Source organism: Amblyraja radiata, chromosome 1 (genome assembly GCF_010909765.2).
Source record: "Amblyraja radiata isolate CabotCenter1 chromosome 1, sAmbRad1.1.pri, whole genome shotgun sequence".
In the NCBI taxonomy this organism is placed as follows: Eukaryota; Metazoa; Chordata; class Chondrichthyes; order Rajiformes; family Rajidae; genus Amblyraja; species Amblyraja radiata.
In genome coordinates, this window is record NC_045956.1 from 33,451,568 (window position 1) to 33,523,656 (window position 72,089).

The window sequence follows — 72,089 nt, forward strand, 5'->3', positions numbered from 1 at the left end:
CAGGTGTGGACTACTATATATCTGCGAGACCAAGCACAGACTCGCCGATCGTTTTGCTGAACACCTTCCCTCAGTCCCCCAAGGCCTAAGCGATCTCCAGGCTGCGAAACACTTTAACTCCCCTTCCCATTCCCACATGGACCTTTCTGTCCTGGGTCTCCTCCACTGTCAGAGTTAGGGCAGCTTACAATTCAGCGGTATGAACATTGACTTCTCTATCTTCAAGTAACCCTTGCTTTCTCTCTCTCCATCCCTCTGCCACCCTAGTTCTCCGACTAGTTTCACTGTCCTGATTATTTTTACTGTTTGTATGCCTCATTGTCAACTTCCCCTCAGCCAACGGTGAACCATTCTACATTTCCTTGATCAGCATCTGCTTTCATCTGTCCTTTTCACACCTTACATGTTCTTTGTACCCTTCCATATCTCTAGTTTCCCTATCCCGACTCTCAATCTGAAGAAGGGTCTCGATCCAAAAGGTTATCCATCCCTTTTCCCAAGAGATGCTGCCTGTCAATAGACACTAGACAATAGGTGCAGGAGTAGGCCATTCGGCCCTTCAAGCCAGCACTGCCATTCAATGTGATCATGGCTGCTGAGTTAGTACAGCGTTTTGTGTATCTTAAGAGAGCCACAGGAGATGGCCATGATCCTTAATGCATATTTTTCCCCTGTTCATACCATGGTCGAAAGCATGAAAGCTTGGAAATTTTGGATAGTTAACGAAGATTTCTTGCAGACAGCTTGTATTACAGGTGAGGAGGTGGTGGATGCCCTAAGGCATATGAAGATAGATAAATCTCCTAGGCTTGATCAGATATATTCAAGGACACAGTGGGAAGCTAGAGAATAAATTGCCAGAGTCCTCTTGGAGATATATGAATCACCATTAGACACTTGTGAAGTGCCAGATGATTGGAGGGTAACGAATGATATGCCTCAGTTTAGCATCGATCAACCATTCACGCTAGTTCTATTATAACCAACTTTCTCATCCACTCCTTACACACTGAGGTAATGTTCAGAGGCCAATTAACCTACAAACCTATATGTCTTAGGGATGTGGGAGAAAACTAGGGTTCCTGGAGCAAATCCACGCGGTTACGGGGAGAGTGTGCAAACTCTATACTGGCAGCACTTGAGGTCAGGATAAAACCCAGGTCTCTGGCACTGTGATGGGGCTGTCCCACTTAGGCGACTTTTTAGGTGACTGCAGGAGACTATGCAGTCGCCACATGTTGCTGGGGAGTCGCCTTCATGGTCGTGTGGAGTTCCCGCATTCTGGGAACTAGTCGCGGCCTCATTTTGGTCAACGCAAATTTTTCAACATGTTGAAAAGTTAGCGGGGACCAGAATGAAGCCGCCATGGCTCATGCCGTAGATGGGTTGCCAGGAGGTCGAAAGTTCTCGTAGGTTGTAGCCGGTGCTGACAGGTGAATTTCATTGGCTCATTGGGGAAAAAAAACGTAAGCTGTAGTTTTCAGAACCAAGGATAACCGACCGGTAATGTTAATGTCCGCCGAGCTTCACAGCCGTGTGTCTCTGGCTTCTTAAAAGTTGTCTCCACTCCTTCTCCCCTCTCTCCCCCCCCCCTCTTTTAAAGGACCGTACACTGAGCTTTAGCCGTCTTAATTACAGCGTCAACCTTCCTGTTCATCACAGTGTGTGTCTGTATCACCTTGGCTTTGCACCGTGTGAATTTCACTCAGACAGCGCTCCCCCCGCTTGCCCTGTCCTCCGCCTGCATAACGGGCTGGTGAAGGAAGCAATGTGTGTGTGTGTGTGTGTGTGTGTGTTCCACTCTGACAGTCGCCGGCAGTCGTCTGAAAAATTGCCTAAGTGGGACAGGCTCATTAGGCAACAGATCGAGAGCAGTGCCACTGTACCACTCTTATGAGTCAGAGCCGTACAGCACAGGAACAAGTAATTCAGCTCAACTTATCCAGGCCAAACGTGATGCCCATCTAAGCTAATCCCATGCGTGCATCGGGAGCGAATCCCTTTAGTCCTTTCCTGTCAAACTGTCTTTTAAAATTTGTAATTGTTTCTGCTTTTACCACCTCTTCTGGTAGCGTGTTTTATATACAGAAGGTCTATATAATCTGACCCTCATATTTCCTTTGAATTCTCCCCTTCTAACTAAAACCTATACCCTCTAGTTTTAGACTTCTATACCATGGGGAAAAAAACTAGCACAAAATTGGGGTCCCTTGCTCGTGAGTGGAGCCACAGTGAATGAGCTTGGTTTTAAATTAATATTTCCCCTCATTCAACATGAAGAAAGACATTGAATCTCCAGGAAGATAATAATGATGCTCTGAAAGGAATCCACATGACAGAAGAGGAATTGACTGAAGTCTTAAAACACAGAAGGGACCGATCAATATCCTTGGGCATTGTAGGAAGCTGGGGAAGAAATTCTTCCCGTTCTCCCATGATCATGTGCGTTTTCTCCGAGACCATAATTTTTTCTCCCACACTACAAAGACATATAGGTTTATAGGTTTAAGAAGTAATTGCAGATGCTGGAAAATCGAAGGTAGACAAAAATGCTGGAGAAACTCAGCGGGTGAGGCAGCATCTATGGAACGAAGGAAATAGGCGACGTTTCGGGTCGAGACCCTTCTTCAGACCCGAAACATCGCCTATTTTCTTCGCTACATAGATGCTGCCTCACCCGCTGAGTTCCTCCAGCATTTTTGTTTACCTCAGGTTTCTAGGTTAATTGGCTTGGTATAAATATAAAATTGTTCCTTGTGTGTGTTAATGTGCGGATAAGATTAACAAGAATGTTAGCAGATCTGAAATGTTTAAGTTATAAGCAAAGGCTGGATAGGCTAGGACTTTACTTCTTGGAGTGGTGGAGGCTGAGGGGTGACCTAATAGAGGTGTTTAAAATCAAGAGGGACATAGATAAGGTGATATTCTTCCTTGGCGTGTCCAAACCCTTAATAATCTTATATGTTTCTATAAGATATCCTCTCATCCTTCTAAATTCCAGAGTATACAAGCCCAGCCGTTCCATTCTATCAACATATGACAGTCCCGACATCCCGGGATCGAAACCAATCCACATTGGACTTATTCAGTACTGTAAACAGCCCAACAATACTTCCCTGTATTTTTATTCTGTGCCATCATTTTTTATGATGTGGGTTCTATTTCCAAGGCTTCATAAATAAAAGCATTTTATGTATTTAAAATTAGAAAAACGTGGATTTTTGGCTTCTGACAAATTAATCACGTGGAAGAAAAAAATTGCAGATTTTCATCTTAATATTTACACTTTTTATGGCTCAAATTATTCCTGTACATTAACTTCATATTTCTACAGCTGGTTGCTCAAATCCTTATGTCGCTTCATGTCTTTTCATTTGAAAAAATAATCAAAACAAGAAAGATTTTGTTAATGTTTAATTGAACACATGATTGCAACAATTTAACTGATACAATATAAATAATATTTGAACTAGAACATGCAGGCATGGCAAAAACAAGAAAAGTTGACAATCTAACATTGAAACAGTGGGAGTAATTTCACCTAACTCTCTGGGTTGCCAAACCACAACACTTGTGGCAGAACACTGGTTTCATATGTCATCCAATATTAATTTGAACTAATACAATAATGAGTTACATCTGGAATGTTACTGCAGAGTGTGCCCAACCTTGTTATGTTCCTTGCGGACGAGTTAGGTGTAAAGTAACCTTAGTGAGGTATGAAACACTAGAACATGAAAGGAAAATACAGCATTGATGCAGCTATAAATCATAGCAGTATTAATGTTGCTGCATTAATCGCTCTCTGGAGTAAGGTAACTAAAAGACATCATACTTGGATCCCAAATGTGATGAAAATCTTGCCAAATTCACCAACTGTGTTCAAAAGTCTCTAACAAGAACATAAACAATTTCACAAAGTTTTTATACACAAAAAATTACATATTTGTGCCTCAATAAATTTCATAGCATAACAAATAAACACAAATATTTCAGAAAGCTAACTTGCATTTCCCCAAAATTCCTTTAGAATTTCTAGATATTCGACTTACAATGCGTTAGAAGAAAGACCCGTGACTGGAAACATACAGGCGTTGTCCAATGTGATTATTGCTACCAAGTGGTAGTGTTGTTGACAGTGGATAGCTAGGATAAGAGTAAGGTCTAGATGTATACTGTAGCAAACTAGATGCAGAGGTTGGGAGAGATGCACCGACTTGAGATAGACTATTGACCGAGTTAGTCCGACGCAAACTGTACTCTGTAAATACACAAATATGCATGTTATTTTACTAAGTGTATAATTATAGAATTTTCTTTTAATTGTTAAACTGTAAAGTATATTCAACTCTGAGAGGTAAGAGACAATCTGACAGTCCAGAGACTGGAGAGTAGGCAATATTGTTAATGGAAAAGCACAGCACAGGACCAGCCCCTTCAGCTCTTTTGATGCCAAGATAATTAATCTCATCTGCCTGTACATGAACCATATCATTCAATTCCCTACATATTCTATGTACCTATCTAAAAGCATTTTTAATGGAATTATCATACTTGTCTTTACCATATGCCCTTTAACATTTCCACCCTTGGGAAAAGATTCTGACCGTCTACCATTCTTTGCCTCTCATAATATTAATATACCTCTATCAGGTCTCCCCTTAACCTCAGGTGTTTCAGGAAAAAGAATCCAAGTCTGTCCAATCTCTCTTTAGAGTTAATGCCACCAAATCCAGGCAGCACTGGTAAATCTCTGCAGAGCCTCCACATCCTTCCTGCAATGTGGTGACCAGAACAAAAGCAGCCTATCTATTCTTGTCGAGCTGCATCATGACGTCCTGACTCTTATAATCAATGCTCCGAGCAATGAAGGCAAGCCTTCTTTACCACTCTGTATACTTGCTTTGCCACTTTCAGGGAGCGATGGACCTGGACCCCAAGATCCCTCTGCACATTAATACTATTAATGGGCCTGTCACACACAGGAAGGTTGATGAACAGGAAGGTTGGCGCTGTAATTAAGACGGTGAAAGCACAGTGTACTAGAAGGATCACGTAAGTCCTTTAAAAGAGGGGGGGGAAGAGAGGGGAGAAGGAGTGGAGACAATTTCTAAGAAGCCAGAGATACACGACTGTGAAGCTCGGCGGACATTAACATTACTGGTCGGTTATCCTTGGTTCTGAAAACTACTGCTTACGTTTTTTTCCCCAATGAGCCAATGAAATTCACCGGTCAGCACCGGCTACAACCTACGAGAACCTTCGACCTCCTGGCAACCCACTACCACTGCACCTACGGCACGAGAATTCTCGCTACTCTCCATGGCGGCTTCAATTTGGTCACTGCTAATTTTTCATGTTGAAAACATGTTGAAAAATTAATATTTTTCGACTAGTTCCCAGAATGCGGGTACTCCTCACGACCATGAAGGCGACTACCCGGCAACCACCCGCTAACATGTAGCTACCATGTGGCGACCGCAGAGTCTCCTGCAGTCGCCTAAGTGCGACATGCCTCACTAAAATCCATGAAGATAACATCCCTGGTCTTACCCTCATCGATCACCTTCATCACCTCCTCAAAAAAACAATCACATTGGCAATACATAACCTGCCACATTCAAAGCCATGCTGACAGCCACTAATTAGCCCTTGCCCTTCCAAATTGAGTAAATCCTATCCTGAATTGTCTCTAATAGCCTCCCTACCACTAACATGACGTTCATTGGCCTATAGTTTCCTGGCTTATTTCTATTTCTCTTCCTAAGCAAAGGAACAGCACTGGCTATTCTACAGTCCTCCAGGATGTCGCCTGGGGCTATAGACATTGCAAAGAACTTCGCCATTAGTCCCTGCAATCTCCCCTCTTGCTTCTCTTAATAACTTGGGAGAAATCCCATAAGGTCCTGGCATTTATCCTCCCTCACGCACTTCAAGAGCTATGACAACACCTCCTTCTTGATCTCAAACTGCCCTTGGATATATTCTTCATAGTGATCTTGCTGTCCTCCATGTCATTCTCCTTGTGAATATACATGCAAAGTACTCATTTAGACCTAGCCTACATCCTCTAACTCTAAGCATAAATACCCTCCTTTAACCATCTGTGGTCCCAGTCTCTCACAGACTACCCTCTTGTTTTTAATATGACAAAATGCATTGAGATTTTCTTTAATCCGACTCGCTAAAAACATTTCCTGGCCCTTCTAATTGCCCGCTTGAGTTCTCTCCGACTTGCTTTATATTTCTCAAGGCCTTATCTGATTTTATCATCTTAAACTTTACTCTCCTCTTTACTGGAATCAGAATCAGAATCACACTTTATTCGCCAAGTATGTTTTGCAACATACGAGGAATTTCATTGACCAGGTCAGTCATACAATAAAAAGCAACAGATCACTCAAAAACACATTTTAACATGAACATCCACCACAGTGACTCCTACACATTCCTCACTGTGATGGAGGGCGAAATAAAGTTGAAGTCTCTTCCTTCTGTTCTTCCTCGGTCATGGGCCTCAAGCCCCCGTTGACTGAATGATCTTGACTCACGTACCCGGTGGCATTCGGGCCCTGCGCGTCGAGGCGATCCGCTCCCGCATCTGACGTTTCGCAATGCGTGTAGCGATATGACACGCATGCGTCCTGGCGGGCTTCTTCACGTAGTCACTCACGTGACTCCGAAGTAAAATTGGGAGCTGTTGGCATTGTATATGTCCAATTCAGACATGTGAGAATTGTTTAAAGACCATAATCAAAGTTCAGGAGAAGCACATTACATACCACCAGGGGCGCCGGGGCGATGGCTGCCCTGCCGGCAGTCTGTTCGTATTTTCATTATTTTTTTTATTTTTTAGTGTGTTAAAAGTTTGTTTTAATGTTCTTCGGTTTGTTTTATATGGGGGAAGGGGATCGGGGGAAACTTTCTTTCAAGCTCTTACCTTCCCGGAGATGTGATTAATTTTCGGATCACATTCCACGGGCGCTCTGCGGCCTTCCATCGATGGTGCTGGAAGCCTCCTCGGACTGTTGTGAGCCCAACCGTGGGGCGTGGACTTAACATGGGAGCTGATCCCTTGCCTGGGATCGCTCCCACCGCGGAATTAACATCAGGGGCTCACAGTCTCAGGAGAGGCTAGTCGGGAAGCTCCAACATCGCGGAAGGTTCGACCAGCCCCGACGCGAGGTTCGATCGCCCGGCGTGGGGGAGCTGACATCCCCCCGATGCGGGAGCGGATCGCCTCGACGCGCAGGGCCCGAATGCCGCCGGGTACGTGAGTCAAGATCATTCCGTCAACGGGGGCTCGAGGCCCATGACCGAGGAAGAACAGAAGGAAGAGACTTGAACTTTATTTCGCCCTCCATCACAGTGAGGAATGTGTAGGAGTCACTGTGGTGGATGTTCATGTTAAAATGTGTTTTTGAGTGATCTGTTGCTTTTTATTGTATGACTGACCTGGTCAATGAAATTCCTCGTATGTTGCAAAACATACTTGGCGAATAAAGTGTGATTCTGATTCTGATTCTGATTCCAGTAAAGGTCTGCGACAAAGCTGGTGAGGGAGGACCGCGGAGCAGCGGGCAGCCAGCAGCACTTGGATCACCGATAGTGGGATCAGCTGTGCCCGATGTCGCCTCCGCACCGGCCAGATCCACGCGGCCGGGCGGTAAGGCTAGACAAAAAACAAACAAGGTCGTGGACTCAGAGGAGTCCGACTTTTAACAACCGCGGGCGGCCAGCGACCGTGAGCGCTGGAGCCGGATGGAGCGGTGTGTGGAGCATTTGCTCCAACGTGACAGACTCCGGGAGATGGAGTCGAGTCACAGTGGGCCCTATGATAAACCCACAGCAGTACCTCTTGAAGGGCTGCACAGTGCTTCTACCTCATCAGAGGGGAGCACTGCGGGTCAGTTCTGGGCTGACCTGGAAGAGGGGTCCGCAGAAGGAAAAACAAGTGTGCAAGGGGTGCAGGAACGAAAGAACGTACTGGACATGGTGTCCAATTTCATACAGCCAGACCAGACTGGTCAAAATCTGGAGCCAAAGCTAGCTGCCAGTATAGACTATATGTCTCTAAACCAGTTACAAGAACAGGCTGTACTGGACACCACATCAAGACACCTGGCACCGGGCAACTGCATATCCCTGAATGTTCTAATAGTAAACACCTGTATATGGAAACACATTGGAATAGGAGTTAGAAGTATGGACGTCAAATTACAAAAAGTATTGAAACTCCTAACAGCAGGGATAACAGCATTTGCACGCAGTGGATGAAGGGACTCTGTCAAAAACCCACTACAGCCAAAGACAGCACCCCTACGCACCCACCAGCAGAACAAGAATGACTGGTGAAAGCTCGAAGGCCCGGTACTCAAAACATGAGTCTTTTTTAGGCCATGGCCCAGGCCGGCCTTCTTGGAAGATGCGCGGACCTCCAACGCCAACCAAACCACAAATCCAGACACCAGCGCAACAACGGCAGCGAAGAACTAACAAAAAGAAGTAAACCTGCCACTGGTAACTATGGAGGTAGGTGGGTCTAGTTCCCTACAAAATACAGGGAGCATGGAGGTTGGTGGGAGATTACACTCTTTTCTGAATGCATGGAGCATGTTAACAACCGATACTTACATCTTAAGCAGTATCCAGGGATATACAATAGAGTTTATACACAAGTACAGCCCTCCAGTTCAACATATACCGAACCGAATGTTCGTGCTTTCTGATAAAGAAAAATCAGAAGCGCAAGCTGAACTGGAGCGGCTTTACGTAAAAGGTGTAATTGAGCAAACTCAACACGAACCATTAGAATTCGTGTCCAATATATTTACCAAAAACAAAAAAGATGGTGGTTGTCGCATCATCATAGACCTGACAAAATTGAATATATTTGTACAATATATTCACTTCAAAATGGAAACCTTTGTTACTGCTAAACAATTAATTTCCAAAGGTTACTTCATGGCCAGCATCGATTTAAAAGATGCTTACTATTAAATACAGTGCCTATACGAGGTGACCACAGATGTTACTTAAAATTCAACTGGATGGGACAACATGGCAGTATAAAGCACTGCCAAATGGTTTATCATCAGCCCCCAGGCTGTTCACAAAAATTTTGAAACCAGCCCTAGCGTTTCTACGGAAACGAAAACACATGGTCATGCATATTTAGATGACATACTCATTGTGGGCAAAACTTTGGAATTGGCCAAACAAACCGTAACAGCCACAAAACAGTTATTTGAAAAACTGGGATTTATTATCCATCCAGTTAAATCTAAACTAGCGCCTTCCACTACTATGGACTATTTGGGGTTCACCATTGACTCAGTTCACATGTCGGTGACTCTGCCTAAGGGAAAGGCTAGAGATTTAATAGAGGCTTGCAATAACCTCATTGACATCAGCAAACCATCCATCAGATTGGTAGCAAAAGTAATTGGCAAAATGGTGGCTGCCTTTCCAGCCACACAATTTGGACCCCTACACTACCAAAACTTACAGAGAGCAAAAATACAAGCACTCAAAATCAATGCAGGTCACTTTGACAGACCTATGAAACTACCAATCAAAGCTAAAATGGAACTAAAATGGTGGATAGATAACATCTGGCTTTGTTCCAATCCAATCATTGTCAGTAACCCTTCCATGGTACTACAAACTGATGCCTGTGCACTTGGGTGGGGAGCCACCAATACCATCACCAGCTGTGGAGGTAGATGGACTGCTCAGGAGGCATCATTATTACTCACACTGGGCATAAACTACCTGGAAATGTTGGGTGCATTCCATGGCCTAAAGTCATATTGAACTGGGTCGTATCACCAGCATGTTAGACTACAGATAGACAATACCACCGTGGTAGCATACATTAACCACATGGGTGGAAACAAATCGACATCATGTGACAATCTGGCTAATACAATTTGGCAATGGTGTATCCAGAGAGATATTTGGATATCAGCCACTTACCTACCAGGAAGACTAAATTTAGTGGCAGACACCAGGTCATGCAAATTTAATTAAAACACCGAATGGATGTTGAATAAAAAAGTATTTGCTGATATTACAGCAAGATATGGAACACCAGATATCGATCTATTCGCATCCAGACTTAACCACCAGTTAGCCAATTATGTTTCATGGGAACCAGACCCCGGGGCAGCGGCGACAGATGGATTTTCGCTGCATTGGGGGGAAATTGTTTATTTACGCATTCCCTCCTTTCTGCCTCATCAGTCGGGTATTAAGGAAAATACAACAAGACTCTGCGTCTGGTATTTTGGTAGTACCCGATTGGCCTACTAGTGGTACTAGTACCCAGTGGTACTAAACATGGTATTAGAACCATGTATCACCATCCCACATAGACCAGATTTATTGCTACATCCCATAACAAGGGATAGCCACCCATGCCATAACCATTTGAACTTATTAATTGTAGAGTTTAAAAACACCTCTACTACAACTGGGACTGACGGACCGAACAGTGAACATGATCTCGGCGGCCCAAAGACAGTAAACCAAAAAAACAAAAAAAAAACAGTATCTGGTCTATATCAGGAAGTGGGAGATGCATTGTCACAAAAACAACATCACTCACAGAGACATGAACATCCCGTCTGTTCTGGAATATCTGGCAGGCCTCCACTATGATGAAGGGCTCAGTTACAGTGCCATCAACTGCGCCAGAAGTGCCCTATCGACTTACCTATGGCGGGGACAGAGCGTTACTCTGTTGGGACTCACCCACTGGTAACAAAACTTATGAGGGGAATTTTTAATACTAATCCCCCAAGAACCAGGTACTCCCAAATATGGGATGTAAGTATTGTCCTGAAGATGTTCAGGAATTGGTCTCCAGCAACAGCTCTGTCCCTACACAGACTGACATTAAAAACAGTCATGCTAATGGCATTGGTCACGGCACAGAGGGTACAGTCACTGCATAAACTAAGACTGGACAACATGACTTCCTCAACTGAAAATATTACGTTTCATATCTATGAATTAGTAAAACAGAACAGACAGGGATCAGCAGGCCTCAATATACAATTTAGGTCATACCCAACAGATGACCGTCTCTGTATAGTAAGACATTTGTCGTTATACATGGAGAAAACGAAAATCATAAGAGGCAATGAGAAGGCACTTCTGGTCAGCCACAAGCAACCACACAAAAGAGTGACGGTCCAGACCATCTCAAGATGGCTGAAACAGGTGCTAACACAGGCTGGGGTGGATACTAATATTTTAAATCTTCATTCCACCAGGGCTTCAGCTACATCGGCAGCGATACAGTTGGATGTACCAATGGACCAAATCCTCAAGGCAGCAGGATGGTCAGGGGAAAAAACATTCCAACTATTTTACAACAAACCAGTAATGAACCCTGGAACGTTTGCAGAAACAATTTTAAGTTCTGTAAATTAATTTAAACCCATAAAAAGGGGTTATAATTTTGTGTTCATAAATTTTATGATTTCAATGTCAAATTCATGTCCAAATTATGTTAACACAATTCCTCCTACAGTCATCAAGGCAGACGTGATGCATGGACTCGTTTCCACGGCATGAAATCACAGAGCTTTAAAATCTTAACGTAGTCACTCACGTGACTCCAAAGTAAAATAGTAAGATTAAACGAGAACTTACCAGTTTGAAGTTTGATCTGTATTTTATGAGGAGTTACGATGAGGGATTACGTGCCCTCCGCTCCCACCCTTGATCATATACTCAACTGGTATCTCTTCTCTAATCTTACTATGTTTAGTCATTACAGTTATCTGTGATTTCACACCGCTGCTTTGAAGAATGACACGCATGCGTCCTGGCGGGCTTCTTCACGTAATCCCTCATCGTAACGCCTCATAAAATACAGATCAAACTTCAAACTGGTAAGTTCTCGTTTAATCTTACTATTTACTCTCCCTACTCCTGCCTAATAATTTGCTTTACGCCAATTGTTTCGAATGGGGATAACTCTGGATTTTGAGGGAAGTACTAAACAACTTTAAAATGTTTGCAGACACAAGGAACTACAAATGCTGGTTATGGAGACACTATGAACTACAGATGCTGGTTATGGAGATACTATGAACTACAGATGCTGGTTTACAAATGTATGGAGTTGCGATCACTATCCCCAAAATGCACTTCCACTGAAACACCAGCCACCTGGCAAAGCCCGTTTCCCAATACCAGGTCCAGTATGATCCCTCCACAAGGACTGTGCACACATTGTTTTAAGAAATCCTCTTAAATGATTTTCTTACCACAAATTCTATACCTATTTCAATCAATACCTATATATCTCCCAAAAAAGTTTTTCAAAAAATTGGACTCAGACATTACAAATTTCATATGGGATTATAAATCCCATAGAATACAAAGAACACACCTTAATAAACGAAAAGAGTGGGGGGGTCTAGCGCTCCCTAACTTTATGTGTTATAATACAGTAATTGTTATATGGTTATAATTGGGCAGTAAATATTAAAAATATGATTCACCTGCTGGACAATTCTGCCCAGCAGGCGGACTGGATTGTAATGGAAAAAGGGGACTGCTCCCCGAGTAATATAGGAGCGATTATCCTCTCACCAATAAATTTGAATAATAAAAATTATAATAAAAACCCAATTATACATAGCACAATTAGAACATGGAAACAAATAAAACAGAATCTAAAATTAAGAAACCTATCTCTCTCAATACCAATAGTCAATAACCCATCGTTTAAACCATCAATCATAGACAAATCATTTATACAATGGGAAAGAATGGGAATCAAAACGCTCGAAGATCTGTATGAAGTGGGAAAATTACTATCATTTCAACAACTACAACTGAAATATAATTTGAAAAATAACCAATATTTTAAATATCTTCAAATTCGTGATTATTTGAAAAAATACACAAAAGACTATCATAATATGCCTTCCGACTTACTGGATGAAACAATGAAGACAAAGGCGGAATCAGCTAATCTAATATCGTACTTATATAATATCATTTTAAACATAGAAATACCCACAACAGATGGAATTAGAAGAGACTGGGAACAAGAATTAGCTATAAAAAATTCAAAAGAGAGCTGGGATAATCATTTACTACAGGTGCATAAATGCTCGATCAATGTACGACATACGCTTATCCAATTCAAAACATTACATAGACTATATTATTCAAAAACTAAATAAAATAAAATCTTTCCTAATGTTTCACCAATCTGTGATAAATGTCTGTGTCAAGAAGCTACCATAGCGCATTCTTTTGTTTTTTGTACAAAAATCCAAAAATTCTGGCATGGAATATTTGATATTTTTTCAAAATTAATTAAAATAAAACTGGTACCAAAACCAGAATGGATCATTTTTGGGATATAGGAAGGTATCCTTGAATTAAACGTGTATCAGAAGAATTTACTCAATTACGGGCTAATAATGGGAAAAAAGCTCATACTTAAATTCTGGAAAAATGCGCCCACACCAACAATAAAAATGTGGACATCAAATATGCTTGAAACATTACATCTGGAAGAGATGAGATTACTCTTAGCAGGTAAAGCAAACCAATTCCAAAAGACGTGGTCTACGTTTATGGACCTATTACAAGCATGAGGTGCAACAGGAAATTTTAAAATAAATAAATAAATAAAGGGTATCAGGACCTGGCAATGGGAGGTAAAACAACAAAAACAGACTTGGTTGGTAGTCTTTCTGCGGAGTTTAATGTTATAATAGAGTGATTGTCCTTACTTTCTTTTTCTTTCTTTTCTAGGGTCTACTTTCTTACTTCACTTCCTTCTCTAACTTCTTTTCTAAGGGGCTTTCTTTTCCCAACACTCTCTTGCACTTCACGACTCTTGCGCACTTTCTTTACTTTCCTTACTTCTATCTTTTTCTTAAAGCTCAAAAAAAAATGAAGCGGTACAAAAAATGTATTAAGATATATGTGTTGTGTATTATTGTAATTTACCGTACTTCTAATAAAAATAATTTTAAAAAAAAGAAAAAGAAATCCTCTTGGATACACCTAACAAACTCTGCGCCATCTAAGCCTCTCGCATTAAGTACTCCCCAGTCACCTAGTACGACAAATCAGTTGCTTTTGTGTCTATTTGTAATCGGTCTACATGTCTGTTCCTCTATATCCCTCTGGCTACTGAGGTGGGGGGGGGGGGGGCAATAGTACAGTCCCATTAGACTGATCACACCTTGCTTATTTATGAGCTCTACCGAGATTGCATCAGTGGACTAACCCTGCTGAGGGATTGGATTTACCTGCATTTGGAAGAGAATGGGACAGTCAGCATGGCTTTGACCATGGCAGATCATGGCTCACAAACTTGATAGTTGTTTGAGGAGGTGAAGAAGGTGATTGATGAGGGATGGGCAGCAGATGTTGTCTGCAGGATCTTTTAGTAATGCTTTTGAAAAAGTACCAGATGATTAAAATGTATGGTATCTACGGTGACTTGTAGTGCCGGTTCAGAACTAGTTACCCACATAAAACAGAAGGTGATGGTGGAACTGTATTATTCTGGCCTGAGGCCAGTGATGGGTGGTGTTCCACAGTCAATACTGCTGGAACATCTTTGTTTATTATATATCAACGACTTGAAAGAAAATGTAAATGGGTTGGTTAGTAAGATTGCATGCGACACAAACATTGGTGGAGTTGCAGATAGTGAAGACTGTTGTCAAGGGATACAACAGGATACGAGGTTAGGGACTCTCCTAGTGGCAGCGTGCTGTAAAGGTTCCAAATTTGTATGCTCCCATAACTTTTAACCTTCACTTACCACTCTTTCAATGTTACTTGTGATTACTTGACTTCAAGGTACGGTCTAACTTTTCATAAAGTGTTGATAACACTTTTACACGCCTTAATCGTGAAAAGTATGGAGACAAGAAGGAAAGGAGGCTCCCCAAGGAAGGAACAGGGGAAAGCCACCACAGCCACAGCTTCTGACTCTAGTATCATAGAAGCAATATCGAAAATGAACAATGAATTGAAAGATGAACTGAAAAATGAACTGAAAACAAGATTTTGCAATTTGGGAGCAATGGTGAAAGGAGTTTCGAGCAAATTGAAGGAATTTCAAGAAAAGCTGACTATGTTACAATATCGATGAATGGAGAATGAATGAAAATACTCGAGCACTTCAGCAATATAAGACTAAAAATATGGACCTGGAAAACAGAAGCCGTCGTTTGAAGAATAGAGTTGAACAATGATTTGGTATTAGTTTGTGAATATGAAGGATGCAAGTTTCGGTTTGTTCCTGATTATAGTTACGAGCTTTTGGAAATAAGAAAGTCTTTTCATAATGTAATGTCTGATCTGTTTAAGAAAAAGTTACGCCCAGCCTTACTTTAATCCAGCTAGACTGCGTATATGACTTTTCAATGGTAGCATTCGATTTTTTAACAATCCTCAAGACGCTTCCAGCTTTTTGGAGAGTTACGAGGGTGAAGGGGAGTAATGGATAGCTGATATAATTGGAGATTTACTGTTCCTATTTTGACAATATATCGTTTGGTAATGATTAAGAATTTAACTGGACGAGTTGTTTTTCTTGTAAATATATTAATTTTTAAGAATTTCTTTGTTAATTTGTGTTCCCCTATCTTTAGACAAATTAAGTGAACGCAGTTCTTGTTTTTCATATTTTGACCTTGGATAATAATATGCAGCTCTTGCTCTTCAGTTTCATTGCCAACATGTTTTTTTTTTCTCTCTCTCAAAAGACCGTGTTATGACTATTGAGTGGCAAATATGCTCTTTTCTACGTCGGGTGCTGTTGTTATTAGTATCACAGATTGAGAACCATTACTTAAAACCAAAAGTCAATTTTATATACATGGCGAAAAATCTGGTAAATTACTCACTAATCAGTTGAAAACGGTGTCGGCCAAGCGTCAGATTACTAAAGTGAGTAAACGGGATGGTACACTAACTGTAGACCATGACGAAATTAATAAATCCTTTCAGGAATTTTAAACCTCCCTATACCAATCAACATTTCCTACTGATTCCAATATAATGCATGAATTTTTAAAGAAACTGAACGTACCAAATTTACCACATAATGAGTCTCTGTTGTTAGATGAACCCATCACAGAAGAAGAAATACAGAAAGCAATTATTTCAATTAATTTTGGTAAAGCTCCCGGTTTAGATTGGTTTACAGTAGAATTTTAAAAGTATTTTTCAAATTTATTGTCTCCCTGGCTATGCAAATGTATCTATGCAACTGGTTTTTAAAGAAGCCTTGTTAAGGAATAGATTACCACAATCTTTTTATGAAGCATCTATTTCTTTAATTCTTTAAAAAAGATAAAGACCCTACTGAAGTGACATCATATAGACCTATATCACTGTTAAATGTAGATTCCAAAATTCTTTCAAAAATATTAGCCATGAGATTGGAAAATATTTTACCGCAAATTATCTCTGAAGATCAGGCAGGTTTTATTAAAAATCGTTACTCATACTTTAACGTTAGATGAATGAATGAATATTGTATATACAGCGTCAAATAAAACCCCAGAATGTGTTATTTCACTTGACGCCGAGAAGGCATTTGATAGTGTAGTATGGGAATACTTATTCAATACACTTGAAAAATTTAAGATTGGTCCAAAATGTATTTCTTGGATCAAGCTGATATCATATACCTCAGGCTTCTGTACTTACTAATAATCAGAGGTACTAGACAGGGCTGTTCTTTAAGTCCTTTACTATTTGATATTGCTTTGGAACCTTTGGCCACCGCTATTTGGGAATCCCCTAATATTTTTGGTATTGTCCGCAGGAATAAGACACATAAGCTATCTCTTTATGCAGATGATCTGTTATTATTCATTTCTAACCCTGAGAAATCTATCCCGGCAATAGTAGCCATACTTAATCAATTTTGTAGTTTGTCTGGTTATAAACTAAATCTTATTAAGAGTGAGCTTTTCCATTAAATAATTTAGTTTCAAGTTATGGACAGTTTCCACTTAGATTGACTACCGAAAGTTTTACTTATTTAGGTATTAAGATCACCAAGAAACACAAGGATTTATTTAAAGCTAATTTTATGCCATATTAAACAACAGTTTACTAAATGGTCACCAATGTCCTTATCTTTAATCGGCCGAATCAATGCTATTAAAATGTTCATTTTACCTAAATTTCTGTATTTATTTCAGATACCAATTTTTATCGCCAAATCTTTCTTTGATATTATTGATTCCAAAATTCTTTCATATAAATGGCAGAATAAAAATTCCAGATTAAGTAAAAAATACTTACAGGAATCAAAAAAAGATGATGGTTTGGCATTGCCGAACCTTAGATTCTACTATTGGGCAGTCAATGTTCATTATCTAACATTTTGGACAAAGAATTTAGAAGATACCCAATGCCCAGGATGGATAAATCTTGATCGTGATTCCTTACAAGGGCTATCATTGGCTTCTATTCTAGGGGCCTCGTTACCTTTAACAATTACGAGATTGAATAAATATACGACTAACCCAATAATAAGACATACGTTTCGAATATGGTTTCAATTTCGTAAGTTTTTTGGACTAAATTATTTTATCTTATCGAGTCCTATCTTATCTAATTTTCTCTTCCAACCTTCTAGTACTGATCAAGCCTTTTTGTTATGGAAGAGGAAGGGATTAGTAGCTTTTCGTGATTTGTTTTTGGATGGTTGTTTTATGTCTTTCGAACAACTTTCCAATAAATATAATTTACCTAATTCACACTTTTTTTAGATATTTATAAATTAGACATTTTTTGAAGGCTACTCTATCCTTTTTTCCGCTACCACATCAAACCGTAATTTTGGAAAAAATGTTACATTTGAACCCTTATCAGAAAGGATTAATAACGACTATTTATGAGTTGATTTTGAAATTACAAATAGATACATTTGATAAAATTAAGAATGACTGGGAAAGAAAACTCCAAATTTCTCTATCTATAGAGAAATGGGAGAGGATTCTTCAATTAGTCAATACCTCTTCAATGTGTACAAGACACGCTCTGATACAATTCAAGGTGGTTCACAGAGTTCATATGTCAAAAGATAAGTTAGCTCGTTTTTATGGTCATATAAATCCTACCTGTGACAGATGTAACTCTGAAGTGCCCTCACTGACCCATATGTTTTGGTCCTGCCCACTTTTGGAAAAATATTGGAAATAAATTTTTGATACTATTTCTGTAGTCTTAGGTATTGAGTTACAACCTCATCCTACTACCCTGTACTGCAATTTTTGGGCTACCAACGTTAGATTCTATTCATTTGTCCCGCTCCGCCCATCGGTTGATTGCTTTTACCACATTAATTGCCAGAAGATCTATTTTATTTAAATGGAAAGACTCCAACCCTCTGACCACACTCCATTGGTACTCTGAAACGATATCATGTTTAAATTTAGAAAAAAATCAGGAGTGACATTGTTGAACCCTTGGTTCAATTTGATAAGACTTGATGAAAATTTAGTCAACACTTTCACACAACATAAATTGCTCCCTCTCTAACCGTTATAAAAACTATTTTACCTTTATATGGTGGAACGGACTTGATGACAAACAGACTTGTTGAAACAGAATTGTTGAAATTCTCAGCTCAGATTCTATTTTTCTTTTTTTTTCTTTTTTCTTCTTCTTTAGTTTAGGGGGGGTTTTGTTTCTTCCTTTTTCACTTTTTCTTTTTTCTTTCTTTTTATCTTTGTGGGGTTTTGATTTCTACATATACAAGTTTTCTTTTAAACATTTAACTATATTTACATAGAGACCGGGAGGTCTATATTCAATGTGTATTTTGACACTGGACTCATATTTAGGTTATACCTGTTATTAATGTAATCCTGATCCATATGTATCAATATCATTATAACTGGTATAATATCATTGTAGCTGGTATTGCCCCCCCCCATATCAGACGATCCATCGTCGCCCAAGAAGAGCGGAGAGCACAGGAGATCGATACCAGGCACCCCCTGCACAGACACACAGCACCTCCACCCCGACTGAAATCCAGAGCCAGTTTCTTGCAGACAGTCCCACCTCTCCAGACAACCAAAGAAACAGCAAGGACCAACATCTGGAAAGATGAATGGAACCAGCTCAACACACGAGCCCACGACTGGATGGAGAGAGGAATCACTCCGACTGAATGCCTCGCCGTCGGGCACGACCTCCCATGGCCAACCTGGAAGACCCTCAACAGATTACGAGTGGAGCAGGGGAGGTGCAAAGCACTTATGAAAGCATGGAACTACCAGGCAGAAGACACATGCAGCTGTGGAGCAGTACAGACAATGTCCCACCTACTGGAGTGTGACGACGCCCCCCAGTGCAGCCCCCAGGACCTGGCTGAACCGACCCGACCAGCTGTGACCTGCGCCAGATACTGGCAGAACGACATCTGAGATTGCAACGGACTCGAAGAAAAAAAAATTATGTTTATCATTATTCTTTTTGCTTTGTTTTTTTTTTGTTTTTTGAAAAAAAAAAGTAATAAAAAGATTTTAAAAGAAAGGATACGAGGTTAGTTACTGATATGGACGGAGAAGTAGAGGATGAAGTACAATCCGGGCAGATGAGGTGTTGCATTTTGGGAGGTCAAATGTAAGGAGAAAGCATGCAGTTCAGACTCTTCACAGCAGAGGGGTCTTGGGGGTCAAAGTCAGCTCACTGAAAATAGCAACACAAGCAGATAAAGTGGTAAAGAAGGCATATGGTATGTTTGCCTTCATTGGTCAGGGCATTGGGTATAAGTCAGCAGCTTCATAAAACTTTGAGTGGTTTCGACCCGAAACGTCACCCATTCCTTCTCGCCAGAGATGGTGCCTGTCCCACTGAGTTACTGCAGCTTTCTGTGTCTATTTCATAAAACTTTAATTAGGCTACATTTGAAGTATCATGTACAGTTTTGGGCACCCCATTTGAGGAAATATGTGGTGGGCTTTGGAGAAAGTGAAGAAGAGATTTACCAGGATGCTGCCTGGATTATACATGTGAGGAGAGGTTGGTAAAGTTGGATTGTTTTCTCTGAAGCTTGAGAAGCTGAGGAGAGACCTAATAGAAGCTCATAAAGTTAGCATCGATAATAGGGGCATCGATAAGTTAGACCTTTTTCCCCAGGGTGGAAATGTCTAAGGATTAGAATGCTGTGAGGTCAGAGGGGGAAGGTTTAAAGGAATTGTGACGGGTAAGTTGTTTTATACAGAGAGTGATACGTGACTGGGATAGTGATGGAAGCAGATACAATAGTAGTATTTAAGAAGCTTTTAGATGGGCACACACACACAGAAGGAATTAGTTTAAATAGGCATCATGTTTGGCAGACATTGTCAGCCTATGCTGTACAGTTTTATGTTCTGTGCTTTTCAACTACAAGCAATTAATTTTAATGCATTATCATTTTATTCACAGTTATGTGTTACTTCATAACTTTTTCATAAAATTATAATGGTAATTAAGTCAAACGAAATTTGAATTTGTTTACAGGGAAAAGGTGAGGGATGGGAATTCTATCCTGATCCATGGGTGGCATAGTGGCACAGCTGGTAGAGCTGCTGCCTCATTGCGCCAAAGAATGAGGTTTGATCCTGACTATGGGGGCCGTCTATGTGGAGTTTGCCAATTCTCCCTGTGACCGTGTAGTTTTCCTCCGGGCGCTCCGGTTTCCTCCCACATCCGAAAGACATGGATGGCTCATAGCTTAATTGGCCTCTGCAAAATTGCCCCTAGTGTGTAGGGAGTGGATGAGAAAGTGGGAACAATGAGAACAAGTGTGAACGGGTGATTGGTCAGCATGGAGTCAGTGGGCCGAAGGGGTCGTTTCTACGCTCTATCCCTATAATTTGGCGAGGTGACTGGTGTTTCAGTGAAAGAACATTTTATTTCCAACTCCGTAAGTTTTCAACGTCTTAAATAAGGATTACGCTAGACCTTGAGGGAAGTTACTAAATTGGAGTAAGGCACATCACGACGCTATTAGGCAGGAATTAGGGAAAGTAAATTGGGAGCAGATGTTGGGTAAGTCCGCATCTGATACGTGGGAGTTGTTTACAGGCCAGTTGATCAAGGTTCAGGACATGTTGCAGTAAAGGCAACAGATATGGATGGCAAAGTAAGTTATCCAAAGATGACCAAAGAGGTAGTAAATGTGGTCAAGAAGAAAAAGGAAGCATTTGCAAGATTTGAGAAAATGAAATTGGATGGGGCTTTTGAAAAATATAAAGCAAGCAGGAAAGAACTCCAGCGGGCGATTAAAAGGGTCAGAGGGTGTCTAGAAATGTCTTTGGCAAGTCAGATTAAAGAAAATTCCAAAGCTTTTTATACATAGAAACATAGAAAATAGGTGCAGGAGGAGGCCATTCGGCCCTTCGAGCCAGCACTGCCATTCATTGTGATCATGGCTGATCGTCCCCTATCATTAACCCGTGCCTGCATTCTCCCCATATCCCTTGACTCCACTAGTCCCTAGAGCTCTATCTAACTCTCTCTTAAACCCATCCAGTGATTTGGCCTCCACTGCTCTCTGTGGCAGGGAATTCCATAAATTCACAACTCTCTAGGTGAAAAAGTTTTTTCTCACCTCAGTCTTAAATGACCTCCGCTTTATTCTAAGACTGCGGCCCCTGGTTCTGGACTCGCCCAACATTGGGAACATATTTCCTGCATCTAGCTTGTCCAGTCCTTTTATAATTTTAGATGTTTCTATAAGAGCCCCCTCATCCTTCTAAACTCCAGTGAATACAAGCCTAGTCTTTTCAATCTTTCCTCATATGACAGTCCCGCCATCCCAGGGATCAATCTCGTGAACCTACGCTGCACGTCCTCAATCACAAGGATGTCCATTAGGAGACCAAAACTGTACACAATACTCCAGATGTGGTCTCACCAGAGCCCTATACAACTGCAGAAGAACCTCTTTACTCCTATACTGAAATCCTCTTGTTTTTAAGGCCAACATTCCATTAGCTTTCTTCACTGCCTGCTGTACCTGCACGCCAACTTTCAGTGACCGGTGTACAAGGACACCCAGGTCTCGCTGTACCTCCCCCTTACCTAACCTAACCCCATTGAGATAATAATCTGCCTCCTTGTTTTTGCCGCCAAAGCGGATAACCTCACATTTATCTATATTATACTGCATCTGCCACGCATCTGCCCACTCACTCAACCTGTCCAGGTCACCCTGCAACCTCCTAACATCCTCTTCACAGTTCACACTGCCACCCAGCTTTGTGTCATTCGCAAACTTGCTAGTGTTGCTCCTAATTCCCTCGTCCAAATCATTAATATATATGGTAAACAGTTGCGGCCCCAACACCGAAGAGTATACAAACCAAAGAGAAGATTGGACCGCACAAGGATAAAGGAGGGAATTTGTGCTTGGAGTGTGAGGGTGTAAGAAGGTGCAAAATAAGTATTTTGCTTCTATATTTGCTGGAGATGGAAATGGAGGACAGTGCAATCAGTGTGATTACTAATATGCAATGGCAATTTGAGATCAAGAAAGTAGTTGTGTTGAGGCTCTTGAAGAGCAGATAAAAGATTGCAGGGACATTGATAAAGATCTTTGCACATTCTCTAGCCACAGGTGCAGCCCCAGAAAAGTGGAGAATATCCAGTGAAGTTTCTTTGTTTGAAGAGATATCGAGATCATCCAGGAAATTAAAGAAAGGCGAGTCTCACGTCAGTGGCAGGGAAGCTATTGAGGAGGCTTCTTCAGGATACAATGTATTCACTTTGGAAGGAAAGGGCTAAGTATGAACAGTCAGCGTGGCTTTGTACGTGGCAAAGGTGATAAAGATGTTCGATCGATGAGGATGGAGTGATGGATGTAGTCTACATGGATTTTGGTAAGGTATTAGATAGAGTTGCCCATGGTAGGCAAACCAGCATGCGGGTCATGGTGACTGGTTCAGTTTAGTGTAGAGATACAGCATGGAAACAGGCCCTTCAGCTCACTGTGTCATCTAGTCGACCATCGATCACCCTTCGCTCTAGTTTTATGTCATCCGACTTTCTCATCCTTACCCTACACACTAGAGGCAATTTACAGAGGCCAGTTAGCCTACAAACCCGCACTTCTTTGGAATGAGTGAGGGAACCAGGTGAAACCCACGCAGTCACAGAGGATGTGCAAATACTGCAGACAGCACGCAAGTTCAGGATCAAACCTGGGTCTGTGGCGCTATAAGGCAGCTGCTCTGTGCCACCCTCTTGCACCACTGTGCTGCCCTCTTGGTCGTATAGATTCACAACTGGCTTACTCATAGCAGACAAAGGCGTCATTCTGGTTAGTGGTCTGTGACCAGTGGAGTTGTGTGGAACTCAGCTGTTTGTGATGTACCGACTTGGATGGAAATGTGGTTAATAAGTTTATAGATTACACCCGAGTTCACTAGAGTTGCAAGCTGTCCAGGTATACAGTGTGATATAGATCAACTACAGAAATGGCCGGAGAAATGGCAGATGGAGTTTAATCAATGCACGTGTGATTGTTGCATTTTGGGATGTTGAATATAAATGTATATTGTGCTATAGTTGATGGCAAGACATTTAACAGCATTGATGTACAAAGGGGTCTTTGGGTCCAGATTCATAGGACCGTGAAAGTGGAACACAAGATAGCGATAAAGAAAGCGTCAATGTTCGGGGCATTAAGTTTAAGAGTCAGAAAGTCATACTGCAGCTCTATGAGACTTTTATTAGGCCACATTAGGAGTATTGTGTGCAGTTCTGGTTGCATCATTAAAGGAAGGATGTGTGCGGTTTAGAGAGAGAGTGCAGAAGAGATTTACCAGATGCTGCCTGGATTAAGGAGTATTAGGTTTGAAGGGAGGTTAGAGAAACTTGGATTGTTTTTTCTAGAATGCCGGAAGTTAAGGTGAGAACCAACAGATATATAACATTGAGAGGCATAGACAGTCAGAACCTTTTTCACGGAGTGGAAATGTCAAAGACTGGAGGGCATAGCTTTAAGATAAGAGGAGCCGTTTCAAAGAGATGTGTGGGGCAAGTTTTTTTTACAGAGGTACAAGGGGTGGTGGAGCCACATATGATAGTGCCATTTAAGAGGAATTTGGAAGGGCATATGGATATGCAGGGAATGGATAAGTTTGCCTCTTGTGTAGGCAGATGACATTAGTTTACCTTGACATTATGTTTGCCACATTGTGGGCTGAAGAGTCTGTTCCTGTGCTATATTTTTCTGTTTTAAGAAGTGATCAGCGTGGTTTCTTATTCTGAAATTCTGATTTCATTGAAATGTGAAATATATGTGCAACCACTAATATGTGGGCATCTAATAAAGCAACCAAAAATTTTATATCCTTGCCAAAACTTTAATTCATAATCTCACCAGCAAGAAAGTCGCCTTTAAAATGCTCTCCCAGCTGACAATTGCACTTTCAGAAATTGTATATTGTTCAGCATAGCATTCTATACCCCCCTCATTCTTGATAAGATATGTTAACTTCCTCCATCTCAGACCAACTTATTTAAACAATATTTAGGCCTGTCTATGTGCACATTAATTACATGCACATGACCTCTGACCTCCTCTTCTTGGGCAGCCAATGCAGCCTCTATTTTGCCTCAACCTCATCAAAAAGTTCCAAAAAGCATGCACCACAGAAATTTGTCATGGCTTTGGTAGTTTTTCCTTTTACCATTTGGAAGGACAAGCTGCACAATGCATGTGGCAACAATATCACATCCATTTTATGCTTCCAGTCTCATTGTAGAGGTTCGCGTGTAAACTGTGGTCTGCCCAGATCACGCAGGTTCACGCGAGTGCTCGAGCTCAAGCTTGACGCACGGCCATTCGTCCATCCAGTCTGGGCCCATGAATCATGCCTTGAGGGTTGCCTTCATGTGCCAGTGAAAACGTTCCACTAGGTCAAGGGTTCCCAACCTTGGGTAAATTTACCCCCAGGGGGTAAATTTCACGTCCCCATCACGTCAACATTTGTTGATTCTGGATTTGTTAAAAACAGTATTTTAAAATGTCCCCTTTGTCGGTTGCTTTATTATGGTAGATGTGTAAACTCAAATTACTGAACAAAACAGGGTGGGGGTAAATTTACTTTTGAAAAGTTGCCAGGGGTAAACGGGACGAAAAAGGTTGGGAACCCCTGCACTAGGCCATTTGCTTGCGGGTGGTAGGCCGTGGTGAGGTGAAGCCTAGTGCCAAGCAGCCGGGCCATTGCTGACCCCACAGCTTGGAGGTAAACAGCGCACCTCTGTCGGAGATGTCCACCGGCACGCCAAAGCGGGCGATCCAGTGAGCGGTGAATGCACGTGCACAGGTCGCAGTGGAGGTATCCGAGAGCTGGACAGCTTCCGGCCATCTCGTGAATCTGTCCACGAAGGTGAAGAGGTGGGTGACACCTCTGGATAGGAGTAGTGGTCCAACGATGTCATAGAAACATAGAAAACAGGTGCAGGAGGAGGCCATTCGGCCCTTCGAGCCAGCACCGCCATTCATTGTGATCATGGCTGATCGTCCCCAATCAATAACCCGTGCCTGCCTTCTCCCCGATGTCGATGTGGTCAAAACGCCAGTGTGTCAGGGCAAAGTTCTGCAGCGGTGCCTTGATGTATCGCTGTATCCTGGAGGTTTGACAGGGGATGCACGCTCTGGCCCAGTTGCCGACCTGTTTGCACAACCCGTGCCACATGAACTTGGCTGCCATCAGTGCCTTTGTTGGAGTGAGCTAGGCTGTGAACCATGTTGAAAACCCGGCGGCGCAAGGTAGCGGGGATGATGGGTCTTGGCTGTCCCGTAGACACGACGCAGAGGAGTATCAGCGGGCCTAAATTGCACATCCTCCAACAGCGGGCCGGAGATGGAGGTGCAGTAGGCGAGCGTCTCTTCATCCTCTCACTGGGCTGCCGCCACAGCCGTGTAGTTGACACCTGGGGCCAGAGCATGGATGGCATTGATGGCGGTGCAGGACAACGCATCCATGACCTGGTTGCTCTTGCCTCCGATGTGCTGGACGCAAGTCGTGTATTCTGAGATGTAGGTCAGGTGGCGCTGCTGTCGGGCTGACCAAGGATCAGACACCTTGGCAAAGGCAAACGTGAGTAGCTTGCGGTGAAAGCTGTGAAATCCCTGATCATCATTAAATAGCATTGTTCCTCGCAGAGCATCAGTGCCTAGCAGAGCATCAAGCCCAGTCCCTGGCTCTCTCCCCACAGTCATGAAAATAATGTTTCCTCGAGTGCCTATCCTATGAATTCTATTTCCAACATCCCTATATAAGAATGCAAAACTAAAAACTTTTCTCATGTTTCCTTTGCATCTTCAGGACACTTTTAAAATCATTTTTCAGTGGGAACGAACCACTGAATCACAGAAAAATGTACAACCCAGTAGGCCGTGGTGGAGTCGATCAACTTAATCCCATTTTCCAACCTTTAATCCATAAACAAGTCATCTTTCAAGTAAATGTCAAGGGACTTTATAAATGTGATGAAGGATTCCACCTTTACCAATGTTACCAAGGCAACAAGTTTCAGACATCTACTGCCCCATCGTTAAATTTTTTTATCTTTTGCCCAATTCTTCTATAAATGACTAAAATCTATGGCCGTGTTTATTATCCCCTCATCCCAGAGAATAGGTTCCTCCTATTTACCTCATGTACAGTTCTTACAATTGTATACATCTTGTTTAAATGTTCTCTTACTTCCAAAACAATTCCAGTCTATTCAAACTCTCCCCATAGTTAAAATGTTCTAATTCTGGTGTCTTTTGCACAAATTTCCATTGTACCATTCACTGAGCAACCACGTCTTTTCCATCTGAACAGAACTTTATACAATACTAGACTAAGTGGGACCCATTGGGTCCCAGCATCACATGGGAGGGCTGGTCTCCCAATTCAATATTCCACCTCTCCACCAATTCCAATATTAGTGGCCAGTAAGGGGGGGGGGGAGGGGCTTTCTGGAGCGCTAGTATGGGTGTTGTGGGCTGAAGGGACTGGTTTCCAGAGGGCTAGTATGGACATTGTGGGCCGAATGGATTCTTGGGCTGGCGGCTTAGTCACTCAAGCCTGATGGGCTGGCAGCTCTCACTCACTCACGGCTGATGGGCTGGCAGTTGACTCACGGCTATTCCTTGAAATTCCATTTCAAGCAGGGTGCAAGGCCACCAAATTTAATGTGCAGTTTCTTACCACTTCAAGCAGGGTGCAAGACAGCGAGTCGTGACCTCTCCCTCCTCCACCTTGCAGAGACTGAGCCACACCCACACTTCTGGGTTTTATAGTCCCCCCCCAACACCAGAAGGGGCGTGGCCTTCATGGCCTGATTGACAGGAGAGAGAATCTCAACATTTTTTAAACACTAATAACTCTTTAATTTTTCATCGATGGGAAAAATCCTCTTGTCCTGCACAGCGGAGCGGGACTCCGAGTAAGATGGCCAAAAATCACAGCCATAAGTGGCAGCGTTTTTTCTAAAATCAGTCAAAGATCAGACTTTTAGTAATATAGATAGATAAGTATGAATACGTCATTCTTCTTCTTTTCGTGTCTTTGAAGCTGGTTGGTTATATGACAGTTTCCCATTCCTTTACACAGTCCTTTGCGTTTTTATTGAACACTGCAAGATCCTTTGGGCTGCACTGGTTGGGTAGTAGGGGGCAGACAAGGCAGTGCTGCATTGTATGGTCCTCTTCTCCACATTCACAGGTGGTTTGGCCAGTTTCATAGCCCCATCTGGCCATGGCAGCTTTTGATCGCCCTGTTCCTGTTCTCAGGCGGTTGAGCGTCTTCCACTGGACCCATGGTGCTTCTGAGCCCGGAGGGAGGGCTTCAGAAGGAGGGATACCCATGTCAGTAGGAGGGGGGTCGTCCTCAAGCCTTTTTGTCATTGAAAGTGGCAGACCAAATATTTAAAATGCTTACAGGACTCTGAGCTTTATAAGTAGAGACAAAAAACAACAGTTCCTCTAAAGGCTTAATAGAAGGCTGACAGATATCAGAAAATGAGCCCCACAATGAGGGACTTCAATTTTGTATATAGATTGCAGAAGCTGGGTCTTCCCCAGAACAGATAAGACCATAAAAGGATCTGATAAAGGTAGTGAAAATGATCTCTAAAACCATTCTAGCATATTTTTAGGACTCTCTCTAGCACCTGCATATCCTTCCTAACATTAGGTGACCAGATTCAGAGTTAGTGCTCCAGTTGAAATCAAATTAGTATTTTGTGTTGGAGCAAGATAACAACCTTGCTCTGTATGCTATGCTATGGATCTCAAGATCCCATGTGTTTTACCAAGCACTCATTCGGCACACTGTCACTTTCAGGGGTGATACACACACCATTCAGAATTGTGCTATACTGTATTGTCTTTTGATACACGTCCATGAATTGGAAAAATATTGCTTTCACTTCATTTTAACTGGGGTCAAAATCTTGGAACCTCCTCATAATTCTGGAACAGATCTACATAGGGACAGTAGAAACTGCAGATGCTGGAATATTGAGCAAAACAGTGTACCAGAGGAACTTGGCAGGTTTGGCAGCATCATTGGAAGGGATGGACAGTCCACGTTATCCATGTTCGATTATCACTTATTGCTTGCGAGGTTTTGTCCTGTCCTCAGCTCACTTTTCCACTTTGCCCACCCCCCCCCAAATCCAACAAGTCTGAAGAAGGGGCCTGATCCAAGACATTGCCATTCCCTCTGCAGATGCTGTCTGACCTGCTGGGTTCCACCAGCACTTTGTGTTTTGCTGAAGATTCCATCATGTGCAGTTCCATGTGTCTCCTGAAGTCAAGATCTAACTGGGTGACAGGAGCTATGAGGCAGCTGCACTAGCTACATTATTGTACAAACTTGAATACATGAAAGGAAGACATTATGGGACTAAAGGGATAGGACAGGGAAGAGGACAGGTTAGTTGGATTGGTTTTATATAAAGCCAACACAGACTTGACAGATTGAATGGACTTGATCCATTGTCTGTGAATTCCAAATGTTCTCTAATTCTGTGCTAAACAAACTCTAGCATAATTTTCCTGGTCTTATATTCTATGCCTTGTTATTAAAAAATTGCAGTAAGTATTTAGGCTTTGAGGATGATTTGGCATCATGTCACAAATTTGAGTCCACTTCTAACAAATAACAAATGGCCTTAATCTGATTTATCTTTTTAGCTTATTAATTTACTTTTTTAATCTTAATATCCTATCAAAACCCGAGGTGATGCTTCTCATTATCGTATCTGCCCGTAACCCCTCTTTTACAAAAAAAGCTAAGCATCTACAATCTAATCAACTAATTAAATTAAAGTAGAAAATGTTGGAAATACTCAGGATGTCAGGCTGAAATCATCTCTGAAACCATACAGTCATAGATCACAGAAATAGCCTCTTCGGTCCATCTTGCCCATGCCGACCCTGGTGTATGCATTTGGCCTATATTCCTCTAAAGCTTTTCAATTCATGTACCTGTCCAAATGTTTTTTAAATTTTGTAATAGTTTCTGCCTCAACTACCTCTTCCAGCAGCTCATGCAATATATCCACCACCAAACTACAAATGTTTTGGTGAAAAAATTACCCCTCAGATTCCTATTAAACCTTTCCCTTCTCGCCTTAAACCTATGCCCCCTGGTTCTTGATTCCCCAACTCTGGATAAAAGACTCTGTGCATCTATCTACCTTATCTATTCCCCTCGTGGTCTTGTACACCTCTATAAAATCACCTAATCCTCCTACTCCAAGGAATACAGTTCTAGACTGTCTAACCTCGCCCTTTATATAGCACATGCCCTCAAATCCTAGTATCTTCTTCGTAAATCCTCATGCACTCTTTCCAGCTTAACAACATCTTTCCTATAGCAGGGTGATCAATACTTAACGCAATTCTCCAACTGTGGCCTCACCAGCGTCCTGTGCAGCTTTAACATAACATCCCAACGTCTATACACAAGATAGACACAAAGTGCTGGAGTAACTCAGTGGGTCAGACAGCATCTCTGGACAAAATGGATGGGTGACGTTTCAGGTGGAGACACTTCTTCAGACTGAAAGTAGGGGGAGGGAACTAGAGATAAGAAAAGGCCAGAACAAAGCAGGGCCAGCAACATGATGGCTGTGGAAGGGTGGATCCCATAATGGGCTATTGTTAGCTGGGGAAGAGGTAATAACGAATGGATACAAACAGTGGAACTAGTAGGGTGACTATGGTGGGTGAGGGGGGAAGGGAGAGGGACTGCAAAGGTTAATTGAAATTAGAGAAATCAACATTCAAACGCTGGGTTTAAGCAGCCCAAGCTAAATATGAGGTGCTGTTCCTCACATTGGCCCAGGACAGAAAGGTCAGTAGGGCAATGGGAAGGAGTTTAAATGTTTGGAAACTGGGATATTACGTAGGCTATGAGCGTAAATGTTCAGCAAAACGACTGCCCAGTCTGCACTTGGTCTCACAATATATAGGAGCCCACACTGCGAACAACGGATGCACTAGATATGGTTGGAGGAGGTGCAAGTGAACTTCTACCTCATCTGAAAAGATTGTCTAGGACCGTGGATGGAGTCAATGGAGGAGGCGCAGGGACAGGTGTTGTATCTTCTGCGGTTGCAACGGAAGGTTCCTGGGAAGTGGGTGGTTTGGGCGGGAAGGGATGAGTTTCGAAAAGATTTTAACACTTAAGGCACAAGTCTTTAGACATACTTTGATAATTGTAAAGATGATGGATTTCAGATGCAAGATTAAACTGAAGAACTGATGTCCTTCGGTTGATAGTCCTGATAGGTTTAAACAGGGTACCGGTAATTAGGAAGCTGCACTGAGCATTAGTGATTGAGTGATAAAGATTTAAAGTCATCTGCATAATACACAGAGGGAGAAAAACATGCAGAGCAGCGATGATCAATTTGAGGGTGGTGCAAATGGTGAGAAGAGGAGGAATTTTTAAAAGGGAACTGGATAAGTGCAGGAAGGAAATTAATTTGCATTCCATAGGGAGAAAGCAGAGGGAAAGTAATCGCTCATTAGGGAGCCAATATACAGTAGGTTCAGTGGGCCAAATGCGATTTAATGATTCCATGATCCATTCCAAAGGAAGCTGCAATCTGCAGAAATATTCATTCCTGCTGTCTTCTATAAGTTAAGGCAAATCAGGCATAGGACCTGTACTTCTGTGAAAATGTGCCTTATTATAAAATACAAATATAAATGATCATAAAATACAAGTTTTCTTTTCGTCATTAAATTAGAGCCAGAAATAACAAATATACTTACCTAAATGTGTTAATGCATACTGTGCAGCTAGCTCCTTGGCATCTTCCAGCATAGTGCAGAGTTTATCAGGCATGAAATGGCTCAGTGTGCCTTGTGAACTGTTTGCAAGGGATGGAATAACTACCTTATAAACGAGCAGCTGTTTGCCATCCTGACTTGTCGTAGAGTATAGGTAGTATTCTGGTGGTGCCCAGTTATTTTTGTTACAGTAGTATTCCAAGTGTGTAATCGAGGATTGAAAATGACTGGGCTTTAAAGAATAAATGCTCAAAGGTGTAAGCTTTATCCCTGGAAAAAGAGGATATGTGCACCTTTCCAGTTCAGGTGAGCATGGACTGTGATGACCATTCAAGCGTGCTGGTAAGCTTGGAGATCTTCCTGGCGTTTTAGGCCCTCCATCTTCTTTGTTAGTAAACGTCAGGCGCTGACTTTCACAATTCAGACTGACTTGACTGCCTTGAGTGTATTTCCAAGACCCATCTTTATTAACTGGCTTTGCAAGGGTGACTTCAATACTAGCACCATCTATACACTTCCCATTCATAATATTCATAGCAGTAACTGCATCATCTCTATCAAAAAAATGCACAAATGCATAGTCTCTGAGTTTTTTCACACGTTCAACAGCTCCAGGTTTGATTTTGTTAAACTCCATCTTGATAGTTTCCTCTGTTGTAGATATCATTAGGTTTCGCACATAAAGAACCTTAACTTTTTGCATAGTTTCCTCATCAACTTCTTTTTCAGGGTCTGCCCAATCCACCTGTATAGTATGTCCCCACAACTGAAAAGTGCCTGGAAAAAAAATCAAAAGCAACATGGACATAATTATACGTTGTTAAATACTAAAATACTCATTGTTTTACACTGTGCAACTGTATGGTGCATTATTCATGTCTAACATTTGTGCAAATCAAAAAGAAATCGGGCAAATTATAGCAATGATACCATGTTACCAATTTACTCTAAGCAAGAGACAAAAACAATCAAGATTAAATTGAATTAACTTGTATCATGCATAGTTTAGTTTACAGCATGGAAACTGGCTCTTCGGCCCACTTAATCCATGCCGACCTTCAATCACCTGTTCATACTAGTTCTATGTTATCCCACTTTCTCAACCACTCCCTATAGACTAGGGGTGATTTGCAGTGGCTATTTAACCTACAAATCCGCATGTCTTTGGAATGTGGAGGGAACTGGAGCACCTGGAAGAAACTCACACAGTCAGAGGAAGAACATGCAAACTCCACACCGACAGCACCAGAGGTCACTAAATAAGTAGGTTTGAGAAAACATAAATCAGTGCAGTTTGTAGATAGTGAAGAAAGGTTGTTGAGGAATACAGTGGAAAGTTGAGCAGAGTGGTCACGGATGGAAATTAAATTTGGACAAATGTGTGGTAATGCTCTTTTGGAAGTCAAATTCTGGCAGGAGTGAAAAGCATTGATGTGCAGAGGGACCTTCAGGTACAAGTCCATGATGAGTTGAAAATGGTGACACAGGTGAATAAAGTAATGAAGAAGGTATTTGGTATGTTTGCCTTCATTGACTGAGGCATTGAGATGGGACATCATGTTGTAGCATTACAAACATTGGTTAGACTGTATTTGGAGTACAGTTCTGGTCCCCATAATACAGGAAGAATGTATAGCAATGGAGAGAACACAGAACAGATTCACCGTTTACCTGCAATGAAGGGCTGAAGCTATAAGGACAGATGGATTGTCTGTGTTTATGTTCAACTGGCACATAGGTGGCTGAGGGAAGACTATGCAGAGATTTGTAAAATTATGACTGGCATGGATAGGAATATAGTTTTTTTTTAAATCCTAGGACAGGATAGTCCAAAATTAGAGAGTACAGGCTTAAAGTAGGTGAAGAGAACTTTAAAGGAGATCCGAGGAATATGTTTTTCACAGATGGCAGTGGTTATCTGGAATATGCTGAGAGAAGAGGTCGAACAGAAGGATCAGCATAGGGACAGAAGGATCAGCCCACGATGTCTGTGCTGACCATGATGTCAATTTAATCGCGAGCACCATTTAATCCCAAAGTCCATATTCCTCTATTCCCTGCCTGATCATGTGTCTGTTTAAATGCTTATTAAACATTACTATTGTGTTTGCTTCTAGCAGCACACTCTAGGCACCTACCAGCCTTTAAACTTCCCACCTCGCATCTGAAGCCTATGCTCTCTTGGTTGTAACATTTCCATCCTGTTGGCGAAACATCACTCCCTGACGAGCTCAAGTCAAGTCAAGTCAAGTTAAGTCAAGTTTATTTGTCACATACGCATACGAGATGTGCAGTGAAATGAAAGTGGCAATGCTCGCGGACTTTTGTGCAAAAAGACAAACAACCAAACAAACTATAAACACAATCATAACACACATATACCTTTACATAATAAATAATGGAAGGAAAAACGTTCAGTAGAGTTAGTCCCTGGTGAGATAGGCGTTTACAGTCCGAATGGCCTCTGGGAAGAAACTCCTTCTCAACCTCTCTGTTCTCACCGCATGGCAACGGAGGCGTTTGCCTGACCGTAGCAGCTGGAACAGTCCGTTGCAGGGGTGGAAGGGGTCTCTCATGATATTGTTGGCTCTGGAGTTGCACCTCCTGATGTATAGTTCCTGCAGGGGGGCGAGTGAAGTTCCCATAGTGCGTTCGGCCGAACGCACTACTCTCTGCAGAGCCTTCTTGTCCTTGGCAGAGCAATTCCCAAACCAGATGGTAATGTTCCCGGACAAGATGCTTTCCACCGCCGCTGCGTAGAAGCACTGGAGGATCCTCGGAGACACTCTGAATTTCCTCAATTGCCTGAGGTGGTAAAGGCGCTGCCTTGCCTTACTCACGAGTGCTGAGGCGTGTGATGCCCATGTCATATCCTCGGAGATGTGGACTCCCAGATATTTAAAACAGTTCACCCTATCCACAGGATCCCCATTTATCCTCAATGGAGTGTACGTCCTCGGATGATGTGCCCTCCTAAAGTCCATGATCAGCTCCTCAGTTTTTTTGATGTTCAAGAGGAGGCTGTTATCCTGGCACCAGAGTGCTAGATCAGCCACTTCCTCCCGGTAGGCCTTCTCATCGTTGTCTGAGATCAGGCCCACCACCACAGTGTCATCAGCAAACTTAATTATTGAGTTGGAGCTGAACCTTGCCACACAGTCATGTGTGTACAGGGAGTACAATAGGGGGCTGAGGACGCAACCCTGGGGCGATCCTGTGCTCAGGGTGAGGGACTTCGATGTATTCCCTCCCATCTTGACTACCTGGGGCCTGGCAGTGAGAAAGTCCAGGACCCAGGCACACAGGGAGGTGTTGAGCCCCAATTCCATTAGCTTCCCGGCCAGTCTGGTGAGGACTATCGTGTTGAAGGTTGAACTGTAGTCTATGAACAGCATCCTCACGTAGCCCCCCTTCTGGCTGTCCAGATGGGAGAGAGCGGTGTGCAAGACCTGGGAGACCGCATCGTCCGTGGATCTGTTCGGACGGTATGCGAACTGCAACGGGTCCATATTCCGAGGGAGGAAGGCGCAGATGTGTTTCTTCACCAGCCTCTCAAAGCATTTCATGACTACCGAGGTAAGGGCCTCGGTAGTCATTCAGACAGGCTGGGGAGGCATTTTTAGGTACCGGTACAATGATAGATTTTTTGAAGCAGGCAGGGACCACGGACTTGTCCAGGGAGAGGTTGAATAATGCAGTGAGCACTGGAGCTAGCTGCGTAGCACAGGACTTGAGTACTCGCCCCGAGATGCCATCAGGGCCTGCAGCTTTTCTCGTGTTCACCCGTGTCAGAGCCCTCCTCACGCCGTGCTCGGACAGCGAGAATGTGTGCACATTCCTCCCTTCAGCTTCGGTAGCCAGCCCGCTGGCGGTATTGTCGATAGTCGGCAGACCTGGGGTGGTGTTGCCCCTCTCGAAACGAGCGTAAAAGGAGTTCAGGTGATCAGCTAGGGAGGTGCCGGCACTTGCGGATGAGGGAGGGGTGCTCCGGTAGTTGGTTACAATCCGTAGCCCCTGCCACAGGCTTCTGGTGTCCTGCTGCTCCATCTGTAACTCCATCTTGTCTCTGTACCTCCTCTTTGCGTCCTTCACCGCCCTTCGCAGTCGGTAGGACTCTGCCTTGTAGACGTCCATGTTTCCTGATGTCAGGCCCGAGTTGTAGGCAGTGGTGCGAGCATTCAGGGCCACACGAACAGACCTGTCTACCCAGGGTTTTTGGTTCGGAAAGGTGCTTACCCTTACCGTGGGGACGATGTTGTCGGTTACTGTTGCGATGAAGTCCGTGACTGCTTCCGCGAACTCACTGACGTCACTGGAACTTGCTTCGAACATATTCCAGTCGACATCACTCAGTGCATCTTGCAGCATGGCCTCTGACTGGTCGGACCACCGCTTTACGTCCCTCGTCTCAACCGCTTCCCGAACTATCCTGTTTATATTCCGGCAACAGGAAAATGGCAGCGTGGTCAGATTTTCCTAGGGGAGGGAGTGAAACGGCCTTGTAGCCTTTCCTGAACGGTGTGTAGCAGTGGTCCAAAGTTCTCTCCCCCCTGGTGGCACACGTGATGTGTTGGTAGAAGTTCGGCATGACCTTCTTGAGATTTGATTTATTAAAATCTCCAGCCACCACCATAGCCGCATCCGGGTACTTGTTTTGATGTCGACATAGCACATCGTGTAGGGCCGATAGTGCCATGTCGGTGTCCACCTGCGGTGGAATGTAGGCGGCTGTGACGATCACTGCGCTGAACTCCCGGGGAAGGTAGAATGGGCGGCATGAGATCGTCAGGTGCTCCAGGTCCGGCGAGCAGGAACGGGAAAGCATCTTGATATTTCCAGTGTTGCACCAGTTGTTATTGGTCATGAAGCAGACTCCTCCACCCTTGGATTTCCCAGATGCTTCTGTTCTGTCAGCACGGTGGACAGTGAAGGACTCGGTTGGGCAGATTACCTGATCCGGAATCAGTGAGGTCAGCCATGTTTCAGTCAGGCAGAGGATGTTGCAGTCCCTTATGTCCCGCTGGAATCTGACCCTCGCCCTGAGGTCATCCAGCTTGTTTTCCAGGGACTGGACATTCGCCAGAAGAATGCTGGGCAGAGGTGGACGAAAGGCTTGGGCTTTCAGCCTATTCCGAATCCCCCCCCCCCCGCTTTCCTCAATGTTTTCTCCGGGTTTTCCTTGCAGCCGAGCTTCCATTGTTGTTGCAGCAGCTTCTGCTGATCTCTGCTGGCCATGCTGGATCAGTGAACAGAGTTTAAAAAGTCTCCGTTTGCCCTGGAGTTTAGATTTAAGAGGGTTTCCCTGTCATACTTTGTTAGTACTAGGGAGTTAGAACTTAGAAATAAGTTAAAAAGGAACATAAAAGTTAAAAACACACACAATTTTCGCGGAGCTGCCACAACGGCGACTGGACAGGGCCGCGCCATTTTTTTTTTAACGCACGCTTTGATAGGGAGAATACTGATGTGCCTTCCCGAGCCCCCATTCGCTGTGATGGTATTTCAGTCTCAGTCACAGAGGCCGACGTCAGGAAATCCTTCAGAGGGGTGAACCCCCGAAAAGCATCTGGACCTGATCGTATACCCGGCCGTGTTCTAAAAACCTGTGCGGACCAACTGGCTGGAGTTTTTACGGACATTTTCAACCTCTCACTTCTGAGGTCTGAGGTCCCCACCTGCTTTAAGAGGGCATCAATTATACCAGTGCCCAAGAAGAGTAAGGTGACGTGCCTCAATGACTATCGACCAGTGGCACTAACGCCGGTGGTGATGAAATGCTTTGAGAGGTTGATCATGGAGCAAATCAACTCCTACCTCGACAAAAATCTGGACCCACTGCAGTTCGCTTACCGCCACAACAGATCAACGGTGGATGCGATCTCGCTGGCCCTCCACTCCGCTCTGGACCACTTGGACAACAAAAACTCATATGTCAGGCTGTTATTCATCAATTACAGCTCGGCATTTAACACAATCATCCCCTCCAAGCTGGTTACCACTCGCAGAACTGGGTCTCTGCGCATCCCTCTGCAATTGGATCCTCGACTTCCTCATTCACAGACCACAGTTTGTTCGTATTGGTGGAAATGTGTCAGCCTCGATAACAATCAGCACGGGAGCACCTCAAGGCTGCGTGCTCAGCCCCCTGCTGTACTCACTCTATACTCATGACTGTGTAGCCAGTCACAGTGCGAACTCCATCATCAAGTTCGCTGACGACACCACTGTTGTGGGACGTATCACTGATGGGGATGAGTCAGAGTACAGAAGAGAGATCGAGCAACTGTCCATATGGTGCCAGCGCAATAACCTGGCCCTCAACACCAGCAAAACCAAGGAACTGATTGTGGACTTTGGAAGGAGTAGGAGGGGGACCCACAGCCCCATCTATATCAACGGGTCGATGGTTGAAAGGGTCAAGAGCTTCAAATTCCTGGGCGTGCACATCTCTGAAGATCTCTCCTGGTCCGAGAACACTAATGCAATTATCAAGAAAGCTCATCAGCGCCTCTACTTCCTGAGAAGATTACGGAGAGTCGGTTTGTCAAGGAAGACTCTCTCTAACTTCTACAGGTGCACAGTAGAGAGCATGCTGACCGGTTGCATCGTGGCTTGGTTCGGCAATTTGAGCGCCCTGGAGAGGAAAAGACTACAAAAAGTAGTAAACACTGCCCAGTCCATCATCGGCTCTGACCTTCCTTCCATCGAAGGGATTTATCGTAGTCGCTGCCTCAAAAAGGCTGGCAGTATCATCAAAGACGCACACCATCCTGGCCACACACTCATCTCCCTGCTACCTTCAGGTAGAAGGTACAGGAGCCTGAAGACTGCAACAACCAGGTTCAAGAATAGCTACTTCCCCACAGCCATCAGGCTATTAAACCTCGCTCGGACAAAACTCTGATTATTAATAACCCATTTTCTGTTATTTGCACTTTATCAGTTTATTTATTCATGTGTGTATATATTTATGTCATGGTATATGGACACACTTATCTGTTTTGTAGTAAATGCCTACTATGTTCTGTGTGCTGAAGCAAAGCAAGAATTTCATTGTCCTATACAGGGACCCATGACAATAAACTCACTTGAACTTGAACTATTAATGGAAGGTCTTGAGGACGGTCCATACTACAGTCGAGGAAATGCTGAATGTCCTGAGGTATCTGATGGGAAATAAATCTCCTGGGCCTGATCACATATAACCAAGGATACCGTGAAAAGCTAGAGAAGAGATTACAGGTGCTCTGGCTGAGATATATGAACCTTCATTAGACAGTGAGATGCTAAAAACTGAAGGGTGGCCTATGTTGTGCCTCTATTTAAGGAGGGCACCAATAAAAACCCTGGGAACTATAGGCCAGTGAGCTTAACATCTGCAGGAGACAAGTTACTGGAAATTATTCTGAGGAATAAGATATATATGCATTGGATAGACAGGGGCTGATTAGTGCTAGTCAGCATAACTTTTTTTTCGGGGGAGATCGTGTCTTATGAATCTGATTTTTTTTGAAAAAGTAACCAAAAATATTGACACGGGCAAATCCGTAGACGTTGTGTAGATGGACCAGCAATGGTAGATTGCTCTGGAGGGTTAGATCGCTTGGGATCCAGGGGGAGTTAGTCGACTAGATAGAAAATTGGCTTTATAGAAGGAAGCAGTGGGTGATGGTGGAAGGTTATTTTTCAGACTGGAGGTCTGTGACTACTGGTGTGGCTCAGGGATCACTGCTATCCCCATCGCTGTTTGTGGTTTATATCAATGATTTGGAGGAGAATGTACATAGAAACATAGAAAATAGGTGCAGGAGGACGCCATTCAGCCCTTCGAGCCAGCACCGCCGATCATGGCTGATCGTTCCCAATCAATAACCCGTGTCTGCCTTCTCTCCATATCCCTTGATTCCACTAGCCCCTAGAGCTCTATCTAACTCTGATGAAACCTGACCATATTATGGTTACTACCTCCTAATGGCTCATTAACCTCAAGTTCCTTTATCAAATACGGTTAATTTCATAACACTAAATCCAGAATTGCCTTCTCCCTGGTAGGCTCCAATACAAGCTGCTCTAAAAATCCATCACGAAGGCACTCTACAAAGTCCCTTTCTTGGGGTCCAGTACCAACCTGATTTTCCCAGTCTACGTGCATGTTGAAATCTCCCATAACAACTTGCACCCTATGTCCAGGCTACTGTTTGGGGGCCTGTAGATAAGTCCTATTAGTGTATTTTTACCCTTACCATTCCTTAGTTCTATCCATACTGACTCCACATCTCCTGTTTCAATGTCACCCCTTGCAAGGGACTGAATTTCACTCCTCACCAACAGAGCTACCCCACCCCCTCTGCCCACCTGTCTGTCTTTTCCATAGAAAGTATACCCTTGGATATTCACTTCCCAGCCCTGGCCCTCTTGCAGCCATGCCTCTGTAATTCCCACATCATACTTGCCAATTTCTAACTGAGCCTCAAGCTCGTCCACTTTATTTCTTATACTTCGCGCGTTCATATACAACACTTTGACCTCCGTATTCACGTCCCCCCTCGCACCGCTCGTAATTGGCCCTGACCTTACTCTTTTATCCCTTCTCGAACTTTCCTTCCCATTAATTCAAGAATCTTTTGTAATTTTTCCTGTACTCACTTCCCCTTCAACTCCATCTTTATACTCCTAATTTGTCAATCCCTCCCCCCTCCACTATTTAGTTTGAACCCACTCGTATAGCCCTAGCAAACCTGCCTGCCAGAATGTCGGTCCCCCTCCAGTTAATGTGTAACCTGTCCCTTTTGTGCAGGTCACCCCTACACCAGAAGAGATCCCAGTGGTCTATAAATCTAAATCCTTGCTCCCTGCACCAGCCCCTCAGCCACACATTCAGATCCCCTATCGCCCTGTCCCTGTCCTCACTAGCACGAGGTAGAAACGTAGAAATTAGGTACAGGTGGAGGCCATTCGTCCCTTCGAGCCAGCACCGCCATTCATTGTGATCATGGCTGATCGTCCCCAATCAATAACCTGTGCCTGCCTTCTCCCCATATCCCTTGATTCCACTAGCCCCTAGAGCTATATCTAACTCTCTCTTAAATCCATCCACTGATTTAGCCTCCACTGCCCTCTGTGGCAGGTACTGGAAGCAATCCAGAGATAACCACCCTAGAAGTCCTGATTTTCAATCTTCTTCCTAACTCTCTGAACTCACGTTGGAGAACCTCCTTCCTCTTCTTCCCAATGTCGTTTGTGCCTACGTGCACAACTACTGCCGGCTGTTCACCTTCTTTCTCTCGAGGATATTCTGAATTTTGCTCGTGACATCCTGAACCCTGGCACCAGGGAGGCAACAGACCATCCTCGCATCTCATCTGCCGCCACAGAATCTCCTGTCTGCTCCTCGGAACATGGAGTCACCCACCACTATGGCTCTGCCCGATGCCGGTCGAGTCCCATCTCTAGGATTGGAACCACCGACGTGCCCGCCGCTCGGACTGGAAGCATCGTCTCCCCCGACAGTTCCCAAGAGGGAGTACCTGTTTTCATTAGGCACAGCCACCTGGGTCTCCTGCACTCCACGGTTACCACCCTTTCTCTCAGTCACACGCCTTCATTCTTCCCCTATCCTCGGCGTGACAACCTCAATGTAGGTCCTGTCCAGGAAACTCTCGTTTTCCCGGATGGCCCTGAGTTCATCCAGCTGCTTCTCCAGTGCCCCAACACGGTCCTTCAGGAGCTGAAGCTGGACGCACTTGTCCAGCTGAATGAGAGCAGAGAAATTGCACATAGAGTTTAATCTGGACAAGTGTGAAGTGTTGCACTTTGGGGTGTAAAATATACAAGGAAAATGTAAAATAAATTACAGGACCTTGAGATGCATTGATGTATGGATGGATCTTGGGAGGAAAGTCTAGCTCAATGAAAGTAGCAATACAGGCGGATAAGGTAATAACAAAGGCACGTAACATACTTGCCTTCATTGGTCAGAGTGAGTATTTAAATTTGGATGTGATGTTGCAGCTGTGTACAAAACTTTGGTTAGGCCACAGTTGGAGTATTGTGTGCAATTCTGGATACCAAATTATAGGAAGGATGTGGAGACAGTGTGAAGAAATTCACCAGTGTGTTGCCTGAAGTAGAAAGTATAATCGATTAAAAAAGGTTGGACAAAGTTAGATTGTTTTCTCTTATGTGTCAGAGGCTGAGAAGTGACTTGATAGATGTACACTGCATTCAGAAAGTATTCAGACCCCTTCACTTTTTCCACATTTTGTTATGTTACTGCCTTATGCTAAAATAGATTACATTATTTTTTTAATAATCAATCTACACACAATATCCCATAATAAAAACGCGAAAACAGGTGTTTAGAAATTTTTGCAAATTCAATAAAAATAAATAACGGAAATATCCGATTTACATAAGTATTCAGACCCTTTCCTACGACACTAAAAATTGAGCTTAGGTTCATCCTGTTTCCACTGATTATCCTCAAGATGTTTCTACAACTTGATTGGAGTCCACCAGTAGTAAATTAAATTGATTGGACATGATTTAGAAAGACACATACCTGTCTATATAAGGTCCCACAGTTGACAGTGCGTGTCAGAGCGAAAACCAAACCATGAAAATGAAGGAATTGCCCGTAGACCTCCGAGACAGGATTGTGTCGAGATGCAGTTCTGGGGAAGGGAATAAAACAATTCCTGCAGCATTGCAGGTCCCGAAGAGCACAGTGGCCTCCGTCATTCTTAAATGGAAGAACTTTGGAACCACCTTCATAGAGCTGGCCGCTCGGCCAAACTGAGCAATCGGGGAGAAGGGCCTTGGTCAGGGAGGTGACCAAGAACCTGATGGTCACTCTGACAGAGCTCCAGAGTTCCTCTGTGGAGAAGGGAGAACCTTCCAGAAGGACAACTATATCTGCAGCACTCCACCAATCAGACCTTTATGGTAGTGGCCAGACGGAAGCCACTCCTCAGTGAAAGGCACATGGCAGCCCGTTGGAGTTTGCAAAAAGGCACCTAAAGGATTCTCAGACCATGAGAAACAAGATTCTCTGGTCTGATGAAACCAAGATTGAACTCTTTGGCCTGAATGCCAAGCGTCACATCTGGAGGAAACCAGGCACCGCTGGTCATCTGGCCAATGCCATACCTACGGTGAAGCATGGTGATGGCAGCATCATGCTGTGGGAATGTATTTCAGTGGCAGGAACTGGGAGACTAGTCAGGATCGAGAGAAAAATGAACGGAGCAAAGTACAGAGAGATCCTTGATGAAAACCTGCTCCAGAGCATTCAGGACCTCAGACTGGGGCAGAGGTTCACCTTCCAACAGGACAATGACCCTAAGCACACAGCCAAGACAACGCAGGAGTGGCTTCGTGACAAGTCTGTGAATGTTCTTGAGTGGCCCAGCCAGAGCCCAGACTTGAACCCGATCGAACATCTCTGGAGGGACCTGAAAATAGCTGTGCATCGATGCTCCCCATCCAACCTGACAGAGCTTGAGAGGATCTGCAGAAGAATGGGAGAAATTACCCAAATACATGTGTGCCAAGCTTGTAGTGTCATACCCAAGAAGACTTGAGGCTGTAATTGCTGTCAAAAGTGCCTCAACAAAGTACTGAGTAAAGGGTCTGAATACTTATGTAAATGTGATATTTCAGATATTTCTTTTTAATTACTTTGCAAAAATTTCTAAACACCTGTTTTCGTTTTTTTTATTATGGGGTATTGTGTGTAGATTGATGATAAAAAATGAATTTAATCCATTTTAGAATAAGGCTGTAACGTAACAAAGTGTGGAAAAAGTGAAGGGGTCTGAATATTTTCTGAATGCACTGTATATAACAGACAGAGGACGAAGGGATTATAGACCGCTTGTACACAGGTATACCCCACTTAGTATCACAGCTGCTTTGCTCTTTCATTTGGAGTTGCATTTTTTCAAAAACCAATAGAAACCACAGAATGTGGCCGCTTATGGAGATTTGCAATATGACAACACAACAACTCTGCGCAAGGAAATCTAACGCAACAAATCTAAGTGAGGGAATCAAAGCTCCTATCAGGGAATCACAGCTCCGGTCAAAAGTACTGGAGCCGCGAATGGAAATAAAACGGGTAAACATAGGGAGTAAACATTTGTGGAAAAGCTACAGACCTACAAGTGAGAAAGCAAGAGTTCGCAATAAAAGAGTTTAAAAATAACGGGAATGCATCTCCATGTTATAATGACCAGGGCAGGGGTCGGCAACCTTGTTCTGCATAGGGGCCGGGACGCATGTCTGTGAGCGGATGGCGGGCCACATCTATCATGTGTACACATGATCCCGCCCCCAATGGCAGGCATCAAATCACGTGTTCACAGAAGGTAGACAAAAATGCTGGAGAAACTCAGCGGGTGAGGCAGCTTCATGCAATCCTTGCATATCTCACCCGCTGAGTTTCTCCAGCATTTTTGTCTACCTTCGATATCTACCTTCGATTCTTAAACGTGTTCACAGAGGATGCGCGGCCGTGCCGGCAGCTTTGCACAGGATGCGGTACAGCCAGAGCTCGGCCGCGCTCGGGGAGGTGCTCGGGGAAGCGTTCGAGGAGGTGCTCGGCCGCGCTCGGGGAGGTGCTCGGGGAAGCGTTCGGGGAGGCGTTCGGGGAGGTGCTCGGGGAGGCGATCGGCCGTGCTCGGGGAGACTATCGGCCGTGCTCGGGGAGACTATCGGCCGTGCTCGGGGAGGCGATCGGCCGTGCTCGGGGAGACTATCGGCCGTGCTCGGGTAGACTATCGGCCGTGCTCGGGGAGGCGATCGGCCGCGCTCGGGGAGGCGATCGGCGGGCCGAATGATTATGGGGGGAAAAAATCCGCATGCGGGCCGGATGATTTCGGGTTACCGGCCGTATTCGGCCCGGGGGCCGTAGGTTGCCGACTGCTAACGTGTCTCGCACTCCATTTTCTACCATTTTCTCAGCCAAAAATCTGTAGCCTCCCTTTGATCTGGTATTTTGTTGGTTCACATGCTTGATCAATGGTGCTTTATCATTAATGTTTTATTATTATTAATGTTTAGTGTTTTCTGAGTCATTCGTAACTGTCACTGTATGTCATGTTGTTACTTGTGGGCGGAACACCAAGGCAAATTCCTTGTATGTGAATACTTGGCCAATAAACTTACTTACTTACTTACTTCTAAGATTGTATTTAGAGCACTAATTGAGGTATTACTGTAATCCCAGCTAGATGTGAGTAGTCAAAGTTGGCATGATGTTCTTTTGGCACCATTGACATCAGAGGCTGATGGCCTGTTCCTATGCTGTACTATTTTTTATTAATTGAACATAAGGCCATAGCAAATCTAAACGTTGACGAGCACTCATATTTTCCCTTAACCGTTCCAATTGGATTATGCCCACATTTATTAAACTAATATCGAGAACCAAATACTAGTCTTCAAGATAACCCATCCCTATTTTTAGAATTTCAGGACAACTTTGTTCCTTCCCTGAACTACTTAAATATTAAACTTACAGTTGGCAAAGATATTGATTCAATAATGAAGATTTCAACTATTAAATTACTCCTAAAATATTTTCCAGTACCTGGAATAAGCTTTCTTCTGGCCATTGCAGCAGCTCTGTGAGATTCATATTCTACAAAAGCAAATCCTCGGTTCTTTGTCTTGTCAGTGGCACTGGGGTAGACAATGACATCGACAACACCTTCAGTAACTTTCTTCATTTCTTCCAGTATTTCTTCCTTTTTTTTCTCTTTTGGAATTGCCCCAATGAACAATCTGCAGTTGTCTAAGCTAACACAGACACCAATAAATTTTCCAGGTCGAATTTCAAAATTGTTAAGCATTTTGATTGCATTCTGGGCTTCTTCTCTTGTCGTATACATAACAAATGCATAACCGCGATTCTCACCGCTAAATTCCATCATCAGTCTAAATTCATAAATTTTCCCTGCTCTCTGGAACACAGGCACCAATTCATCCTCGTACATGTCTCGAGGAATCTTTCCTACGAAGACTTCACACCCACGAGGTGGCGGTGGACCTTCCCAACCTGTGAAAATGTTTTTTTTATCGTTTATTACAGTCAATAAACGGTTAATGACAAATATAAGCATTCATTTGATTATAATCAGGTACACAAACTAGTTTTACATAATTCATTTTTAATACCACAAAAATTCAACTTCAATGTACAACTTTAGTTTAGTTTAGCGATACAGCGTGGAAACGGGCTCTTCGGCTCACCGTGTCGGCGCTGACCAATGATCACCCATATACTAGTTCTATCCTACACACTAGGGACAGTTTACAGAATCAATCAACCTGCATGTCTTTGGAATATGGAAGGTAAATCGAGTTACACTGTACCTTACTTGGTACACGTGACAATAAAATACCCTTTGAACACTTTGAAACAGGAGAAAACCTACGTGGCCACTGGGAGAGTGGACAAAGTCCGCACACACAGCACCCTGGTCAGGATTATACCAGGGTCTCTGGTGCTGGAAAGCAGCAACTCTACCGCTGCTGCCAACTGCAGTAAATGATACCTAAATAGAATAATTTTAATACATTTTTTTTCAAATGGCTCATATCAAACGGTTATTTTGCCTCTTTGTATTCCCATATCTCCCACACTTGCACACACAGTAATTTTAAAAAACAAGTTTGAAATTTTGAAACATTGAAAAACATTTGAAATAAGTTGCACTTAACACTACATCAGGAATTTTCCCAAATCCTATGATTCATCTTGATTCAAATTAAATCAGAGATTTGTCCTATAAGAACACTTTAAGCAGTAAACTGATATGTTCAATCATTAGCTACAGCCTTATGGAATAGTAAGCTGCTGCAAGAGGCTTAATGGCCTATTCTAATGTTATATTCTTATATCACCTTGAGGGAAAGGAAGTTTTTCCATGGTCACAGGAAGAACACCAGGATGTAATGGACTTTATTACCACATAAACTAAAGCAATCAACATTAAGAGAACATAAAATATAGAACAGTACAGTACAGGAACAGGCCCTTCAGCCCGCAATATATGTGCCAAACATGATGCCAAGACCAACTCTAATTGGCCTGCACATAATTCTTATCCCTGCATTCCCTGCATATGCCTGTCCAAAAATCTCATAATAGCTATCATCATATCTGTCTCTACCACCACCCTCGGCAGCACATACCAGGCTCTTACCACCACGTGTGTAATAAAAATGTTGTCCTGCATATCAACTTTCAACTTTGCCCCTCTCACCTTAAAGCAATGGCATCTAATTTTGATTTTTCCATCCTGGAATAAAAGGCTCAGTCTACCTTATCAATGCACCTACACAAGTTTATCTATTGCTATCAGGTCTGCCTGCAACTTACGGCACTCCAGAAAAAGCAATCCAAGTCTGTCCAACCTCTCCCGATACCTAATACCTCCTAATTGAGGTAGTCTTCTAGTGAAATATACTTTAACACAACAAACTGCACCTGCTGGTTTACAAAAAAAAAGACACAATGTGCTGGAGTGACTCGGTGGGTCAGACATCTCTGGAGAACATAGTCAGGTGATGTTTTGGCTTGGGATCTGAAGAAGTATTCCAACACGAAACATCATCTATCTTCTGTTCTCCAGAGATGCTGTCTGACCTACTGAGTTACCTCACAACAATCTAGTCAACCTCCACTCCACCCTGTCCAAAGCTTCCACACCAGAACTGCATTCAATATTCCAAATATGGCCCAACTAAAGTCCTATAAAGATGCAACTTGACTTCCTGACTCTTATGCACAATGCCCCAACCAATCTGATCAATTCTTGTGACATGGTAAACCATTAATATATGCCGTGTTCCATGGGAATTGAAGGAAGGAATTTCTACACCTCACTTGCATCTTGCTCTACAGCTTTATGAAATGAAAATCAATGGCTATAGTTATGCACATGAATGAATGGCCGGTAAATTCATGACATGTATTGTGGCCAATGAAATGATTCCTGAATGCATGATTTCTGTAATCTTTCTATTTCTGCAATGCAGTGAAAATTAATTTCCACTATCAGCTGATGTTACTTTTGATATCGATACTGCCTATATATTATAATAGTTGAAAATTGGAAAATGGTGATGTTGTAAAGGATCTGGATGCCTTTGAACAGCAGGTAATGAACACTAACATGCAGGTGATGAACGCAGTTAGTGTAGTAAGTGGTGCAAAGGACCCCCACATTATGGAGGGGATGCTTCCTAAACTATCTGAATGGTGATTTTATGTTATGTTAAACTCTATTTCTCAATTAATCCCTTTTTTTTTAGTGGAGATGCTTTTAATCATCTTGCTGTTGGACAATGGTCCTGATATTCCGAACACATTCATTTTTTCGAATTGAGCTGCAATAGCTGGCAAAGGACTGGAGTTAGAAAAAAGATAGAAAATACATGATTTGGAACTAAACGTGGACGTGTTGATTACTACGTAATACCAAGAATGCCTGAGTTACGGACTGTGATAAAGGCTGTCAAAGTATATAGTTTAGAAATACAGCGTGGAGATCGGTCCTTTGGCCCATCAAGTTCACGCTGACCAACAATCACCCGTACACTATTTCTATCCTACATACTGTGGACAATTTACAGAAGCCAATTAACCTACAGACCTGCACATCTTTGGAGTTGGGAAGTAACCCGAGCAGCTGGAGAAAAGCAACGCGGTCACAGGGAGAATGTACAAGTTCCTTACAGACAGCACCCGTGGTCAGCATTGAACCCAGGTCTCTGGCACTGTAAGGCAGCAACTGTACCACTGTGCCACTGGGCCGCCCCAAAAGAAATCGATCAGCTACAGAAATGGGCAGAGAAATGGCAGGTGGAGTTTAATTCGAGCAAGTGTGAGGTGTTACACTTTGAGAGGTCAAATCTAAGGGGAAAATATACAATTAACGGCATGACCCTAAACAGCATTGATTTACAGTGATGTCAAATAATCATGGAAGCTAATCCTTCGGCCCAACTTGCCCAGCCTATCAAGATGCCCCGTCTACACTAATCCCATCTGCCCGCGATTGGCCTATATTCCTCTAAACCTTTCCTGTCCATGAACCTTTTAAATGGTCTTATAGTACCTGCCTCAACAACCTCCTCTGGCAGCTTGTTCCATATGCCCACCACCTTGGAATCTTGGGGTCCAAGTCCACAACTCCCTGAAGGTGGCAACACAAGTAGGGTGGTAAAGAAGACATATGGTATGCTTCAAAGGTCCGGGCAATGAGTATAAGAGTTAAAGTCATGATGCAGCTTTATAGGACTTGAGTTAGACAAGAGAAAAGATTCCTAACGGCAGCATAGGACAGCGCCTGTAACGTCACAGCCATCAAGCGGCGTCAATGTACGTCCACCCGCGACACGATACGGCAAGATACGACAGGTTGCGACATCTGGGGCGAGTGACGTCATTTGATTAACCAGCTTCCCTATAAAAGGGGATGCCCCGCGACGCATGCCGACGTACGGGTGACGCGTGGTGATGTACGGTAACGCAAAATAAATTAGCATAGGCAATGACCGTGCGTCACCATGCATCACCCATCGTGCGAAAGGACACATGACATGATAAGACATGCAGATGTCGCGCGAGGATTTTGAACATTCCAAAATCCTGAGGCGGCAGGGAGACATCGTGCATTACTGCTGTCGCCTAAAATGTTGCCCAAGTGGGACAGGCCCTTTAGACATGTTGGGAGAGTGGGCAGACAGCTGTACCATTTGTTGAAAAAATGGCCAATCAATTGGCTAATTGAGCAGCTAATAAAGAAAATGGCAAGGTGAAGCAAAGCGGCCTGTTGTGAGGAGCATGAGGAAGAGGCTGTATTGAGGCCAAGTTTAAAGCTTTGGCTCCTCATGTACCTCATTTAATATACTGGTATGTACTTCATCTACTGTATCCGTTGTTCCAGGTGTGGACTCCGGCGATCGTTTCGCTGAACACCTCCGCTAATTCCGCCTGAACCTTCCTGATCTCCCGGTTGCTGAACACTTTAACTCCTCCTCCCATTCCCACACTGATCTTTCTGTCCTGGGCCTCCTCCATTGTCAGAGAGAGGCAAATTGGAGGAACAGCAGCTCATAACTTTTTGTTCGCCTTCCATCACAGTGAGGGATACGGAGGAGTCACTGTGGTGGATATTCATGTTAAAATGTATTTTGTGTATTCTGTTGCTTTTTATTGGTATGACTGTATTGCAAATCAAATTCCACGTATGTTGCAAAACATACTTGGCTAATAAAGTATGATTATGATATTTCGCTTGGGCATCTTACACCCCAGCGGTATGAACATTGACTTCTCTAACCAAGTAACACTTGCTTTCCCTCTCTCTCCATCCCTCCCCCTTCCCAGTTCTCTGACCAGTCTTACCCACCTAACACTATAACCAGATATTGAGCATCATGCAATGTATACACTGTCTAAAAAAATTGAAGTAATTGAAGTAACTCGAGTAATTGTTACCATATTACCCAACTTAATACTCTTAATTATTTATCCATCAGGGAAGATGGAGTGGAAAGGTGTAGACAGTAAGCTAAAAAGAACCCGCATGGCTTTTCATTAACTCAAGCTAAGAAATACATAGCAAAATTAACATATTGTAAGAGGGTTTATGCTGGATAGAATCAGCAAATGCAATTCCAACATATTTTCCCAGATTCGTCATACATATATTTTGACTTGGACGTATATGCAGATGGGTTGGTTAATATTATTAAGGGTTTGGACACGTTAGAAGCAGGAACCATGTTCCCGATGTTGAGGGAATCCAGAACCAGGGGCCACAGTTTAAGAATAAGGGGTAGGCCATTTAGAACGGAGATGAGGAAATACTTTTTCACCCAGAGAGTTGTGAATCTGTGGAATTCTCTGCCTCAGAAGGCAGTGGAGGCCAATTCTCTGGATGCTTTCAAGAGAGAGTTAGATGGAGTTCTTAAAGATAGCGGAGTCAAGGGATATGGGGAGAAGGCAGGAACGGGGTACTGATTGTGGATGATCAGCCATGGTCACAATGAATGGCAGCGCTGGCTCGAAAGGCCGAATGGCCTACTCCTGCACCTATCGTCTATTGTAAGTTTGCAGATCACACCAAAATTGGTGGAGTCACGGACTGTGAGGAAGGCTGTCAAAGGGATATTGATCAGCTGCTACAGAAATGAACAAGTAAATAGCACATTGTTTAAGAAGGAATTGCAGATGCTGGAAAATCAAAGGTAGACACAAATGCTGGAGAAACTCAGCGGGTGAGGCAGCATCTATGGAGCAAAGGAAATAGGCAAGGTTTCGGGTCGAAACCCTTCTTCAGACTGATGTGGTCGGTGGGGGCGCTGCGAGCCGGCTGCCCTCCCAGCAGCGTGTTAGTCATTTTCTACTTTTTTTGTTTTTTTAGTATGTCCCAATGTGTGTTATTAATGTTTCTCGGTGTGTCTAGTGTGGGGGGTGGTGTGGGGGGGTAAGGGGGAAACCGCTTCGGTCGCCTCCTCCACAGAAAGGCGACTTTTTCCATGTCACCTCCCTGGCGGCCTAACACAAAGGATTGGTGCGGCCTTTCCCGGAGATGGGCCCGGGGCTTCAGCAGCGGAGCTTCCAGCTGGCGCGGCGTCCGGAGCCCAGGATCCCCCCATGGGGACCCCGGAGAAGAGCTCCAACCGCTGGCCTACTTCTAACCGCGGGCGCGGCGGGGACTTAACCATCCGGAGCGGGATCCCTCGCTGGGGATCCCTAGAGAAGAGCTCTGACCGCCGGCCCGCGGCCTACAACATCTTTTGAAGCCGCGGTCTGTGGTGCTTCTAACTGCGGCGTGGCAGGGACTTTAGATCTTCGACCGCCGGCCTGCGGCCTACACCATCTTGATTCCGCAGTCACCGGTAGGGAAGCACCTATTCAGGACTTACCTTGTCTGCACATCTGACCGCCCGCAGCGGCGACTGCAGAGGGTTGTGGTCCCGACCACGGGGGGAAATGGAGGAGGACTGAGTAAACTTTGTGCCTTCCACCACAGTGATGAATGCTGTGGTGGATGTTTGTGTTAAATTTTTTATTGTGTATTGTTTGTTCTTTTTTATTGTTCCGCTGCTGGCAAGTTCATTTCACTGCACTTCATTGTGTATGTGATGAATAAATCTGACTATTGACTGACTATTGACTATGTGAGGGTCGGGGGGGGGGGGGGGGGGGGGGGGGGGGGAGGAAGATAGGAAGAGGTGGAGCCAGAGGGCTGAGGGAGAGCTGAGAAGGGGAGGAGAAAGTAAGGACTACCTGATATTAGAGGTCAATGTTCATTGACTTGTGTAAACTGCCCAAGCGAAATATGAGGTGCTGCTCCTCCAATTTACGGTGGTTCTCACTCTGGCCATGGAGGAGGCCCAGGACAGAAAGGTCGCATTTGGAATGGGAGGGGGAGTTGAAGTGCTGAGCCACTGGGAGATCAGGTTGGTTATTGCGAACCGAGCAGAGGTGTTCGGCGAAGCGATCGCCAAGCCTACGCTTCATCTCACCGATGTAGAGGAACTAACATCTAGAGCAGCGGATGCAATAGAAGAGGTTGGAGGAGGTGAAGGTGAACCTCTGCCGCACCTGGAAAGACTGCTTGGGTCCTTGAATGGAGTCAAGGGGGGAGGTAAAGCGACAAGTGTAGCATTTCTTGCGGTTCCAAGGGAAAGTGCCCGGAGAGGGGATGGTTCGGGTGGGAAGGGACGAATTGACCAGGGAGTTATGGAGGGCACGGTCTCTGTGGAAAACAGACGGGGGAGGAGATGGGAAGATGTGGCAAGTGGTGGGATCACGTTGGAGGTGGCGAAAATGTCGGAGGATTATTTGTTGTATGTGACGGCTGGTAGGGTGGAAGGTGAGGACAAGGGGGACTCTGCCCTTTTTACGAGTGGGAGGATGGGGAGTGAGAGCAGTCACGGGGTATAGAAGAGACCCTGGTGAGAGCCTCATCTATGGTAGAAGAGGGGAACCCCCCGTTCCCTGAAGAATGAGGACATCTCCGATGCCCTGGTGTGGAACACCTCATCCTGGGTGCAGATGCAACGTAGACGGAGGAATTGGGAGTAGGGGATGGAGTCCTTACAGGAAGCAGGGTGGGAAGAAGTCTAGTCCAGATAGCCATGGGACTATATAGCACGTGAAGATTAATCCAATGATCTGTGAGGTGTTGTACTTTGGGAGGTCAAATGTAAGGAGAAAATATACAGTCAATAGCAAGACCCTTAACGCCATTGATGTGTAGAGGGATCTTGGGGTCCAAGTCCATAACTCCCTGAAAATGGCAACACAAGTAGACAGAGTGGTAAAGAAGGCATACGCCTCAGCACTCGTGAGTAAGGCAAGGCAGCGCCTTTACCACCTCAGGCAATTGAGGAAATTCAGAGTGTCTCCGAGGATCCCCCAGTGCTTCTACGCAGTGGCGGTGGAAAGCATCTTGTCCGGGAACATTACCATCTGGTTTGGGAATTGCTCTGCCAAGGACAAGAAGGCTCTGCAGGGAGTAGTGCGTTCGGCCGAACGCACTATGGGAACTTCACTTGCCCCCCTGCAGGAACTATACATCAAGAGGTGCAACTCCAGAGCCAACAATATCATGAGAGACCCCTTCCACCCCTGCAACGGACTGTTCCAGCTGCTACGGTCAGGCAAACGCCTCCGTTGCCATGCGGTGAGAACAGAGAGGTTGAGAAGGAGTTTCTTCCCAGAGGCCATTCGGACTGCAAACGCCTATCTCACCAGGGACTAACTCTACTGAACGTTTTTCCTTCCATTATTTATTATGTAAAGGTATATGTGTGTTATGATTGTGTTTATAGTTTGTTTGGTTGTTTGTCTTTTTGCACAAAAGTCCGCGAGCATTACCACTTTCATTTCACTGCACATCTCGTATGTGTATGTGACAAATAAACTTGACTTGACTTGACACTTATCTTCATTGATTGGAGCATTGACGATAAGAGTCAGGAAGTCATGATGCAGCTTTATAAGACTGGTTAGGCTGCATTTGGACTATTGTGTGCAGTTCTAGTCACCTCAATACAGGAAGGATGTCGAGGCTTTGGAAAGGGCGCTGTGGAGGTTTACCAGAATGGGAACTCGGATTAGGGAGTATTAGCTATAGGGAGAGGTTGAACGAACTTGGATTGTTTTCTCGGGAATGCTGGAGGATGAAGGGCGACCTGCTGGAACTATATAAAATTATGAGAGGTATAGTGGCATTTAAGAACTTCTGGATAGGTACATGGATATGCAGTGAATGGAGGGATATGTCTTATGTGCAGGCAGGTAAAATATGCAGATATGGATTATGTGAAAGCAGGTCTTGGCATCATCTTCAGCAACAACATTGTAGGTCTGTTTCTCTGCTATATTGTCCTATATTCTATGTGTTTTGCAAAACACCAGGAGAACCTTCGTCTTTAATCATCTTGTGATAGAAAATTCCTGCCAATTTCTAGTTTTAGTTTTGAGATACACCACAGAAACAGGCCCTTCAGCTGGCCAAGTCCATGCCAACCATCGATCAGCCGTTCACACTAGTTCTATGTTATCCCATTATCTAATCCATTCCCTTGAGGCCAATACATCTGCAAACCTGCACGACTTTGGGATGTTGGAGGAAACTGGCGCACCACGCGGAAGAACGGGCAAACTCCATAAAGTCAGCACCCAAGGTCCGGGAGTCACTGGTGTTGTGCGACAGTAACTCTAAAATGCCGCCAATTTTGTCTAGAAATAACAATGGGGACCCCTCACAAACATTCCATATCCTAGATTTTGTATTTCATTCCTACCTGGTGGTGGACCTCCAAACTTTCTTTGGCCATTTTCTTGTATCATGGTATAGCCTGTTTGTTCCATCAAGGCAAGTAGTGCTGCTTCATTCTGAGTCACAGAACCGAGTTTATTGGAGCCATTTGTCATGTCCAGATTTTCTGCTGTCATGGTCATTAGCAATATTTTAAATCTGCATGAGGAAGCAATACAAGTTTTCATTCCTCCTGTTTTTGACTTTGTACATTTCTCATATTTCATTATAACACGGAAGGAAGTAATTTCATCCATCAGGCCCATGCTGTCTCTCATAGCAATTCCATTATCTCATTTATTTCATGGAGTCATAGTCACAGAGCCATACAGAATGGAAACAGTCCCTTTGACCCAGCTTGTCCATGCCGACCGAGATATTCCATCTACGTTATTCTCACCTGCCTGCGTCTCACCCATATCCCTCTAAATCTTTCCGATATGTACCTGTTCAAATATCTTTTAAATGTTGTTTCTAATACCTACCTCAACTACGTCCTCTAGCAGTTCGTTTCATAAACCCACTGTGTGAAAAAATTACCCCTCAGGTTCCTGCACAGTAGTACAGCATAGAAATGGCCCCTTCAGCCCACAATGCTTGTGATGAACATGTTGCCAAGTTAAACATCTCATCTGAGAATATCCTGGTTATGTAAGGAATAGTAGTGTAAAATATTTGATTAAGTAAAAGATTAGCTTGACATTTTGGGTCCTGAATAAGCTGAAGTTTTGTAATTCTGTACCATATTAGAGGAACTATGGGGATCAGGAAGCCAGAGGTCCGCATACCAAGCTTTTCTGATAATGCATCCTGTTATGCCCAGGGAAAAAGACAATTAACAACAGTGGGAGAGGATGCGTTTCCCGTGGACTCGGGAATTTCTGTAAACAGCAATTTGCTGTGGTGTTACTGATAATGATCCTTACATTGTTCAAGAAAGAATTGCAAATGTTGGGCTTTTGACGTAGTTCCTGTTGTTTAGGGCTTTTGTAACTAAAGTTTGTGATTGATTTAACCACAGTGTGACGAGTGTATTGTATTGTGACAAGTATGCTTTGAATGGGTTCAGCCTGCTTGATTTGAGTATTGTGTCGAATGTCATTGCTGCAACTCTGTATAAGCATGTGACCACGTTTCCAAAACACTATAAAAGATCCTGTATGTCTTTCTTCATTAGAGTAGTGGCTCAAGAGAGTCAAATGTTTGTTGCATACTTGATTCTGTATCCCTGACACTCGCCGGCTGATGATCAGTAAAGCTTGAGTTGGTTTACCAAACCCATTGCGTGTTGTCTGTTTTTAAGAAGTGAACCTTAACACATCTGTCTGCACATGATCCATATCCCTCTATTCCCTGCACTTCCATGTGCCTATCCAAAAGATGTTCCTATTAAAACTTTACTATCTGGACTACGCTTCTTCCCACCCTGTTTCCTCTACCATAGATGAGGCTCTCACCAGGGTCTCTTCTGTACCCCATGACTTTGCTCTCACTCCCCATCCCCCCACTCTTAACAAGGGCAGAGTCCCCCTTGTCCTCACCTTCCACCCTACCTGCCATCACATACAACAAATAATCCTCCGACATTTTTGCCACCTCCAACGTGATCCCACCACTTGCCACATCTTCCCATCTCCTCCCCTGTCTGCTTTCCGCAGAGACCGCTCCCTCCGTAACTCTCTGGTCAATTCGTCCTTTCCCACCCGAACCACCCCCTCTCCGGGCACTTTCCCTTGGAACCGCAAGAAATGCTGCACTAGTCGCTTTACCTCCCCCCTTGACTCCATTCAAGGACCCAAGCAGTCTTTCCAGGTGCGGCAAAGGTTCACCTGCACCTCCACCAACCTCATCTATTGCATCCGCTGCTCTAGATGTCAGTTGCTCTACATCGGTGAGATGAAGCGTAGGCTTGTCGATCGCTTCGCCGAACACCTCCGCTCGGTCCGCAATAACCAGCCAGGGTGGCAGATGGCACAGTGGGCTAAGTGTTCGGCTGGCGACCGGAAGGTAGCCAGTTCGAATCCCGCTTGGAGTGCATACTGTCGTTGTGTCCTTGGGCAAGACACTTCACCCACCTTTGCCTGTGTGTGAATGTGTGTGAGTGATTGGTGGTGGTCGGAGATTAGCAGCCACGCTTCCGTCAGTCTGCCCCAGGGCAGCTGCAGAAGTAGCTCACCACCACCGAGTGTGACTGAGGACTGAATGAATAATGCGATGTAAAGCGCCTTGAGTATCTAGAAAGGCGCTATATAAATCCCATCCATTATTATTATTATTATCTCCCGGTGGCCCAACACTTCAACTCCCCCTCCTATTCCAAATCCGACCTTTCTGTCCTGGGCCTCCTCCATGGCCAGAGTGAGGACCACCGTAAATTGGAGGAGCAGCACCTCATATTTCGCTTGGGCAGTTTGCACCCCAGCGGTATGAACATTGACTTCTTTAATTTCAAAGTCCTTACTTTCTCCTCCCCTTCTCAGCTCTCCTTCAGCCCTCTGGCTCCACCTCTTCCTTTCTTTCTCCCCCCCCCCTCCCACCCTCCCATCAGTCTGAAGAAGGGTTTCGACCTGAAACGTTGCCTATTTCCTTCGCTCCAAACTTCGCTGCCTCACCCGCTGAGTTTCTCCAGCATTTTTGTCAACCCTCTCATCTTAAACCTATTTCCTCTGATTCTTGATTCTAGGCAAAAGGCTCTGGGTAAAAGACTGAGTGCATTACCCCTTTATATTCCACTTCATGATTTAATACACCTCTCTAAGAAATAAAGTCCTAGACTGATCAACCTCTCCCTTTAGCTTAGTCCCTCAAGTCCTGGTTACATACTGGGGATTGGCTGGATGGAGTGCCGCTCCAAGAGGCTGAGCGCGCGGACCGGACGCGACCTGTAGCTGTACAGAGTGGTGGAGCAGTGGTAAATCTTCTCTGCGCTCTTTCCAGCTTAACGACATCCTTCCAGTAGCAGGATATCCAAAATGAACACAATACTCCAAATGCAGCTCCACCAACGTCTTGTGCAACTGTAACATCCCAACTTCTTTACTTGGTACCCTGACTAATGAAGGCTAATGTACTGAAAGCCTTCTTGACCATCCAATTTACCTGTGATGCCACTTTCAGGGAATTATCTGTATGTAGCTGCTCTCCTATATCTCAATGCTCTAAAACACTCCTCGGGGCCCTGCCATTCACTGTGATGGTCTTGCCCTGGTTTGACTTCCCCAAATGCAAAATCTCACACTTATCTGCATTAAAACCTTTGTTCAGCATACTTGCCCAGCTGATGAAGAACCTGCTGTAATTTTTGTTAACCATCTTTGCAATCTGCAATACTACCCACATTAGTGTCATCTGCAAACTTGTCTTGTACATTCTAACCAAATGTAATCCACAAACAGCTATGGGCCCAGCACTGATCCCCGATGCACCCCACTATTCACAGGCCTCCAGTCTGAGAAACAACCTTCCACCCTCACCTGTTTCTTTTCATGAGGCCAATTCATTATCCAGTCAGCTTGATCCCGGATCCCATGCAATCTGGACTTCCAGAGCAGCCTATCATGTGGAACCTTATCAAAGGCCTTGCTTTAGTCCATAGGGACAATGCCTACAGCTTTGCCCTCATCGATCTTTTAGGTAAATTCATCAAAAAAACTAAATTCATGATTTCCCATGACTAATCCTAATCAGCCCCTGTCTATCTAAATGCATATGTATCTATCCCCCAGAATTCTCTCCAGGAACCTGCCTACAACAATTGTCAGGTTCACCAGTCTGTAGTTCCCAGGTTTTTCCTTACAGGCTTTTTAAAATAGAGGCACAACATTAGCAGGGCTCGAAATTAACGGTTGCCTGGGTGCCAACGGCGACCTAAAATCCCATCGAGTATTTCCCGTTGGGTATTTTTATATGAAGTACTAAGGAGATTTGGTTTCAATGAAGATGCAATTCGGTGTATTAAAACAATATAATCAGGAGCCTACAGCTAGGATTAAGGTAAATGGAAACATATCAAAAAGGATCCAGCTAGAGAGGGGCACAAGGCACGGATACTGTCTTTCTCCTACTCTCTTCGTTTTGTATATTGAACCCTTAGCACAAGCAATAAGGCAGAGAGAAGACCTGCAGGGGGGTCAAAATAGGGGGGAATTGGTCTTTTCGTTGATGATATCATTATTTTTCTTGAACGACCAGATATATGTCTCCCAAATCTAATGAACCTATTTGAAACATATGGATACTACTCCGGGTATAAACTGAATATAACAAAAACACAAATTCTTTCATTCAATTATTCTCCATCCCAACAAATCAGAGATGCATATAATCTGAAATGGAATTCTAAAACGATGCAGTACCTTGGTGTAACTATAACCAAAACACTTCCCAACATGTTTGAAACTAATTATAACAAAATTGAAGAAAACATCAAAAAGGATGTTGAAAGGTGGTAGACCCTTCCTCTAGACTTCAGTGCCAGAATACAAACGGTAAAAATGAATATCCTACATAAACTGCTATATTTATTCCAATCTCTCCCAATTAATGTTCCCCGAGATAAATTCATAGCCTGGGATAAAATGTAGGTATGTTGCAAAGCCTACCTGAAGCGTCGTTGAAAATCTGCCGCTGCGTGTGTGCGCGATTTTGGCGCCGTTTAGAGGGGGCGGGTTTAAACGCGATTTTCTCTAGGCTGTTCAAATCGAGGATGTTCAGCCTAGTTAATTATTAACGAAAAATCGCTGGAAGACCCCGTCGCAAAAGCTATTATTAGTTTTAAAGGCCTCGTAAAATAGTTATAGTAGTTTAAAAATCAATCTCTAAACCCGCGACCGCCAGCAACCGCAGGGTCTCATAAAGCAAATATCTGAAGGTATGCTGTATATTTTTACATTAAAAAGGGCTTCTAAAGCTCCCTTTATACAAAGTTTAAAATTGCGAGTAGCTCATTTTGGGCGCATTATATCCCGCAGTATTTTTCTGGGCATTTGGGGGCACAAATCTACCGCAATGTGAACGTTCTAAACCAGCGCGTTCCACAGGGACCCACTGGAAAGCTGATTTAAATGGGCATTTATTTACAGCAATTGAACACTAAATTCCTTCCATTTGGTCTATAAATTAATGTAAATGAGATTTTAAAATCATGTTTTATTGTGAATTATTTGTGAATATTATTTGGACATTTAGGCTATTTAAAAATGTTAATCATTTATTAAGAAATGGATAGATGTTTAGATCTAGTAATTGATGTCTGAAATTAGCTACAATTAGGTAACTAACTAATTATATGCTTTAATTTCAGGTCATCCAAGTAAGATTATTTTATATTTGTTTCAGAATGCTTCAATCTATGATAACTGAAAATTTCATTCAGCTCTCTTAATTTTTAAGAAAGTTATGGGCTTTTGACTGTTCACGATCACAGCTTTTTTGTTATGTCCATAGAAAATCAATAGGGAACAAGATGCTCATTTCCCAGTATGAAAATGGCCATAACTTTTTAAATACTTGAGATATGAAAGTGAATTAGGTGTCAAATTAAACTTATTTTTATGCTTTATCTGATGGGATAAATTGCAGACTTGATTTTTAAAATCTCAAAATTTTGTAACATTGCTATAAAATGATCTCTAGATTCATTTGGAATAGCAAAAAAACAAGAATAAAACTAACAACACTTCAACTGCCGAAAATGGTGTTACCAAATCTGAGGAAATACTTTTATGCAGCTCAACTCAGACCTCTGGCTTGTTGGTGTAGACCTGATTATGAATCTCGATGGAAAGAAGGAAAGGGAGATACAGGGTTACCAGACCCAGATTTTGGTGGGAGACAAATATCTGAGAGGGGCTTTGAGACATGCTATGGATCCAATAGTAGCATTTACGTTAGAAATATGGAATGTTATAGTGGAAAAATACAAATTAAAGAGAGGGGTTCACGCATTGAAGTGGTTCGCATATGACTCAAAGTTTAAGCCAGGGGTGTATGATTCAAAATTCAAAGAATGGGCACAAAAAGGCATAACGGCAATGTATACAGTTTCAGAAAATGGCGAGTTTATGAGCTTCCAAGATTTAAAGTCAAATTATGGTCTCGAAAACAAAGATTTATTTAGATACTTGCAATTAAGAGACTACTTTACAAAAGAGATAAGGCCAGAACTAGATGACACTTCAAATAATGTGATCAAGATGATTGTGGATGCATATAATCAGAATCATCTCTGCTTTCTACCAAGCTCTGGTGGTAAGCGGGGGAGAATCAACGCTCTAAATAAAAACAAAATGGGAAGCAGAATTAAAGATTCAAATAACAGAAAAAGAATGGTATCAAATGTGTGAAACACAATGTTCATCCACAAGCTCACTAGTATGGAGAAAATTTTGCTGGAAGAATCTATCTCGCTTTTTTATAACACCCAAAATAAAAAGCAGACAACTTGCTGTTCAACAACACTGTTGGAGGTTGTGTGGGAGTACAGAGGCAGACCACTCGCATATTTTCTGGAACTGTGTAAAGATAAGGCCATACTGGGAAAATATTAATGCAGTTGTAAAAAATATCTTGGGTTATAAAATCCCAAATACCTGCCCTGTGATATATCTGGGGCGTATTAAAGATATTGTAAAAATAGAAGATACATATTTGATAAAAGTTTTGCTTGCAGCAAGTAAGAAGGCCATTACCAGGCAGTGGCTTAATGAAAAAAGTCCAAAAAAGGAACAGTGGTTAGAAATTGTGCGAGATCTTTAATATGGAGAAATTGACATATTCCTTGAGAGTCAAGGAGAATTCATTTGAGAAGATCTGGGAAAAATGGACTGTTTATTTGAGCCATGACACCAATTAGATAAATGCAGAGCTAGGTATGGGAAGATTGTGTTATATAGAACTAGATGGTATGTTTGTATGAATAGTGAATTATCTCCAGATAACTAATCAATGTAATGTTTTTTCTTTTTTAATTTGGTAAGTGAACCACAAGGTCTTATTCCAATTTTTTATTTATTTACTTCTTTTTTTCTCCCCTATCTACTTATTTTTTTATTTTGATTGCTGTTTTCTTATTTTGTTTTATTTATGGTGATGGTGTTGCACTGTTTTGTATATATCTCTGAAAAATCAATAAAAATTTAAGTGAAAAAAAATAAAAATAAAATCCCGCTGGGCAACCTAAGAGCCATGCCATTTTGCCCGGCTTGGCAAGCACCCGGGCCACCTATCGTTCAACTCTGAGCGGGCCTCCCTCTCTATCTCTCTCTCTGTCACTCTCCGTCTCCGCCCTCCATCTGTATCCGTGTCCATGTCCGGGCTGCCGGGTCTCCGGCTTGCAGGGGGAGGATGTGCAGGCCGTGACAGTGCGCATGTGTAAGGCCGCCTTACACATCCTCCCCCTGCACATGCGCACAAACACGGCCAGCGCATCATCGGCCGTGGTTGTGCGCATGTGCCGCCCTGCACATGCGCACAGCCACGGCAACTGGTCGGCGTCGGGCACTTTCTCCCTCCCTTTGGATTGTGGGAGATCTGGCCGCCATTGCTGTCCGGTCGCCGCCTCGCCGCGACTGCTGAAAACCAATGCAGAATCACTCCCTGGAGCTGGAGTAACTCACTGGAGTAACTCTTGCTTCTTGGTTTCCTGGTCCTCCAAAAATATGGAATTTAAACTTTAATGGACCCACCACCACCAAACTCCAAACTGAAAAATAACAGCCTATTGCAATTTTTCTGTTTATTTATTGTGTATATATATGGTCTATGGTAAAGAGACACATTAAACTTTTATCTCCTGTTCTGTATTATGTTTACATATTCTGTTGTGCTGCAGCAAGCAAGAATTTCATGGTCCTATCTGGGACACATGACAATAAAACTCTCTTGACTCTTGACTTGGACTTAAGGAAAAAAGGGTTCAAAGAGCTACCTTAAATTTAATTGCATCTGGTTGGGTAACAATGGTCGGGTGAAGACTATTCCATGCTTTAATTGTGCGGGGGAACTCCCTGGAGCAGCCACAGGGCTCGAAATTAGCGGTTGCCCGGGTGCCGTTGACCACCCAAAGTGGCGCCGGGCAACCTAAACGGCGACTCATTTTGCCCGGCTTGGCAAGCAAATACTGGTTTATACCGATAGACATAAAAAACTGGAGTAACTCCGCGGGTCAGGCAGCATCTCTGGAGAATAGGAACGGGACGTTTCGTGTCGGCGGCGGCAACAGCTGTAGTTTATGGCAAAGATACTATGTGCGTGGTGACGAAGGGTCGGAGCGAATGACGGGCCCCAAACAGCGGCAGCAGCAGCAGCAGCAGCAGTGAGAGCAGCTCCACCGCCTCCTCCTCCCGCACCCCAAATTAATTGGGGGACCAGTGAAGGAGGCCTCCCTTTCCCTCCCTCCCTCCTCCCGGCCTCGGCGTGCGAGAGGGGTTGTGTTGAAAGCGCCGTTGGCGGATTTGCAAGCAGCGGCCGCTATCGCCCTGATAATGGCGGCTGTTTGCAAATCCGTTAACGGCACTTTCAAAACAACCCTCTCACACGCCGAGGGAAGGAGGGAGGGGGAGAGAGAGGGAGGGGGAGAGGGAGGTCTCCTTCCGCCGTCTGAAGCAGCTGCACCAAAGATCCTATAGAGGATCTTTGAGCTGCACCGCTCGGCCCCGCACCTTCCTGTCGCCTGGCGGAGGAGGGGAGGCGGTGGCGAGGAGGCGACGGCACTTTGGCGTTGGACAGGGACGGCCAAGGCAGCGGGGCGATGTTGTCCGAGGAGCGCTGATCTTCCTTCCTCCCCATCTCCTCTGCCCCTCCCCCCCCCCTCCTCACTCTCTCTTGTACGCCCCCTCCACCCCTTATACTGGGACCCCTCCTCTCCATCCCGCACTGATCCCCAGTCCCTCCTCTATCCAGTCCTCACTGACATCCCCTGCGCTCCCCTCCCCATCTCCTGCCACCCCCCACCCCCCATCCATCCTACACTGGTCTCCCAATTCACCCATATTCAGGATCAATTCCGGGTCTCTAGCAATTTTAGGCAGCAACTTTATGGCAATGTACTGCCGATTAGTCTTGAACTGAATTAAAACATACAGTGGGTGTAGAGGGGGACATAGCGTCACTTCGAGATTTAAGACTGAAAATGGATAGTCTCTTTTTTTTTAGTAACCAAAGTTATCAACGTATAATTTTTTGTGTGTTGGAAAATAAAATATAGTGGCACAGCTGGTGTACTTGCTGCCACACACACCCGAGATCTGTGTTCGATCCTGTCCTCGGGCACTATCTGTGTTGAATTTGCACATTCTCCCTGCAAGCGTGTGGGTTTCCTCCCACATCCCAAAGACGCATTGGCTTTGTAGGTTAACTTGTCTCTGTAAAATTGCCCCTAATGTGTAGGGAGTGGGTGAGAAAAGTTGGATAACAGAACTTGTGTGAATGGGCAGACAAAAATGCTGGAGAAACTCAGCGGCTGAGGCAGCATCTATGGAGCGAAGGAAAGAGACCTTCAGACCAGTGATGGAATAGACTTCAGACCAGTGATGGAAATGGTGGGGTACGCAGGGGGACGGTGTTCCCCTACTTTTCAGTTTCCAGTTTATGTCCAATTTATGTACAAGAAGGGAGTCAGAGTTGTTAAATACGGATTTTTTTCAAAAACTACCATGGATAATCGTTACAACGAGTCATCGCTGCACCGGCCATGAGACGAAAACGATTTGTTAACTACCACTGTTAGCACTTATTAACAGCCAGTAGATAACAGGTAGTTATCCAATGTGTCATCAATACATCGATCCACATTCCTCAGTAAATGTAATTGTGTTTTGACCATGTATTAATGATGCCGCGTTCCTTCGAATAAAATTCACGGGAGAATTTCTTAAAACTCAGTCATTGCTCCGGACCGCGAGCACGGACTTCTTCTGGTGTGCAGGTAAAGTCACATTATTTTATTATTCTCTCGCTCTCTCTCTCTCTCCTCTCTCCCTCCATCCCTCGTTCTCTCTCCCTCTCTCGCTGTGTCTCTGTCTTTGCTCTCTCCTTCTCTCCCTCCCCCTCTTTCTCCCGCTCTCCATCTCACCTCTCTCGCTCTCTCACTCCCTTCCCTCACCCTCTCGCCTCGGCATTACCGGAATCATTCGGCGTTTTGCGGGGACGGCTGCATCTGCGGTTCCTTCCTGTTGGGGGGGGAGCCCTGGCCCGTGGCGGCTCCTGGTCCGTTCCCTCCGCGGGTGCCATCTGGCCCACTGAACTGCAAATGCTGGAACAATCGAAGGTAGACAAAAATGCTGGAGAAACTCAGCGGGAGGCAGCATCTCACCCGCTGAGTGTCACCAGCATTTTTGTCCACCCACTTTATTTAGTAATTTATACTCGTCATTTAGGGATGTTATTGAATTTTTTTAAAATAAGTTTATGTGTGTTGTTTTCTCTCTCACCTTCAAGGTTAGTTCTTCTGTTTGCCTTTATTTGCTTCCGTTTTATTTAGTGTTATTTATCTCGTTGTGGTTGTAGCTTTTGAACGATTTAAACGTATTGGATTTTTAAAATTCATATAAATTCATAGCGTTGCCCGAGCACCAAATCCCTTCAGCTGTACCTGCAACTGAAGCTCCGGGTGGATTAGTAGACCTTGAAGAGGCATTGACACTTTGTTTTTATGTAGAAGGATAAGAGAAGGGCTCCGAACCCCGAGCTCACTGACTGAATGATACAGATGTCCTGACTGAAAAGCACACCCTGCCAATCAATTATTTTAGGATAAGCCTTTCTAGAGATGCTATTTTTTGTTTTGCCCATTTTCAAAATATAGAAATTTGAATTTGGTTTTTGATTGGTACAAGGAGACCATAGAACTTGTAATATCATTTCTTTACACACTGTAACTTTCTACATTTTTACTTTTGGGTATGTATGTGGCAATTATGGCTCATGGAATTTTCTCCCACACTACTAGTTATATTCGTAACAACATATAACCATATAATAACAATAACCATATAACAATTACAGCACGGAAACAGGCCATCTCGACCCTTCTAGTCCGTGCCGAACACGTATTCTCCCCTAGTCCCATATACCTGCGCTCAGACCATAACCCTCCATTCCTTTCCCGTCCATATAACTATCCAATTTATTTTTAAATGATAAAAACGAACCTGCCTCCACCACCTTCACTGGAAGCTCATTCCACACAGCCACCACTCTCTGAGTAAAGAAGTTCCCCCTCATGTTACCCCTAAACTTCTGTCCCTTAATTCTCAAGTCATGTCCCCTTGTTTGAATCTTCCCTACTCTCAGTGGGAAAAGCTTATCCACGTCAACTCTGTCTATCCCTTCATCATTTTAAAGACCTCTATCAAGTCCCCCCTTAACCTTCTGCGCTCCAAAGAATAAAGCCCTAACTTGTTCAACCTTTCTCTGTAACTTAGTTGCTGAAACCCAGGCAACATTCTAGTAAATCTCCTCTGTACTCTCTCTATTTTGTTGACGTCCTTCCTATAATTAGGCGACCAAAATTGTACACCATACTCCAGAATTGGCCTCACCAATGCCTTGTACAATTTTAACATTACATCCCAACTTCTATACTCAATGCTCTGATTTATAAAGGCCAGCACACCAAAAGCTTTCTTTACCACCCTATCTACATGAGATTCCACTTTCAGGGAACTGTGCACAGTTATTCCCAGATCCCTCTGTACACCTATTCCCTACCATTTACCATGTACTTCCTATTTTGATTTGTCCTGCCAAGATGTAGCACCTCACACTTATCAGAATTAAACTCCATCTGCCATCTTTCAGCCCACTCTTCCAACTGGCATAAATCTCTCTGTAGACTTTGAAAATCTATTTCATTATCCACAACCCCTCCTATCTTAGTATCATCGGCATACTTACTAATCCAATTTACCACACCATCATCCAGATCATTGATGTACATGACAAACAACATTGGACCCAACACAGATCCCTGTGGCACCCCACTAGTCACTGGCTTCCAACCTGACAAACAACCATCCACCATTACTCTCTGGCATCTCCCATTCAGCCACTGTTGAATCCATCTTGCTACTCCACCATTAATACCCAACAATTGAACCAACCTTCCGTGAGGAACCTTGTCAAAGGCCTTACTGAAGTCCATATATACAACATCCACTGCTTTACCCTCATCAATTTCCCGAGTAACCTCTTCAAAAAATTCAAGAAGATTAGTCAAACACGACCTTCCAGGCACAAATCCATGTTGACTGTTCCTAATCAGACCCTGTTTATCCAGATGCTTATATATATTATCTCTAAGTATCCTTTCCATTAATTTGCCCACCACTGACGTCAAACTAACAGGTCTATAATTGCTAGGTTTACTCTTAGACCCCTTTTCAAACAATGGAACAACATGTGCAATACGCCAATCCTCCGGCACTATTCCCGTTTCTAATGACATTTGAAATATTTCTGTCATAGCCCCTGCTATTTCTACACTAACTTCCCTCAATGTCCTAGGGAATATCCTGTCCGGGCCTGGAGACTTATGCACTTTTATATTTCGCAAAAGTGTCAATACTTCCTCTTCTTTGAATCTCATGGTTTCCATAGCTACTCTACTTGTTTCCCTTACCTCACATAATTCAATATCCTTCTCCTTGGTGAATACCGAAGAAAAGAAATTGTTCAATATCTCCCCCATCTCTTTTGGCTCTGCAGATAGCTGTCCACTCTGACTCTCTAATGGACCAATTTTATCCCTCGTTATCCTTTTGCTATTAATATAGCTGTAGAAACCCTTTGGATTTACTTTCACCTTACTTGCCAAAGCAACCTCATATCTTCTTTTATTTTCTTCTCATATTTAAATACCTGAAATTTTCGATCTTTCCCAACCCCTTAAAAAAATGCCTGAAGAAGAGACCCGACCCTAAACGTCACCTAGCCATTCCCTCCATAGATAGACACAAAATGCTGGCGTAACTCAGCGGGTCAGGCAGCATCTCTGGAGAGAAGGAATAGGTGACATTTTGGGTCGAGACCCTTCTTCAGACCCTCCATTGATCCAGCCTGACCTGCTGAGTTCTCCAGCACTTTATGTTTTGCTCTTAATATAAATCCGTGGTCCGCTGAAGAAACAACATGAGAGACCACTCTGGAATTGCAAGTTTTGCTGTACACTTCATACTGTAGACCACGTCATAATACACCCTGAGTGATTTAATGAGGTTAGATTATTTTTTTTAATCTGTTGTCTAGAATTAATCGATACCCAACCAATGTACCTTATATCAGATTGAAATCGGAATTCCGATTTTTTTGTTTTCCTATTTTTCAATTTTGCCAGATTATTTGGCGGTCAATCAACCGCTGTCTCCAAGGGGGTTGCTTCCAATCACCGACCAGCGTCCCATAAAATTTATGTCCAATCAACAAATCGGTCTTCTCCCGTCCAATCAGCCGCTGTCTCCAAGGGCATTATGCCCAATCACATAATGAGCTGGTCACTCGGCAGCCAATCAGACGCAGTCTCCGAGGGGTGTTGCAACCAATCAGCGACCAGCTTCCCTTACTGAGATACCTATCTTTATTTGACTGAGTTACTGATACAATGTGTATGTAATCATCATACCCAGTGCATATAGGCTCAAAATGGCCCTGAAATTTACCATATTATCAAACATTTCTCACGGGGGGCTTATCGCGCCGCCCCCCCCCCCCTTCCCAACCTCAGCCTCACGGACCTTAGCATAACCCTAGTTCCTAAAACCCATTTCCATCACTGCTTCAGACTGATGTCAGGAGGGGGGGGCGGGAAAAAGAGAGGAAGAGGCGGAGACATTAGGCTGTGGGAGAGCTGGGAATGGAAGGGGAAGGAGGGAGAAAGCAAGGACTACCTGAAATTGGAGAAGCCAATGTTCATTCCGCTGGGGTGTAAACTACCCAAGCGAAATACGAGGTGGTGTTCCTCCAATTTGCGGTGGGCCTTACTCTGGCCATGGAGGAGGCCCAGGACAGAAAGGTTGGATTCGGAATGGGAGGGGGAGTTGAAGTGCTGAGCCACCGGGAGATCAGGTTGGTTATTACGAACTGAGTGTAGGTGTTGTGCGAAGCGATCGCCAAGCCTGCACTTGGTCTCACTGAGGTTGATCATACGCTGAATAATCCAACCAGATTTTTGTTTGGAAGTGGAAAGAAATAATAGAAATTGCATTCATTGCAACGTGTAAAAAGAAATGAGATACTGTATTGTAATTTTGCTGTATGTCATTGTGGTATATATCATGTCTTGATTGGTGAATATGTTTAGTTTGTGGCTTTATTTGAAGCAGAAATAATATGTGAATGCTTCATTGACCATAATTCCGACTGGGAACTACGCATTTCGTCCGATCACATTATCGCACGCGTCATGCAAGACGTCTTAAATGACCACCTAAACTGTCATTTGGCAACCTAAAAAGCTGCCGAGGTTGCCCAGCTGGCAACAGGGAAAAAAAGTTAAGTGAGAGACCTGACTTAGCCACCTTCAGTTTTCCGGCACCTCATCCATGTCTAATGAAATTCATAAATCTCAGTTAGAACTCCTGCAATTTCTTCTCTAGCTTTCCAGTGTCCACAGATATATCTGGTCAGGCCTAGCAGATTTAGCGACCTTCATAGCACCTGCTCGACCGTAATACGGACTGTCCTCAAGACATCTCCATTAATGTCCCAAGTTCCCCCGTCTTCATGTCTTTCTCCACAGTAAAAACAGAGAAATACTTAATTTAGTAAGTATGCCCATCTCCTGTTGCTCCAAACAGTGATGACAGCTTTGAGGGCCCCTATTCTTTCTCTAATTGTCCTCTTTCCCTTCGTGATATTATAAAATCCTAAGAAATGTTATCTGCCAAAGCTATTTATTGCCCCCTTTTTAACCTCCTAATTTCCTTCTTAATTATGCTGGGTAGACAAAAATGCTGGGGAAACTCAGCGGGTGAGGCAGCATCTATGGAGCGAAGGAATAGGTGACGTTTCGGGTCGAGACCCTTTTTCAGACTGATTATGCTCCTCAGTTCCGGAAACTCCTCCAGAGATACACTTGATCCCAGCTGCCTATACCTGTCCCATGCCTCCTTTTTCCTGACCATATTTCTCTCATTATCCAAGCTTCCTTACTCCCAACTGCATTGCCCTACTTCCTAACCGGAACAACATGCCCTGAACATGCCCAGGTTGGCGCCGACCTGTAGGGGGTATGGCTGCCTAGCCTGCAGCTGTCTGTTTTTCATTTCTTTTTTCTTATTTTTAGTTAGTTTAGTGTTTTGTTTTTAAGGAGTTCTAGCTTTTTTATGTGTGGGGAGGGGGGGGGGGGGGGGGGGGGGGGGAAGGGGGAAACTAATTTTCAGGGTCCCTACCTGGTCGGAGATGCAGCTTTTCTCCGGGCTGCACTTTCGACCCGTCCTCGCGGCCTACCAGCGGGCCTGGAGCGGCGTTTCCTGAGGGGACCGCCCGGAGCATCGGCGGCGGCGGAGCTGCGGGTCCGAGGAGCGAGGGGACCGCCCGGAGCCTCGGCATCGGCATCGGCGGCGGCGGCGGAGCTGCGGGTGTGAGGACGGCGGTGCAGCGCTGGAGCGCCATTGCGGGGCGGGCGGTGCCTTGCCTGGGTCGCCGCGTTGGAACTCCGGTGGGCTGGGACCGGCGTTAAAAACATCGCGGAGTGCGGGCGGCGGCGCTGAACTTTACATCGGGAGCCTGGGATCTCACGACGAGATCGCCAGTTGAGCTCCATTCGGCGCGGCCTTGTCGGCTCCGGAAGCCACGGTCTCGAGTAGGGAGGCGGCCGTTCCAGGCTTCCCATGCCGCTGAGAGGACTCTCCCGACGCCGGAACATCATCACCCGGCGAGGACGGCCTGGAACATCGGGCCTCCGTAGAGGCAACTGTGGAGGCCTCAATAGGCCCGACTATGGGTGGACGTTGGGGATTGGACTGGACTTTGTGCCTTCCCCCATAATGGGAACCATTGTGGGGGGATGTTTTTATGTTAAAGCTATTTATTATTGTTATGTTTGTATTCTTTTTTATGTGCTGCATTGGCAAAAGGAATTTCACTACATCTAGGTGTATGTGACAATAAATCAACCTTTGAACCTTTGAACCTTTGAACTCTTGTCATAACACTTTTAATAGCATCCCACTGTCCGGATGTTCCTTTGCCCACAAACAACCTACTCCAATCAACTTTAGCAAGTTCCTGGCTAATAGCGTCAAAGTTGACCCCGTCCCAATTCAGAATTTTAACTTGTGGGCCCACCCTGTCTGTCCATAATTATTTTAATGCTAATAATAGAACAGTGGCCGCTGGTCCCAAAAGGCTCACTCACAAACACTTCAGTTCCTTGACATTCCCAATTTCCTAGAGTTGTTTCAGCTTTACCTTCTCCCTTGTAGAGCCCTCTACATACTGCCTGAGGAAACTTTACTGACCATATTTGACATATTCTACCCCGTCTAAGCCCATGGCACTATGAAAGTCCATGTCTATAATGGGAAAGTTAAAATCCCCAAACCAATTAGCTTAGTTTATTTAAGAGATATAGTATGGGCACAGCCCTTTTGGCCCACTGAATTCACACCCACCAATGATCGCCCGCACACCAGTTCTATCCTACCCACTAGTGACAATTTACAGAAGCCAATTAACCAACAAACCTGCACATCTTTGGAATTTGGGCGGAAATCGGAACACCGGAAGAAAACCCATGCGGTTACAGGGAGAACGTACAAACTCCATGCAGACACCACCCGTAGTCAAGATCGAACCCGGGTCTTTGGCGCTGTAAGGCAGCAACACTACCTCTGTGCCACTGTACTGCCTGCAATCTCCCGGCATATTCATTCTTCTAATTCACGTTAACTATTTATGAGCCTATAGTACACTCCCAACAGGGTAATTATTCCCTTTTTATTTCTCAGCTCCACTAATATAGCCTCATTGGATGTACCATCAGTAATATCATCTCCATCTCTTGCAGTGACATTCTCCTTAATCAATAAAGCAACATCCCCTCTTCTTTTAGCCTCGTCTCTATCTCGCCTGCAGCACTCTAACTTCATCTGCCTTTATCAGGTCTCTCGCATTAAATTAAATGCAATTTAATCCAAGTCTTTCCTCACTCCCTTACACTTCCTGGCTGTGCTTCAGAGCCAAGCTTGGTGCCCAGACAGGCCACCACCTCCACCCAACAGTATTCAAAAGGGTATACCTGTTTTGGAGGGGAATGGCCAGAGGAGTGTGTCCTTTCTATTGTCTACTCTCTTTCCTCGTGGTCACCCATCTTTAGTTTAGTTTCGAGATACAGCGCGGAAACATGGCCCTTCAGCGATCCATGCACATTAACACTATCCTACACGCATCAGGGACTATTTTTAAATTTACCAAGCCAATTTACCTACAAACCGAAGATCTCAGAGAAAACCCACGCAGTCACGGGGAGAACGTACAAACTCCATTCAAACAGCACCCGCAGTCGGGATCGAACCCGGGTCCCCGGCGCTGCAGGCACTGTAAGGCAGCAACTCTACCTCTGCGCCACTGAGCCGCCCGTGCATCTACTCTCCTCTTCTACCTTAGGCATGACCACCACCAGTGGCGGACTGGGTCTAAAAATATTGGTTGCCAGGACACAAAGGGGGCCCACTTCATCAGGGGCCCACTTGATATAGGGGCCCCACTTCATCAGGGGCCCACTTGCCATCGGGCAAGCTGACACCCTGGCCAGTCCGCCACTGACCACCACACTATATCTACAGTATGAAGTTCTCCCATACAATCCTGATGTCGTCCAGTCAAAGCTCCAGTTCCCTAACACAGTCTGTAAGATGCTGCACCTAGACATAATTCATAAAGGTGTAGTCAGCAGGGACACCAGCAGTTCCTTAACT

The 72,089-nt window shown here is 44.0% G+C and overlaps 1 protein-coding gene across 1 annotated transcript; it reads right to left on the reverse strand.

Moving 5' to 3' along the window:
* Positions 1 to 4,058: 4,058 nt before the first annotated feature.
* On the reverse strand, positions 4,059 to 54,311 carry rbm46 (RNA binding motif protein 46). Its single transcript, XM_033020273.1, has 4 exons — positions 54,161 to 54,311; positions 44,916 to 45,383; positions 31,307 to 32,101; positions 4,059 to 4,261 (listed from the first exon to the last, which is right to left on the reverse strand). Exons 1-4 carry the CDS (start codon positions 54,309 to 54,311, stop codon positions 4,059 to 4,061), a joined length of 1,617 nt encoding a protein of 538 aa, XP_032876164.1.
* Between the last annotated feature and the right edge of the window lie 17,778 nt (positions 54,312 to 72,089).

Coding starts and splice junctions, on each gene's coding strand:
- rbm46 (XM_033020273.1), bottom strand. CDS start 54,311: ATGACAGCAGAAAATCTGGACATGACAAATGGCTCCAATAAACTCGGT. Junction 45,384..54,160: donor GTTTGGAGGTCCACCACCAG/GTAGGAATGAAA, acceptor ACATTTTCACAG/GTTGGGAAGGTCCACCGCCA. Junction 4,262..31,306: donor GTATGCATTAACACATTTAG/GTAAGTATATTT, acceptor GTGTATTTACAG/AGTACAGTTTGCGTCGGACT.